Consider the following 72,089-nt stretch of genomic DNA (forward strand, 5'->3'; position numbering starts at 1 on the left):
GAGAAGTCTGGCCAGGGGTTTATCAATTTTATTATTCTTTTAAAGAACCAGCTTCTAGTTTCATTGATTTGTTTTACTGTTCTTTTAATTTCTATTTCATTGATTTCTGCTCTAATCTTTATTATTTCACTTCACCTGCTTTGCTGTTCTTTCTCCAGCTCTTTAGCTTGTATTTGAGACTTTTTAATTTTTTTCAGAAAGATTTGTATTGCTATGTACTTTCCTCTTAGGACCACTTTTGCTGCATCCCAAAGGTTTTGAACAGTTGTATTTTCATTTTCATTTGTTTCCATGATTTTTTGAAATTCTTCTTTAATTTTCTGGTTGATCCATTCATTCTTTGGTAGAATATTTCTTAACCTCCAAGTATTTAAGTTCCTTCCAAATTTCCTTTTGTGATTGAGTTCAAGTTTCATCATGTCTGAAAATATGCAGGGAATAGTCTCAGTCTTTTGGTATTGGTTAAGACCTGGTTTGTGACTCAGAAAAATCTATTCTGGAGAATGTTCCATGTGCACTTGAGAAGAATGTGTATTTTGTTGCTTTGGGACAGAATGCTGTATGTTACTTTGGATTAAAGGATGAAATTAAAGGATGAAAAATTAAAGGATAAAAAAAACCCTTTTGAAGGAGAAAGTAAGATGAAGAGAAAGAGACTTTAGATAAGAAGATTCATTTTCATGAAGAAACTTTTTCAGTGGAAATCCTAAGTCCACAGCCTCAACAAGAATTATTAAATATGTACAGGAGAGAGATTAGAAAACATATATTTTGCTGCATGAAAGTCTTTCTTTCAAATTGAAAACAATAACACTATATCTTTGTTTCATTATTTGTGATATACTTTTTAAAAAATTAAAATAAAAAAAAATCTCTTCACCCAACATGGTGTTTGAACTCCCAACCCTGAGATCAAGAGTGCCATGCTCTACCAACTGAGCTATCCAGGCACCCCTGTAACACTATATCTTTAGTAGAATTAGTGGAATCTTAATGAATTACCAGAGTTCTTGAAATGTTCAATAATGCTAATTCTATAAAAATCATAAAAATGCAGTTGTTTTTGTTTAAGAAAAAGTTTGTGTTGGTTATTTATAATGAACAGGTATGACTTTTTAGGTGGGTACAGCAGGATATGGTGAATTAGGAGAGGTCTTAAGCTCGAAGTTGGGAGATGTGAAGTTAATCACCCTATGTCATTAATTATTTCAATAAGTTTATCCAGCCTTTCGTATATCTGGAAACATCATTTCTACATCCGTAAAATGAGAAATAGAGGCTAAATAATTTTTAGGTTTTGTTCCATTTCAAAAAGATGTAATTCTACGTTTTTGATTTTCAAAGTATCCATTAGCAAATTTTATATGAATACTGGAAATGTATTATTTTTCTTTAAAATGGCCTATTGACAAGACATTTTCATATTTAAACATCTGTTTTTGAACATTAATTATTGCTGATATTTACTCTATAAAACATGCAAAAGTAGATGTAAAGTATTATATATTTTTTAAAAAGTATTCATTTGTAGAAATTCATACATATTACCCACACTGTATTAAATGTATCCAGCTCACATTATGTTAGCCCTCAAGTGGTGCACAATACAATCTTGGCAGGTAAATAGAGTATTCACACGTATCTGGAGTTTTATAGTTTTCAAAGCAATTTCTGAAAGTTTTATTTCAGTTAAGGTTAGAAACTGAACTTTATTTCAATCAGAACTTCAAAGAAAAGACATGAATATGTTAATGTATTTTAAACCCTGTTGTAAATATGTATATATTACACATGTTGTTTTATCTGATTTTTATAATAGCATATGTATTTTAAAAGTTTACATTAATATTAAAAAACTATTTTCAATGCATAAAAATAAGATGCTGTTTAAAATCATCTATGATGGATTTTTAAATATTTTGAAAATTTGTATGAAGTATATTCTGGAATTTGGCATACTTAGTCTGTGGCATAAAATTTACTCATCAATACTGATCTTTAAAAAGTCAAGCCACTGTTTTTCCAAGTTGACAGAATTTTTTCTCTGCATATGGGCATGCTTTCTTTATTAAAAGAGCATTATATCTGTTTTCTACCTACATATAGGTGATATTGTATAAATAATAGTGTTTGCTCATTCTTCTGCATTTCCCAAATTTAACATTTCATGTTTATATATTTTTGTTTTATCTCAAAGGTTCTTGATTACCTTCCCACCTCTTTCCCTGTGAGGTACTTGACGTAGTTATTCCTTCCACAAACTAGAAAGTTTTCTTTTTGGTTCAAAATATAAAGGTGATTTCTAAGTAGATAAGCAGACAATAAGTATATTAGAGATTAATAGCTTTCTTTTATATGTCAAAGATAGTTTGAGTTACTTCTTTGGTGGTTGAGCTTTAGTGCATATTTGTGTGTTCCTGTGTGTGTTTTGTTTGTATATTTAATCTAATCATTATGTTTTCCGAAAACACAGTTCATATATACTCTATCAAATTCTCTGGGAAGTTGGGGGAGAACATTTTTTTAAAAAACAAGAATGACAAAATAAAATACTTTTTTAAAATTTAGAAGTGATTTTGATACCATCTTGGATAAAGTAATCTCCTCTAAGTCGCTCCAGTTCCACTGTTTTAATTTAATTATACTACGTATCAGCACCTGAAGTTACAATTTGGTGTGTATGTCTGTATATAGGTACCTATTTAATATTTTATTTCTGCCTTTTCCACATTTCCACTAGAATATAAAAGCTCCATAAAGGCAAGAATTTAGTCATTCTTATTCAGCATTGCAACCACAGGACTCAGAACAATGTGTGGCAAACAAATGAATGGATGGACTCGAATTATATGTGCCGACATCTGCCCACCCAAAGCATTCTTTCAAACCTGAAGATTTAAGAAGGCCAGGAAAGATGTAATTTTATAAAGAAAGGAAGTAAAAATTTAATGTGGTTATTGGTTAAGGGATTGAGAATGTTGGCAAATGATACTTAGGGTGAGTTAGAAATACTCCTGGTCTTATTTTTTTTATTTTAGATATGAAATAATGTAAAAAAAAAGTAAGAATGTGGAAAAAATAGTCCAACATTCAGTGCTTTCTTTGCTGGTAGCCACTTCCAATGGAAGGAGGGAAGCCTGTTTTTCTATTTGAATGAACCCTTATGGAAAGTAACAGAGCTGAGTTTTCAGAACCAAATTCTATGAGCATAGCAAAATTCAGAAATTGAGATAAGGAATCTCTGACTCTCAATTGCACTAAAATTCTGAGCACCGTTTCTCCTGAGTGAGACAAGTGCCCTGTGGGGAATCTTAACTTCAGGCAAGGGACTGTTGTTTGCAACATAAGGTAATTCTATCCTCGGTGTGTCCATTTGCAAAATTTTATAGGATACAAGTAAAGCTCTTACCACGCAAAGGGTATCCATTTTGTCACTACCACTGATGGAATGGGTAATAGTTTCTATATTTTGTGCTTATGGGCAAATGGATGTGCAACCAGTCTTTCAAAATCCAACTGGCGGAGTTTCTATATTTTTATCCTTGGAACTGTCTCAGCTTTCTTGTTCATTGTTGTCTTTGTTTCCTACTGTTACGTTAACAAACTATGAACAAACTTACTGGCTTGAAACAACTGAGATTCATTGTCATATAGTTTTGGAGGTCAGAGATCCAAAATGGGTCTCACTGGGGTCAAATCAGATGTCAACAGTGCCTTCCTTCTGGAGGCTCTAAGGGAGGATCTGATTCCTTGCTTTTTCCAGCTCTTATAGAAAACCCTCATTCCTTGCCTGTGTCCTCCTACTATCCTTAAATCAAGTATTTCTCACGTCACATCATTCTGACACTGACACTTCTCCCTTGCTTATTTAAGGACTCTTGTGATATCGTTGGGTCCACTCTGAGGATCCAGGAAAAGCTCACCTGACTAACAACCGTGATTCCATCCACCACCTTAAGTGTCCTCTGCCAAGTAACGTCACCTATTCGTAGATTCTGGGGGTCAGGAAGCAGGCATCTTTGGGAGACCATTTTTCTGCCTACCAGATTGTATATTTTCCTTATGAAGATTTGGGCTTTTCCAAAAACGAATACAACACTAGAAAAGGAAAAACTACACTTTCTCTCTGGTTGGAATGACCTCAGTCTAAGATAGAAAAGAATCTAAAACCTTGTTTATTTCTGGTCAGTTCCTTCCTCAGAGGGTAAGGCTCAAGGCTGAGGGAGCAGGGTGAGGTCAGAAATGTCAGGGCCAAAACTTATTTTTTCCAATTAGACTTTCCCATTCTTTAGAAGAAATGCACATCCTTTTATACATAACTACCTATTTGCAGACACACAGGTCTCAGATAGCACTTCTTGTATAATGTTTTTTGTACATTCCCTGCGCTTAATGGAACATGGGAACCTTGGGAAAGTCTTGAAACCAATGCTTTGCATTTGCAATGAACAAAACACTGGGACACTCTCAAAGTTTTTAGAAAATAAAGTTAATAAAAAATCATTTAAACCTCTATTATTGGGGCACCTGGGTGACTCATCATGCCTTTGGCTCAGGGCATGATCCCGGGGTCTGTGGATCGAGTTCCACATCGGGCTCCCTGGGAGGAGGCTGCTTCTCCCTCTTCCTATGTCTCTGCCTCTCTCTGTGTCTCTCATGAATAAATAAATAACATATTAAAAAAATACTATTATCTGTCCAGGTGAAATTTAATAATAAGATTCATGTATTTGACCTCTGTGATAGATTCTAAGTAAGAATTAATCTCTATGATTAACTTGCAGTGGCATTTCACTTTCTAATTGTGTGCAGGTAAAATTAACAATCACTTTTTTTTTTACTGTTTTTAACTTTAACATTGTTTTATGAGGCAATTATACAGTGTCTAAGTAGAAAAACTCCAGACACAGATAATTTATCCTGTTGAATAACAAAGACATTTCTGTCAATAAATCAGGAAATCAGATTATTTTTCATGTGGGTCAGGCCCAAGTGAGACACTCATAACTCCAATAAAAGCCATGATTAATGATGTTCAAATGTCAGAAGTTTGAAGATTTGACATAAATTTATTAAATATCCAGAAATCCATAAGATAATCCACACCTTAAACATGCAGTCTTAATTTCTTTTCACTACTCATCCAACTGCACTTGAGTAGCTTCTTATATAAATGACTTTTATGTTCAAAACTATGTGGATTCATGGTATTCCTTACCAAACCTTGAATTTTTATTACTGATTCAAATCTAAAAATGATTATTTTTACTGGTGTAGTCCTTGAAGCTATTGCCAGAGAACTAGCCTTAGCAAACAAAGACAAAATATCATCAAAACATCTTGGTTAAAAAGGAGATAAAACTCTTAAAAATAGCCATGTCTCAGAAGAGGTGATATGAATGATACACTTTCCCAGGCCTTACCCATCCCCTACTTGTCATGCCACAAAAATACCTTCTTACTGTACTCTCTGAACCATGTATTTCTGAGATGTTGTCTGTTGGATTCAATAAAAATTCACTTCTTCAAATGTGAGGAGCTCAGAGGGCGTCTGTAATTCATAGAGGACACTAAACCTGTATGATCCTTGCCTACAGGAAATTAAATGTGTGTGTGTGTGAGAGAGAGAGAGAGAGAGGGAGAATCAATTATATTGACTATAAATATAGTCATATATATATTTAACATTTGTAATTTATTATACATAATAGCAAATTTTACACATTATACATAATAACAAATTACAAATGCTAAATATATATGACAATTACATTAGTGTCTTTGTCCATGTGAATTATTACGGATGATAAGAAGAAAGAAAAGGCACCATTTGCGTAAATCTCCAAAATTACTTAATAGGAATTAATCTTTTTTTTAAATAAGATTTATTTACAATGGCATAGTGATCAGTTAGCCAGAATTTTCTAAAGGAATTGAGACTTATTTAATAATAGCTTGGTTAATTGCATTTTTGTTAAAATGGCAATTTTCTTTTTATTTGTGGACCTTAACGGAATGGTATAGGAACCCTAGCTTCAGATGGTGGCTTATGTAAAATCAGTATAGAAGTGGCCTGGCTCACCCAAAGATTTTTAGACTTACTGGGAAAACTAAGTATGAACAGTGAAGCTAGGAGAGGGATACAGCACTGGTGGACTGGGGTAGTGACTAATTGAAAAGTGGCTGTCAACAATCAGCAGTAGTAGATGACTTCAGTAGGATTGGATCTATGGAGAATGGAGTTTCCCTGAAGAATCCTAATTGTCTGTTTTCACTAGTCCAGTAGTGTTTACTTTTACACTGTCTCATTTTGGAACTATATTTAAGAATTGAGAAAAATCCAAGGCACCTGGGTGGCTTGGTTAAGCGTCTGCTTTCCGCTCGGGTCATGATCCCAGGTTCCTGGGATCAAGCCCCATGTGGGCGGGCTCCTTGGTCATCAGGGAGCCTGCTTCTATCTCTGTCAGTGTCCCCCTACCCATAGTTGTAGTTTCAGGATCTTCTGGTCCCTCTGGGAATAGAATTCCCAGGTTAAGTTTATATGTTTTGTTTTTGTTTTTAACCTCAGTTCAGGATAATCACAAGTGGGTGATTGTTACCATAAGGCATTTTTGGTTATAAGGAATGAAAGGAACTGTACTGTTTCTTAGAACATGACAGTTTTCTAATATCTCAATTGAATTTGTTTATTAAAAAAACCTACCTATGATTGTGTTAATTTTGTTTTATTAAATTTTTATCCGATTTGAATATTATACGGGTTATTCTTTTTTGTATTTAGCTAAAATCCACAAAGACTTTTTAAACTTAATTTGCATTCATCTACGTAATTACATGGGAGTATCAACGTTATTCCTAAAGGTCACTTGAAACAGTTATTTCTATGCCTTTGGGAGGATATGCGAAGAATTTGTAATTTTATTAACCAGGTTGTCCTCTTATTTACCTAAAGCTTACACATTGCCATTTAGAATGATGCCCTCTGTTGCAACTAGTAGGCATGCTATTTCTTTCTTTTCTTTTCTTTTCTTTTTTTTTTCTACTTTTTTTTTTAAATTAAAAGAGCCAACCTTGCTGTCAAGTGCACTGACTGGACAGGACAAAAGCTAGATGAAAGAACAACTGGGAGTATGATTTGATCTGGTATGGAACAGACTTGCTAACCTTAATGGACGTGAGAGGAGGAGTTCCTTAGATAGCTTTCTTAATAGGGCTTTTTTTTTTTTTTTTGTAAGTAGTTGCCATGAATTGCTAAAAAGGAACTTACTCTGGCTGTTTTCCAGATGAGGCAGATAAAAGTTAACCCTGGTTGAGTATATAGAGAAGAAGCCAGTAGGTATATCAGAAACAAATGGACCTTAACATATCTTAAAATAGTCCTGGAGACAAGAAAATATTCTAGAAGTCCTCATCCTAAGAGAATGCCAGGGGTAGGGTATATTTGCTAAAGGAAGGATCAGAAAGCCAGTGTTGCCTGCTGCTACCACCAAAGGGAGCGGTTGGCGATTAGTGTCCATCCTCCCCCTGCCCATTTTCTCTTTCTACTTAAAGATAAACTCATCAAATAAACCACCCCATGAAGCCAATTCCCGAAGCTTCCACTGAAAATAATAGTGTCAGGTTATGGGGGCCTGTTACTTACAGGACCCCTTGACACTTAGGTTTGCAAATAGGTTTTAATTCTTGTGCTAATCCTAATGAATTGTTGGAATGGCCTTGGAGCACTGTCTTGATGATGTTTGGGAGGCCATGTTCAGGTTTGTTGAATAAGGATGTTATGATTATTTGGAGATCTCTTTTATGGGTATATAGGTACAGCATGAGTAACTTAACTAGAGTTCAGCTAATAAATACATCTATATCCTTAATGTATAGGGGCGTATTTTATGCTGATATGGAGGGAGAAACGTTGGTGCTGTTAGAAGTCAAAAGATAAAGGCTCAATTCAGAAATGGAGATCTTGATTTGTTAACTGGTCTTTAGATTATTATTATTATTATTATTATTTTTGGTCTTTAGATTAAATGACATAGGTTATACCTGAGAAAATAGGATAAATAGCAAACCTTTGTTCTTGGGGACAGGGCAAGAAAAAAATGACATGAGATATGTCATCTTTTGTCTAGAAATTTAGACCCAGATTGGGTCTAAATCTAATTTAGTATCTTATTGTCCTAAAGGTTAATACAGTTCGTGATATTTATTATACATTGTATTTTAGCATTTACAGTAGGCATCAGATACATAGGCTTGTGTGTAGTGTTTTTTAAATTTTAATTCTCTAGGGTTGGTTTTCCATTCTGCTTAAAGCATCTTTGAATTTTCAAACAAAGACATTCTTTTCTCCTGCTCTGAAGAAGCAAGCCTTGCAGCAAGGATGAACAGCTTCTCCTTTCAGGTCTGTTTTTTTCTTATATGAATACTACATGTAGTTCATGTAACTCCAGCACTTTGATTTTATTTTCCTAACCCCTTACTGACAGGGAAAGGTAGACATGTTACATATCCCTCCTCATTTTTCTGGCTTTAAGTGGCTCAGCTGCTGCTAACCAGTATTTGAGGTTTTATGTAGGGGAAGTCACTGCCTGTCAGAATGTGAATATTACTTATGCAAAAAGGATTAGGTTAACGAGTGTGAGATCTGGGGAAATTTTAAAATATCAATGCTTTCTACTTAAGCTTGGGTGCAGGAAAATTGAATAATATTATTTTTTGAGATTCTCCAGATCTCTTCCAGGTAAGTTAAAATGTTAAGACAACAGCATTTCCTCTGGCACATGGCATTCATGTATGTTTATTGTTGCATATTATCAGGTTGTCTAAGACTTTCTATGTGTTATCTATTAGCTAAGATTCCCAGTTTTGTGAATTATCATGTTTATCTCACCATAGATCTTCATAATTATGCAGAATTCTTAGATGTCTGTTTTCATTTACCAGGCCAGAGAAAGAAATCTTTGCTTTAGTATCCATTTCATAGGTAATTTAATTTCAGAGAAGGGGAGTGAGGAGTTCCAATGAGATAACCAGGAATAAAATTCTGACTTTTTTTCTATTTTGATTTGTGTGATGGCTAAATCCTTGCCTTACCAGTGTGGGATTTCAGAATACATTTTAAAAAAAATTTTTGGATTGCTCAACAAAGGTAGCCTTTGCATTTCTACTTGCCCATACAAGACTTCAGTCCTTTTCAATGGTCTTACATATTCCTGAGAACCTCTGAAGGAACTCACTCCCATGCTCAAGAAGAACCTTCAAATGAAGGCATAACACCAGTGCCCTCTCAGGCCCTACCCCTCATGAGATCACCAAGACAAGCTGGGTGATGGTGAATGACTATCTCCTGCTGCTGCTCCTCACTGTCACCAACACTCTGCCCCATTCTGTCCATGCTACTTCATCTAAAGTATAGACATATCCTTTCGTTAATTTACCCAAATACAAGCAGGATATAACTGCACATTTTTGGTAAGACTATCTAAAAGTTTAGGGAGGGGGCACCTGGGTGGTTCAGTCATGATCTCAGGGTCCTGGGGTCGAGTCCTGCATTGAGCTCTCTACTCAGCAGGGAGTCTGCTGCAGGATTCTCTCCCTCTCCCTCTCCTGCCATCTCCAGAATAAATATATCTTGGAAAAATAATATAACACTTTAGGGAAAACTAAAAAAAAAAAAAAAAAAAAAGGAGTAGAATGCAGTGCTAACATGCACCAACAGAGTTGGTTCCCACAGAAAACACAGGTCTTCCTTTTACAGGGTCTGTTTCAAGGGTGCTTCTTTGTGTAGCTACTGGCTTGTCCCCATTATGCAAGTACCCCAAACCCACTATTTACTAGTCCTCCAAGAATATCTATACCTTCCAATCCAGGCCCTACTTTTTAGGAGTGACTCCAATCTCCAGGATCAGGCCTTGTTCTCTTATTCTCACTTCTGGTCACAGTATCTAACTCTTCTGTGGCTCACTAATACAGCAAACCCTTTATTTCATCTATAAGAATGTCTTCTTGTATTGGGTCTCTCCCAGGACAGTCATATCATTTCCCAGAATGTAGTTTGGCTAGTCTTAAATAGCACCCCATATAATATAGATGTTAATTTTATAGGGCATATTGGACTTACCCAAGCCCAGACCATTTTCTTATTAATGTCTTTTATCAAATGTCTTTCTAAAGATCTAGGCTGAAGTCTTAGGGGCCTTAGGTTTTTTCAGAGTAACTTCTCAACAGACATACATACACAAATAGTAGTCAAATATTAAATTTATTAATATTTATTAAATTTATTAATATTAAATATTAAATTCATAAAAGAGATTTTATTTATTTATTTATTCATGAGAGACACACAGAGAGAGGCAGAGACAGAGGCAGAGGGAGAAGCAGGCAGGCTCCCTACAGGAACTCTGATGCCGGACTCAATCCCAGGACCCAGGATCATGACCTGTGCCGAAGGCAGGTACTCAACCACTGAGCCACTCAGGTGCCCCCAAATATTAAATTAATACAATACAATTTGTATTAAATTTAATACAAATATTAAATTAAATTGTCTCCTCCTGAAGAAGCATTCAGGTTAATGACTTTGTCCAGAAACAATAGGAGATGACTCTCTCTATATTTAGATTAAAGAACCTTTCTAAGTTATTTTTCCAGAACTAAAGATGAGACTCATGCCATAGATCATGTTAAAAGTGCAGCCCAAACTAGTTGCAATTTAAAAATGATAGCTTCTCCATAGGTTATGCCCTTTAAAGTTGGCATACAGCCAGCCAACCAACCAAACAAAATTAAAATATCCTTTTATACTTGTTTTTGTTGTTATTAACTTAGTTGTTAATTGCTAGATAAGCCTTCCCGATCTCTTGAGTCATAAATGATCTCTTTTCCTTAGGTGGTCCATTAGTGCTTTGACCCATTCTGTTTCATGGGCTTTTTAATCATATTTGGGTACTGTGTCTTTTTTACTATATTGTTAACTCTGAAGACAGAGACTAAGTAATTTTTATTTTTGTTTCTGTGACTCTCTCTACACCACTGTATCCTACTTTTGGTAAGCACACCTCTGTTTTTGGTAAATAGATGTTTTTTTATGTACCTCTTTCTTAAGAATACGAGTCTTACATTATGGACTCTTATTTAATTTTTATGACTGCTTTAAAGCAAATAGTAGTAGACTCTTAAAGCTACAGAGATGTTCCCTTTAATGCTCATGCTTATTGATACAGAGGTTGTCATGTTAAGAGGTTAAGTCAGATAAGCGGGTGACTTCACTCCCTACACTACAGTTTTCTCATTTATGAAATGAGTATGCTAATGGTACCTTCTCAGTAGTGCATTGTAAGGACTACTTGAAATTATTTCATTAAAAAGCTTTCAGAATAGCTTAAAATATTTTTTAAATTTTAATTTATAGCTTAAAGATTTTAGCTCAGTCATAGTGAGGGGAAATCCTGCCCCAGAGACATGGAAATAGTACAAATGATTAGATATAAGCCTGGAATTTACCCTTTATCATTAATGATGTACTTTGTGCATTGTTCTCAAGTTGAAGATATTGAATTTGTTTCTTTTTTTGTTTGACGTATTTTATGAGGAATACATATTTGACATATTCCGAAAAAGGAAAAAGAGCTATTATTATTAGATATTGGCCCAGTGAACCCAATCCATAGATAGCATTTGCCTGGGAAATCTGAAACTTACAATCCATTAATATTATGAAAACATGTTGATAGTTGAATTTTTCTTCTGCTATTAAAAAATAATCATTCTGTTGATGTTGCATGAAAGATATTACCGTGTATTTTATCATCAAGTTTTTTCTATCATGTTCGATTGTCATAATATCATAGAAATATATTAACATAATTATTTTTTCAGAATAGTTCTTTTTTGACATATTCTGGAGTTTCAGTCTGGTAAGTAACAAGGTTGTCTAAAAGAAAAATCTTGAAGGAAGTTCTGACAACTTTAAAGTTAGAAAATGTGTCAGAATTATAATACAAAGTAAATGCCAGTGGTAAAAATTACATTAATACTTAGACAAATGATGAGGGCTGTGAAATTTGAATCGAATGGAAAGGAAGCATTAAGATAGCAATATATTTGACTAAAGTAAAATTTGTCATACACTTTCTTTTTTTTTTAATTTTTATTTATTTATGATAGTCACACACAGAGAGAGAGGCAGAGACACAGGCAGAGGGAGAAGCAGGCTCCATGCACCAGGAGCCCGACGTGGGTCTCCAGGATCGCGCCCTGGGCCAAAGGCAGGCGCCAAACCGCTGCGCCACCCAGGGATCCCTGTCATACACTTTCAATCTCAAAATAAATTTTCTAATTTTTTAAAAAAGATACGAACAAATTGTTTAGACACTTAGTTCCTTTCATTCCCTTGGAGGCCCACCAAGACTGTGACATAGTCTTATCACTAATTCTCTTTTCCAGAGATATAACTTAGTAATTGGGAGAGTTATGTGTCAAAAGTTTGCATTCCTGTTCTCAAGTTGTGAAGTGACATGTTTTTAGATATAGCTAATCCTTGCCTGGCACTATATTTTCCATACCCTCTTCTCTTATATACCACATAGATCATCTCCTTTGGTAATGATTAGATACAGGGAAATATGTGGCTTTCACAGTCTCAAGTAATCTTTTGCTGTGGGGTGTTTATATGGAGGGGGTAAAGCACCAGATGTTATTTATACATAGCAAACAAATGACTTTATTCTGAAAGTGAGAATAGATTTGTCTTAACTTTTGCCTGAAGGCAACCTATTGCAGCTTACGTCCTCTTGGTCACTTGGATCTCTACCCTATACTCTGGCCTGTGGTGGCTCCTTATGGCCTTTTTGCATCACCATGTCATTTTAGATCGAATACCACTCCATTCTCTCACCTTCTAAGTAACTCCTATTACAGTCTTGGATGCTGATAACTTAATTCTCAGGATGATGGAGTGAATTACAACCTAAGGAAAAGAAATGAAAACTAAAATTTGTTGCTAAATTATAAGTTTGTAGGGGAGAAGAAAAAATGCTTTAATTTTTACAAGAGTCCTTTCACAGAAACATTTATTCCTCGTTTGATAGAAGACTCATAAAATTCTTGTGACTTTCCTAAGAAGAGCACTTTACTTCTTTTTATTATTAGCTTTGTCTTAAAAACTATGCCTAAGGATCAATCTGATTGAAAGAAAGAAGGCACTTATAGTCCCTTCCCAAGAGCCATCTATTCAAAGTCATCATCTTTAGTTACACAAAGACCAAGCAAAACTTAGAAATTATAGTTTTCTAAAAATGCTTTTTGATATTGTACTAGATCAATATTTTAAGGAGGCTTTTCACTCTCACTACCTTTTAAGGATTGAGGAATTGAAATGTTCACTACAAAGAAGAATGCTCATTTCACAGAGAACGAAGGCATTTAAGGGCACTGTTACGAGCCCACTGAATGAGACAAACTCCACATAACTCTTAGAATCAATAATCTGATAACAAGACTTGGGAAAAATAGGTTAATGGACTTTTCTAGCCAGTTTCTGTCTTAAGGATGATTTTTTTCTGCTGTATTATACATTTGTTTATGTTAACTGGTTTACTGCATGTATAGTCAACCAGGACCAAACCAAACCAAACCAAACCCAACCCTTTCCTTATCTTTAAGTATTAAATTCTTCTTAAAAGAATTTTACTTAAATTCTTTTAAGAAGAAACTAAGCTTCAAAATCTTGACTCAGGTAGATTAAAACATACTGCCCAGGGATCCCTGGGTGGCTCAGTGGTTTACGCCTGCCTTTGACCCAGGGTGTGATCCTGGAGACCCGGGATCGAGTCCCATGTCAGGCTCCTGGCATGGAGCCTGTTTCTCTCTCTGCCTGTGTCTCTGCCCCCGCCTCTCTCTCTTTCTATGTCTATCATGAATAAATAAATAAAATCTTAAAAAAAAACACTGCCCAAATTTTAGTGGACAAAGTGGGTAGATGTTGTAAAAAGTAGTCCTTACACAATGGTGCTCAAATAGAATTTTTCATAGGGGATTAAAGTTGGAGCTAAACTTTCAGAAAGTATTTTGGGTGAAATCTGTCACTTTGATTACTTCCCAGTGTGGGGTTGATTAGAAGTTTCTGAGTTTTTTAAAGAGATGTTTCTGTGTCTCTTTAAAAAATATCCTTTCTTAAAATCTGACTCAGTCCATCTGAAAAAACAAATGAAAAGGAATATTCTAAGTTTGTGTATAAATTAGACATAAAGAGAGCACTTGCCCCAAGTAAAACCTTTGTAATGAGATAAAAATCAAGGTTCTTAAAATAAATGCTATTTTTTCTTTTGTTTTTTTCTATATTAAAGCATAATTGACATATTAGTTTCAAGTATACAACATAATAATTTGATGTTTATATATTTGCAAAATGATCACCACAATTGTTCCAGTTACTATCTAGTGACACACAAAATTACAAATATTTTTTTCTTGTGCTGAAAACATTTAAGATGTACTCTTTTACGAACTTTCAAATATACATTATTATTAACTGTAGTCACCATGCTGTACATCATAGCACCATGAATTATTTTATAAATAGAAATTTATAACTCTTGACCTCCTCTACCATCCAAACTACCCCCCCCAACCCAGCTCCCATCTGGCAATCACCAGTCTGTCCTCTGTATCTATGAATTTTCTTTTGTTGTTTTTTTGTTCATTTGTTTGATATTGATTTTTTAAATTTATTTTTTAAAGATTATTCATTTTAGAGAAAGCACACAAAAGTTGGGGAGGGCAGAGGCAGATGGAGAGGGAGAAGGAGAAGGAGAGAGAAAACCTCAAGCTGACTTCCCATTCAGCAGGAAGCCTGACACGGGGCTTGATCTCGCAACTCTTAGATCGTGAGGAGAAATCAAAAGTCAGATGCCTTACTACCTGAGCCACTCAGCTACCCCTGTTTTGATTTGTAGATTCCACATATAAGTGAAATTGCGTGGCAAGATTTCATCATTTTTATGACTTAGTAGTATTTCATCTTATATTTATATATGTGCATATACCATGTGTTATTATCCATTATCTGTTGATGGACACTTAGGTTGTGTCCATATCTTTGGAATTGTAAGTAATACTGCAATGAACATGAGAATATATATATCGTTTTTATTAGTGGCTTTGTTTTCATTGGATAAATACCTAGAAGTGAAATGGGTAGATCAGATGGTGGCTCTTTATTTAGTTTTTTTGAGGAACCTCCATACTTTATTTACTTTATTTAATTTTTTGAGGAACCTCCATACTGTTGTTAGTGGCTGCACCAATTTATATTCCCAACAACAGTAAATGAGGGTACCCTTTTCTCCACATCCATGACAGCACTTGTGACTTCTTGTCTTTCTTTTTTTTTTAAACAATAGCCATTTGAACAGGTATGAAGTGATTTCTCACAGTTATTTTGATTTGCATTTCCTCATACTTAGTGATGTTGAGCATCTTCTCATGTGCTTGTTGGTCATCTAATTTTTTTTGGAAAGATATCTATTCAGATCCTCTGCCTATTTTTTAATTGGATAGTTTGCTTTTTGCCTTTGAGTTGTAGGAGTTCTTTATATATGTTGGATATTAACCCTTCATTGGATATAAATTCGCAAATATATTCTTCCATTCAGTAAGTATGTTGCCTTTTCATTTTCTTGATGGTTTCCTTTGATGTGTAGAAGTTTTGTTTTTTAACTTGATGTAATCCCATTATGTATTTATTTATTTATTTTAAAATATTTTACTTATTTATTCGTTAGAGACACAGAGAGGGAGGGAGGCAGAGATAGGCATAGGGAGAGGCAGGCTCCCCACAGGGAGCCCAATGTGGGACTCCATCCTGAGATGCTGGGATCACACCCGGAGCCAAAGGCAGATGCTCAAATGCTGAGCCACCCAGGCGTCCCTCCAGTATTTATTTTTTATTTTGTTACTCTTCTTTTTGGAGGCAGGTCCAAAAAAAAATCATCACTAAGAACTATGTAAAGGAGCTTACCACCTATGTTTTCTTCTAATTTTATGGTTTCAAATTTTATATTCAAGTCTCTGATCTATTTTGAGAGTCTAGTTTTTTTTGCATGTGGTTTTCTGTTTTCCCAGCATCATTTACTAAAGAGATTGTTCTTTTCTCATTGTATTTTCTTGACTTTTTTGTTATACATTACTAGTCATAAAATTGTGGGTTTTATTTTGGGGCTCTCTATTCTGTTCCATTGAACAGTTTGTTTCTATGCCAATACCATTCTGTTGTGATTACTGTAGCTTTGTAATATAGTTTGAAATCAGGCAGTATGATGCTTGCAACTTTGTTCTTTATTATGATTGCTTTGGCTATTTGGGTTCTTTAGTGGTTCCACAAAAATGTTAGTGTTATTTTCTTTATTTCTGTGAGAAACATCAATGGAAATTTGCTAGGGATTACACTGAATCTGTAGATTGTTTTGGGCAATATGGGTATTTTAACAATATTATTTATTATTCCAGTATATGGGCATGGGATATCCAGTATATGAGCATGGAATATCCTTCCATTTATTTGTGTCTTCTTCAGTTTTTTTTTCACAAATTTTCAGTGTACAGGTCTTTCAGCTCCTTGGTTAGATTTAATTTTGTATACTTAATTTTTTTAGATGCAGTTATAAAAACGGTTGTTTTGTTCTCTTTCTGATAGTTCATTGTTACAGTATACAAATGCAGCTTATTTTTGTATACTAATTTAGTATCCTGCAACTTTATTGAATTCCTTTATTCAAATAGTTTTTTTTTTTGGTGGAGTCTAGGGGATTTCTATAAATAATTTCATCTCATCCACAAATAGTGACAATTTCACTTCTTTTTCTTCCCAATTTGGATGCTTTTTTTTTCATTTCCCTGCCTAATGGTTGTGATTAGGACTTCCAGTCCTGTGTTGAATACATGTGGTGAATCATGTTGATTGATTTACAGATGCTGAGCCATCCTTGCATTCTTGGAATAAATCCCTTTTGATCATGGTATATGATAATTTTAATGTACTGTTCAATTTGGTTTGGTATTTTCTTGAGGATTTTTTTGCACCTATGTTCATCAAGGTTATTGGCCTGTAGTTTTCTTTTTTTGTGGTGTCCATGTCAAGGTAATGCTAAATTCAAAAAATGAGTTTAGAAGTCTTATTTCTTCCAGTTTTTTGGAGTAGTTTGAAAAGGATAGGTATTAAACCTTCCTTGAATATAAGGTAGAGTTCACTGGTGAAGCTATCTGATCCTAGACTATGGTTTGTTGGGAGATATTTTGATTATTAATTCAGTTTCCTTACTAGTAATTTTTCAATGGACATTTTCTATTTCTTCATGACTCAGTATTGGGATATTGTGTATTTCTGTGAACTAACCAGTTTTTTCCTAGATTGTCCACTTTGTTGGCATATAATTGTTCGTTGTAGATGCTTATGATTGTTTTTGGTATCATTTGTAACACCTTTTTCATTTCTGATGTTATTATTTGAGCCTTCTTTTTCTTAGTGAGTTTAGCTGAAAGTCTGTCAATTTTGTTCATTCTTTCATCTCAGTTCTTAATTTTATTCATTATATTCTTTTTTTAGCTTTTATTTTCACCCTGATCTTTATTATTTCCTTTTTCCTATTAACTTCTTTATACTAGATTTGTTTGTTTCTCTTTTTTCTAGTGCCTTTAGGTATAAAGTTAGATTGTTTATTTGAAACTTTTCTTTCACTTTTCAAGGTAAACCTTGTATCACTATGAACAACCCATTTAGAACTGCTTGTGCAGCATCCCATGGATTTTGGTACATTTTATTTTCTTTTTTTCATTTGTCTCAACATTTTTTTTATTTCTCCTTGATTTCTTCATCAACCCATTAGTTCTGGTTCATGTTTTGAAATCACCACATAATTGTGATTTTTCTAGTTTCCTTCTTGTAATTGATTTCTAGTTTCATTCATTTGTGGTCAGAAAAGATGTTTGATGATTTCAGTCTTCTTAAATTTTCTGAGATTTGTTTTGTGATTTAATATATAATCTATTTGAGAGACTGTTCCATGTTCATTTCAGAAGAATTTGTATTCCACCACTTTTGGATCAGACGTTCTCTATATATCTATCAAGTCCATCTCGTGTAATGAATCTGTTAGGGTTGTGTTCCCTTGTTGACTTTTTTTTGTCTGGATGAGCTATCCATTGGCATAAGTGCATTATTATATTTCCCTGTTAGTATTGTATTGTCAATTTCTGCCTTATAGTCTGTTAGTACTTGCTTTATATACTTAGGCACCTCTGTTGAATGCATAAATAATTCACAAATTTTATGTCTTTGTATCGGATTTTTTCCTATGCTTGTCTTTCATTATAGTCTTTGTTTTAATCTGTTTTGTGTTATATAAGCATAGCTCCACCAATTTGCTTTTGTTTTCCATTATTATGAGTAAATATCTTCTTCCATCCTTTCATTTTCATTCTGTGTGTATCCTTACATCTGAAGTGAGTCTTTTCTTGTAGGCAGTTTATAGATGAGTTTCATTTTTTAAAATATCTTCTGGCACTCTGTGTGGTTTGATTGAGGAATTTTGTCCATTTACATGATACTTATAATTGATAGGTACTTATTGCCATTTTGTTAATTGTTTTTCTGGATGTTTTGTGCTTCCTCTCTGTTCTTTTATTCTTTGCTTACTCTCTTGTTTTGTGGTTTGATGATTTTCTTATTGTTTTGCTTGGATTTCCTTCTAATCATATTTGTGTATCTACTATAGTTTTTGCTTTGTAGTAACCATGAAGCTTACTTATAACTTTGCTTTTACTAGTGAGATTTTTATGTCCACATGCTTTCTTGTTACTAAATAGTGCCCTTTCTTTTTAGGTTAAAGAAACCTCTTTAGCTTTTCTTTTAGACTGGTTTAGTGGTGATGAACTCCCTTAGATTTTGCTTGTCTGGGAAATTTTTTTTCTCTCCTTCAATTTTGATTGATAATGTTGCTGGTTAGAGTATTCTTTGTTGGAAGTTTTTTCCTTTCAGGATTTTGGATATATCATGCCCCTCTCATCTGACTTACCAAGTTTCTGCTGGTAGTCTTATGGGGATTCCCTTGTATATAATAAATTGTTTTTTTTCTGGCTGTCTTATAAAAAATTCTCTTTAACTTTTGACATTTTAATTATTATTTGTCTTGATGTGGCTCTTTTTGGGTTCATCTTATTTGGAACTCCCTTGGCTTCCTGGATCTGGATATCTGTTTCCTTTCCCAGATTAGGGAGTTCTCAGCCATTACTTTTTCAAATATGTTTTCTGTTTCTTTTCCATCTTATCTTCTTCCCCTGGGATCCCTATGATACAAATATTGTTCTATTTGATCTCTTCTAGGTCCCTGAAGCTATCTTCACTTTTTAAATTTTTTTTTTCCTTTTTGCTGCTCTGTTTGATGGGTTCTAATGCACTGTCTTCCTTGGCCCTGATTTCTTTTTTTCTCTTTTTTTCTTTTTTTTTTTCCTGCTTTATCTAGTCTGCTGTTGAACACTTCTAGTTTATTTTTCAGTTTAGTTATTGTATTCTTCAGCTCTGTGACTTCTGTTTGGTGCTTTCTTATATTTTCTATCTTTTTGTTAAATTCTTGCTATGTTTATCCACTCTTCTCCCATTAGGTGACCATCTTTATGACTATTATTTTGAACACTTTATCTAGTGAAGTATTTATTTCTATTTCATTAAGACTTTGTTTTATTTTGTTTTTTTTTTTAGGCTATATCTTCTTTATTTTTTGGATCATATTTCTCTGTTTCCTTATTTTGCTTGACTCTGTGATTTTATATTCTTGGTGAAACAGCCACCTTGAAGGAGTGGCTCTGTGTAGGAGATGAACTTTATTATTCAACCTTGCTCTGGCACTTGATTGTCTCTTGAACCTTCGTGATTGTTTAAGGAGCCTGATTAATTCTAGATAGCTTACAGTTTCTGATGGCATACCAAGATCTGTCAGTGTCTCTAAGAAGGAGATCTCAGTCAGCATCTGGTTTCAGGCTGATTTGGAGCCAGACACGCAGGCTACAGTTTTAAAAATACACACATTTAGGGGTACTTTGCTGGCTTAGTTAGTTAAGCCTTGACTTTAAGTCATGATCCCAGAGTCTTGGGATCAAGCCCCACGTCAGGCTCCCTGTTCAGAGGGAAGTCTGCTTCTCCTTCTCCCTCTGCCCCTCCCCTGATCCTTTTCTCTTATTTAGCTTCTCTCTCTCTTTCTAATAAATAAATAACATATTTAAGAAATTTTTAAAAAATAAAATACACACATTTATAGTTCTGTGTGATCACAGTTGTAGACCCTACTTGCTCATAGACCAAGTGGTCTGGAGGTGTCCCTTGAGTGACATAAAAATCAGGGCTCCAGATCAGTGTAAGGGCTCCTTTCTGGGAGGTACTGGTGAGTTTAGTGAGGCTAAGGCAGGGTGTAAGGTTAGCATTCCCCAGTCTACATTCTCTGAGAGCACCTCTGCAGTCTCTGGATGTGTGGTAAACCTGAATTCTGCCCCACAGGCTGAGATTCTAAAGCTAGTAATTAGGCTTTTTAAAAATAATATTTTTAATTAGGCTTTTTTAACAGAAAAACTGGGGGCGTGTTTCAGTCTTCTGTTTTTCACCCTCAACTGATAGCCTGCCAAGACCTTTTTCTCCAATAATTTCACTTCCCTTGGACCTAGAAATATAAAACCCCTTGGCCACTAGACTCAGGAGATCAGAGTGTTCTGTATGGGAACTGCATATGACTACTGGTTTTGGAGATGCTATGGGAGCACACAGGGTCTAGGAGTTCCCACCAACTTTTCAGCAAGTATGAGAGCACAGAGCTGGGGTCTGTCCACTGGTTTTATCAAGGCACTGGGAGAGTACAGGCCAGGGCACACTTGATGGTTTTAAGAGACAGTGTGTGTGGGGGGGTACCTGGGTGGCTCAGCAGTTGAGCATCTGCCTTTGGCTCAGGTAGGGATCGTACTCCTCATGGGGAACCTGCTTCTCCCTCTGCCTGTGTCTCTGCCTCTCTCTGTGTGTCTCTCATAAATAAATAAATAAATAAATAAATAAATAAATATAAATCTTTTTCTAAAAATTAAGAGACCATGGGACAGTGCAGGGGCAGGTCACACCCACTGACTTCAGTGGGATAGTGGGAGAGTTTTATGACTGCTTGGGCTTCCAGCACTAGCAAGGTAGAAGGAGAATACAAAAATGGTTCCCGCTAGCACTGGTGCCAGCAAGATAGAGGGAGAGCACATGCCTGTTCCTCTGTCTCTGAAGAGAGCTCCCAAAGTCCTGTGTTTGTCTCTCTGGCAGGTGCTGTAAGATTAGCAGATCTCCTTCCCATATAGTTTAGGCCATCTTCAAACTGCTTGTTTTGCCCTAGGTCTCATGGTAAGTAAGTTTGTCTACTAGCCCTTTAAGAACAGAAGCTGTGCTTCCTTCAGCCTTTGGGTCTCCTGAACATAAGGTCTCTTGGCTTTTAAAGGCAGAACTTTGGGGGCTTGTCTCTCTGCAGCACGTTTCAAAGGTTGGGGTACTTATATGGGGCATAAAAATTTGCTTTTCGGGGAGATGCTCTGTATTTTTTTTAAGGCTTTATTTATTTATTCATGAGAGACACACAGAGAGAGGCAGAGACACTGGCAGAAGGAGAAGCAGGTCCTCACAGAGAGCCCGATGTAGGACTTGATCCCAGGACCTGGGAAACACACCCTGAGCCGAAGGTAAACAAACACTCAACTGCTGAGCTACCCAGGTGCCCTGAAATGCTCTGTATTTGTTAGATCTTTCCCAATTGTAGGTCACCATGCCTGGGTTGGGGTTTTTGGCAGGACCACATCTCTGCCTCTCTTCCAGGTCTAGATGGTGACTCTTTTATCCTTTGTTGTACAGGAACTGTTCAGCTAGTTTTTAGGTCTTTTCAGAGGGAATTATTCCTTTGTTCCTTATGTAGTGTCCATGGGAGATAGTGAGTTCAGATTTTCTGACATTGCCATTTTGAACTGCTTTCTGTTTCTTTTTGTTCTTGGTCTTTCTTCTTCTTCTTCTTCTTCTTCTTCTTCTTCTTCTTCTTTTTCTTCTTCTTCTTTCTTCTTCTTCTATTGAACAGTAGCACAAATTATCTTAAATATTTCATTATTATATATCTATTCATCACAGAACATCACCCCTTACCATGATATGCTGAAACTGTCATCTGCAGAGAAATAAGAAATGGAAATTTGATCACTGAAATTAAAGACTGTAGATGGAAAATGTAAGGGTAACAATTTCTCTACTGAGAATAAGAAGAAATGCTCTTAGACTACTCTTTGAGAGATTCAGTTGAACAAAAAGGAGAATTTTCTAAAATGAAAGTAGGGCTCTTAAGGCATTCACACTGTTGTTAAGGGAGGCCAGTAACTCCTCTAGAAATTTCCAAAGACATGATAGACTCTCATAGTCTTAGAATAGTATTCTATTGATGGTAGCAAGGAAAAGTAGGTAACAACTTGAGGAAAACTTTAACACACATATAAGGAGTCTATACACAAAGAAAGAGACTATAAAAACTAGAGTGAACCAGCCTTAGAAACATTTGTCATCCTTTAGTGTATTTTATTAGTTTAATTTAAAAATGGAAAAGAAATGTTTTAGGAAAAAAAAGATGCATTTATTTCCTTCAACTTCATGTTTAGAGGCAGTTTTAATTGGATTATTAGTACAAAAAAGAATTAAAAACCAAAGGAGCAAGGGAAACAAGAAAGAAGCTAAAGTGAAGGCTTGGAAAAATAGAAAACATTTTAATTTACAACGAGATAAAATAGTTTTCTGGCACAAAGATGTATAGGTATTACCTTGTTTCTCATAGTCATTACTTTTTTCTAGGCAGATATATCACTTCTAATGTATTTAATTATTATAGGCAGAATTAATGTTAATATTTTTAGCCTTCAACATTTTAAAAAAAGATTTGCAAAAAAAAAGCGTTCAGCTTTGAATTACTTCATTTTCTAGAGATTGCTGAATGATAATAACCATGTTTTACTGCAAATGTAGAAAGGCCATTTTATATTTTCATGATCTTGACACCATGGTACTTGAAGAAGTACTATAGGGACATATTTGTTTATGATAAGTCATTAATACCTTATAATGAAATCATAGAATTTGGTTAAAGTTACATACTTATCTTTAATCATTATCTTTGTGTTATAAATATATTTTTTATACATCTCATCTGGCTCCAAATATCTTTTAATGTCTTCTTCTTCCTGTGTGTCCTCATTATAACCACTATCTGCCACCACACCTTTTGGAAAATAGCCTTAGCTGAGTGGCTACCAGTATTTATTCAGGTGCATAAATGCCAAAATGAATCTTCCTCCAAAGAGCTAATATTTCCCACATAATGGTGCTTTTATTTGGTTCTCCTTAAGAAATGGACATGATTTAACTCCTAACTTTCCGCCGAATCTTCACTTACCTGGAACTGTATTACTTTATATATAAAATTATTTATGTGTTCTATTATGTGTGGACGTATAAGTGGTTGTGCCTATAGGTGCAATAAAGGTAATCTTGGTGAACGTTTAATATATTTACCTTTATATTATGCTAACACTTTATCTAAATAGGTATGTCATTTGTAGTCCTATATGTATATTCATGTAGATATTTGTAAATATATTAGTAACCAGTACAAATATTTTAAGAATAGAGAACATTTTTTCTCTATTTCTTTTAATTGTGGCACCATATAAAATGTAATCTAACCCTATAAGTTTATATCAACTGTATCTTCCCTCTATGTACTTGCAAACCGATGCAGTCTCTCTCTCTCTCTCTCTCTCTCTCTCTCTCTCTCTCTCTCTCTCCCTCTTTTAAAAGATTTTAGTGTCATTACTTTAGGGCTTAACTGTAAAAAAAGATTCTAGCTCTGGGTTTAAAAGAATCTAGATTTCTAGAGTGGACCTCTAAGCATTCTGATTTGCCAGGATTAAGAGAAGATTGAAGCATCTGTACTTTTAACAGAGAATTTTAGAGATTCTGATGGCAGATATTTCTTGGACCACATTTTTGAGTATTCTGTTCCAGATGATGATCAACTAGGTCAGTATCAAATGCAATTTATGGATCAAATTAATTTACCTCTGTTGATGGCTTTAGTAATAAATATTAACAGATCCTTCACTAAATTGTTGAGTGGTCTTACTCCAAGAAGAATACCAGAATTAAAAAAAAAACCCTACTGTGTTCTATATTCTCTATGTAATTAACCTCATTGCTGTGGGTTGTGTTTCCAAATGGAACAATATAGTCATAACCCACTCGTAGCTCCTCTCCAGTATTTCTAATTTAAATGTAGCTGAGGAGACTCTGCATGGAAGGGAGATGACATGAGCTGCACCAATAACCAACTAAGAGGCTCCATTCCTTTTCTTTGGATAAGAAGGTCTCAAAGACAATGATCAAAGCAAGTTCTGCATGGAACTCCTTCAGAAGGCACATAAAAAATGGAGAGGTAATAGCAAAAGTACTCATTATCTTGCCTAACCCTGACAAGGTGCTATCCAGGTACAGAATACTTACTTCATACCTTGGTTGTGTGGGGAAAATAACTGCTCAATTAAACTTGGAAAATTAGTTTTTCTCAAGACTGAGACTTTGGCAGACCTCATAATAATAAGTAATACTTGTGCCTTATTAAGCACAAGTATTAGTGCCTTGAGTATTCTGTGTTTTTTTTAATTGGTAATACATGCAATATGCTAACATAAATTCAGAACTAAAAAAATAGAGATAAAAGTAATTTTCTGTTTTATCCCTGTACACAGGCCTCTAGTTCCCTCCTTAGAGGTAACCGCTATTAGGCATTATATGTGTATTTCCAGAGTCTGTTGAGTATGTGATGTGTGTGTCTGAAGGGGGGTGAGGGGTGGTAGGATATAAATAAATGCAGGTCAGGAAATTCCCTTGATTTGAAAATAGCAGGAGACATGCATTAAAGAGTGACTTAGTGGTTTGAGTTAATGTCACTGAGCAGCATATTTACCACCAGAAAGCCACTTAGATACCAGAGGATATATAAAATATTCTTCAAGTAAGCATGTAGTCTGTGAGGGGGAAAAATGGAGTTTTTAAAGCAGATACTGCTTTCAGCAGACAACAGAAATTTAAATGAGAATGCATTTTAACATAATGAAAATTATCAGAGTTTTAAGATTCCCTTCTGAGACTGTGAAAACACTGGTTCTGAATACTTGTTCTGGCAAAGTAAAATCAGTGAGTACCCTATTGTACTAATGTGTTTGGAAAGCAATCTGGAAGTAAAAGGAGAAATTGTTTCCCTTGACCCATTCATGAAATTTCTCTGTAATATCTAAAAAGGTTTTAGAAAGATAAATAATAATGGCCCAAAAGGGGTAACGTTCCTACTGATTATTGAATAAGAATGAATTTGAAAATAAAACTTTAATTGAATGCCTACTATTTATAAGATACTGTGCCAGGTTTATAAAACACTGGAGGAATTTTCATTGTAGTTAGGAAACCATATATGTGAAAACATCTTTGGCTGTATCTGTTTAGAAAGTGAGGCTATTCTAAGTGGAATCTGGGAATCACATTCTTTTCAGACTAAAGCTACTCTTTGTGTTTCTTGCAAAGTACAGTAGCACTTTTATATTAATGAGAGGATCACTAGCAGCGGGTAGATGGGTAGTGTTCCCTGCATGGATAAGCCAGATGCTCCTTTAGTACATATCAAATTTCAAGAATTTCAGTTCTTTTTTGGACTATACTTCTCCTAGCCCTTTCCAACAGCCTACATAATTAATTTTTGGTAAAGTTATCCATAATCCGGTAGTCTTTGGACATTAGAGTATAGCACAAGTATATCACCTTATTTTATTTATTTATTTTAAAGATTTTATTTATTTTTCATGAGAGACACAGAGAGAGGCAGAGACACAGGCAGAGGGAGAAGCAGGCTCCATACAGGGACCCCGATGTGGAACTCGATCCCAGGTCCCGGGATCACACCCTGAGCCCAAAGGCAAATGCTCAACCACTGAGCCACCCAGATGCCCCATATATCACCTTCTTTTACGTAAAATTCCTTTGTTGCACATATGTGCGTGTGTTTCTGCTCATATTTTAATGTGATGAAATTTTAGTTAAAAAAAGACTATAATGATTTTGAATCCAATAAAAGGATATTCATCTTCCTTGTCCAAGTTCACCACCAGCTAAAAGATAGGAAATATGATGACTGGAGATAAAAAATAAGTTTCATTCTTAATAAAAGCTACATCAGAATACATAGCTTAAATCCATGAATACAGTGGGCCTGTCCTCCCACCTTGAACTAGGTAAATTTTTCCATCTAGTCATTGGCTCAGTTGGGCAGTTGCAGTCTTCCACTACAGGGGCACACCCTTGATTGCAGTGAACGAGAACACTCTGGAATGCATACATCCTTCTGAGACCTACCTAGAAAGTGAACCCTGAAGGGATTGAGTTGCATTTTCCCCGTTCCTTCTCTCAAGTGCACCCATCCGATTATTTATTTTTCTTCTTCCCTGGGCAGTTGATTTCAAATCTGAGGCAACTACAGTACAGGTAGTGCTTGGGACATTGTATTCTACTAGAAATTAAGGAAGTTTAAGGACTAACGGGACCATGTTCAGAGGAATGATAGCCAGAGGTTTGAGAGTGTTCCTACGGGATACATTTATGACATGAGCATCCCCAGATGATGATGTCTACAATTGATTATAATTTCTGGTATAAACAATTCATGAACCCCAATAATAATAAATATTTTTCAAAGATGTGTTAGATATAACTGTATACAGAATGGTGGAATTGGAAAATCAACATTTACAACAGATTCGGGGAAAGGTCATCAATTAATGGTAAAACCATGATGTCAGTGATTGTTGAGGAATAGGTTATTCAAATGTTGGCAAAAGAATCCAGCAAAGATTGCAGAAGGAAAATGTACATTTACAGTGGCCAAAACTGCCAGTCATGATCTTAGCCAAGTGAGTACATTTATAGTTGATTATCACGTCTAGTAGGGCAATGTGATAATTTTTTACTTTCTGATATGATGCAACATGAAGAAAATCATCTACAATGCATTCTTGCTTGTAATGTTACCCTGAACATCCCCAATCCTAGCAAAAGGAAAAAAAAAAGAGGAAGGAAGTTAAGGGAAGGAAGGAAGGACAGAAGATGGGAATAGATGAATATAGGAAAGGAAGAAAGAAGGAAGGAAGATAGGGAGGGAGGGAGGGAAGGATTTCTATTTCTGCCCAGAACACTTGGCCACTCTTGAATCATTTACACTACTAGCTCAAAGGCAGCTACAGGTTATTGTTTATTTTGTTTTAATTTATTCTGTTGGCTATTCTGTGTAGGATTTCTTACTTTTAGGAGCTAGTACATTTCAAGTAGCAATTCAAAAATTAGTATTAATGCTAGTAATGATATTGGTATTAATAGGATTTATAAGTAAATATTCTCTTGTAATTTTTCTGGTGAGGACTAATTAGTCAACATATTCCTGAAAAAGTCATTTGCTTTTTTAAATAGAAATTTACATGGTATGTATCATATGTATTCAATACACAAACTTCATGTAAGAAATTACATTTTTATGAAAAGCTGGTTAATTCACTGAAGGCCACTCAAGAGCTATGCTAATTAAAATGGTGCTGTTTTATGGAGCAAATGATGTATCCATAGCTACTCAGACTAACAGTTACAGGAAACTAGTTTGTAAACAGGGCCATCATCAGAATTTTAAAGGCTTCTTTGATAATTAATTTTTAGGATTTCCAGGTTCAAAACCTAGAAGGACAGCCACAAATAGTTTCCTGTTTACCTATATTCATTCAAAAGAGGAAAGTATAAATTTATATTAGTAAAATATAATATTAATTTGTTTTTCTCCATCAGTTCTTGGAAACTATCTTTTTCCTTGATGAACATTACGATGCCATTATAAAAACTGCTCTCTCAAGATTTAAAGCAAATTAGGTTTATGATTATGTGATTGTGTTTCCAAATGCCAAATGTAATTTGCTCTGACAGGAGGAATTTTCTCCCATAGACAAATGTTCAAGTTCTTCCATTGTTTAATGGCAAAATAAATAGAAAATTTGTCGTTTTGTACCTGAGTATACTTTATTTAGCTTCCCTCCATCTGCTCTGCAAAAGCTCTTGTAAAACTGTATCCCATGGCAACCCCCAATGGCATTTTAGCTCTGTCTCCCAAGTGAGCTCATCTCTCCCAGGGAAACCACCTTAGGACTGCAAGGACAGCATTGCAGTAATTTGGAAGGGGCCTGGTTTTTGAGAATCACCCCCCCCCCAATATCCAATATGGACTATAGGTATAGCATATATATTCCTTTATGCTTACAAGAAGATACTTGATTTTCACATGATGTTTGAATCCTGTTTAAAACCCAAAGAAGAAAGGGAGTCATGTTATTTTACAGAATCACTACTCTCCTGTCTGTAGACAGAGAAATGACAGGTGATCATTTTTTTTATCAATGTGAGGGAAGTCTTCCATCCTAGAGAGTTACATGAAATAAAAGCTTATACATTTTGAATTTTAATGGGAAGAAAAACCCTCAAGTCCATTTATTTCATATTTATAATATATAACTACACCAATTAACTTGTTAATTTTTGCTGACAGAATTCTGGAATACTGGAAAGAATAGTGAGCCCAAATCAGCTAACCTGGGATCTCTTACCAGGGGGGCCACTTAGGTCAAAGTGTTTTTGGAAGTCATTTAATCTTGCTAAGCCTCCATTTTCCAGTTTAGAGAATGGGTGCAACTTCATAAGGCGTTGTGAAGATAAGAGATTCTTCTAAGAATTTTTCATTAATGACAAAGCACTATGCAAGGTTTATTGTACCACTCACTCTACCTCAAAATTTTATTATTGTGAATATTATTTATACACAGTTAAAACAGTGATATTGTAGCTTTAAACACATTTATTTAAAACAATGAAATGAAGTGAAATTCTAAATGAAATCGTTGGTATTTGAAATCTTGAATGAGAAAAGAATGGTAAATTGCTTCCTGCCTTTTTTGTCTTTCTTATGAAGCCGAAACACTTCATAACATTCAATTATCTGAATTTAAAAATTGCTTTTATACCTTTGAATATACATCCATATTTAAGAACTGTTTTCAAAATATAATTAATTTGAAATACTTTAACATTCTGTTGTGATAAACCACTATGAAGGAACTGAAATTCTCTTATGTGCTTAAAAATACGTTATTTTAAAAATATCTTACTCTTTTTCCTTCCAGTTGTCATTGGTGCTTAAATTTAAAATTATAATGTTTATAAAAGTAAAGTATGACTTTTGCTTTCTAATGAATCTTATTCAAAACATTATTCTAATTTATTACAGATGCTTTTACAAAACTCTGGATTGTACATTACAAATATGCTTGATCAAAAAAAAAGACAAATATGCTTGATCAAAATTTGGTAACAATAGCAGTAACTTTCTAAAGTATATGTGATGATTTTAGAAAAATGTTAAACTATAAATTTATTTAGAACAAGAATTTCTTTAAAAAAAACCTTTAACGTTCGATTATATTTACTAATACTGAAGAAACCATGGGAAAGAATCTACATTGAGCCAACATTTATGTATAATAAAAATGATATAATGAAAAAATCATTATGTACATAATAAAATCATATTATCAATAATTCAAAGAAGAGTTAAAATAAGTTAACTGGAAATGCTGTTATCAGTGTACTTTTCAGTGACTACCTCTTTGAGACTTTGCCATCACTTTGGATAATTTATTCTCAGATAATTTATTTCAGCTACAAAATTAGCAGGAGAGTCCCAAATGGATTTATTTTTGCTTAACTACAACCATACAAAATAGGAAAGTACAAATTTATATTACAAAAGTACATTAATTTTTATTGATATATTTTGAACTAAATGTATTTTAAAACTATATTTTCTGAACTAAATGTTTTTTAAAGGTATTGGAATTATGTTTTTTAAATGTGTTGTCAAACTATTATAAAACTGCTTAATCAAGTTGTTTTTGTTTTCATTTTTGTTTTTTGTTTTGTTTTTTAAAGATTTTAGTGATTTATTCACAAGAGACACAGAGAGAGGCAGAGATATAGGCAGAGGGAGAAACAGGCTCCTGGGAGGGAGTCTGATGTGGGACTGGATCCTGGGACTCTGGGATCAAGCGCTGAGCTGAAAGGCTGTCGGTCAATCACTGAGCCACCCAAGTGTCCCAAGCTTTATCAAGTTTTAAAATGAGTTAGATTTATAATTATGGATTTGTATTTTTATTTATTTTTTATGTATTTATTTTAAACTTTATTTATTTGGCTCCATGCCCAGCTTGGAGCCCAATGTAGAATTGAATTCATGACTCTGAGATCAAGACCTGAGCTGAGATCAAAAGGCAGATGCTCCACCAACAGAACCCCTCAGGGGCCCCTGAATTTGTTTTTTTAAACAACAAATTACACTTACCATGACAGGAGCTCCTCTTTCCTCCTCCTAATCACTACTATTCTGATGTAGAACACAAAAAATGCACATTCTAGATGGGTTAATATTTTGCTAAAATATCACTTTAAGCTTCTCTGTGGTAACCTTTTCTTCTACTGGCCTTAGAGCCTTTTAGTTAAGAGAAGTATTTAAAATGTCAAGCCCTGCACTCTTAATCTTACCCTTATTTCAGTTTCCTTCATATTCTAAGCAATCTAGTTCAAAAGCTAATAAATGGAACCAAAGGTGGGCATTTATACAGAATGGGGTTTGAGCTGTGAGATAATAGAGCAGAGTGTTGGAGTTCAGGAAGTGTAAAAAGAGCCCACCTGGGGGAGTGCTGGCCTCCTATAAGGTATTGGACTCTGATCCTGGTGAACAGAGTGGCTACAAGAAGAAAGTAATCCCATGCTGGATGTTGGAGCCCAGTAGAGGGAGAGGTCTACAAAGGGAAGTGGATCACAGGACATGGTGCATGTTATTTCACGTTCGCAGAATATCTTTAGTGTACAGTGGGAATGTTGGGTCAGTGGGTAAATCCATGAACAATTTTATAGGGTATTGCAGAGACTTTACCATTCTGTGTTCTCACCAGCAGTGTGTGTGTGTGTGTGTGTGTGTGTGTGTGTCTGTGTGTGTATTGTTTCCTTACAGTTCTGCCTAAATGTGTTCTCAAGGTTTTTTTTTTTTTTTCCCACAACCTGATAGGTGAGAAATGATACCTGAGAATATTTTTAAGTTGCATATTTTTAAATTATGAGTACATGAGAATAATTTCATGTGTTTAAAGGTCATTTGTGTACAGGCATACCTTGGAGATAATTGCAGGTTTGGTTCCGGACCACCACCACCAAACAAATAATGACGTGAGTCAAATGAATTTTTTGGTTTCCTGGTGCATATAAAACTTGTTTACATTATACTATAAAGTGTCCAATAGCATTATGTCTAAAAACTGCAACACACATATCCTAATTAAAAAGTACTTTACTTAAATTAAAAAATGCTCACTATCATCCAAACTTTCAGTGAGTCATAATCTCTTTGCTGGTGGAAGGTCTTGCCTTGGTGTTGATTGCTGCCGTATGATCAGGGTGGTGATTGGTGAAGATTGAGGTGACTATGGCAATTTAAAAAAATCAGACAGCAATGAAGTTGGCCATATCCACTGACTCTCCCTTTCACAAATGATTTCTCTGTGGTGTGTGATGCCGTTTGATAGCATTTTACTCACAGTAGAACTTCTTTCAGAGCTGGAATCATCCTCAAATAGTCCACTACTGCTTTATCAACTAAGTTCCTATAATATTCTAAAACCACTGTTGTCATTTCAACGGACTTCACAGCATCTTCACCAGCAGTGGATTCCATCCCAGAAATCCTCTTTCTTTGCTCAGCCGTAATAATCAAATCCTCATTCTTTCTGGTTTTATCATGAGATTCCAGCAACTCAGTGTCATCTTCAGGCTCTACTTCTAATTCCAGTTTTCTTACTATTTCTGCTGCATTTGTAGTTACTTCCTCCACCGAACCCCTTATAGCCCTCCATGAGGGTCAAAATCAATGTATTTTGAACTTCTACTCATGTAGATATTTTGGCCTTTTCCCATGGATCACGAATGTTTTTAATGGCATCTAGAATGGTGAATCATTTCCAGAAGGTTTTCAATTTACTTTGCTCAGATCCATCTAAATTCTCTGTGGCAGCTATAGCCTTACAAAATGTATTTCTTAAATAAGAAGACTTGAAGGTTAAAATCATTCCTTGATCCACGGGCTAAAGAATGGATGCAGTGTTGACAGGCATGAAAACAACATTAATCTTGTTGTCCTTCCCATCAGAGGTCTTGGGTAACCAGGTACTTTGTCAATCAACAGTAATATTTTTAAAGGAATCTTTATTTATTTTTTGATCAGTAAGTTTCAACACTGAGATTAAAATATTCAGTAAACCATGTTGTAAACAGATGTGCTGTCATTTAGGCTTTGTGGTTTGTGGGTTCCATTTATAGAGCAGAGGCAGAGTAGAATTCCCATAATTCTTAAGGGCTCTAGGATTTCCAGAATGATGAATGAGCATTGGCTGCGGCTTAAAGTAACCAGCTGCATTACCACCTAGGAAGAGGGCCCATCTTTTGAGGTTTTGAAACCAAGCATTGACCTCTCCTCTCTAGCTATGAAAGTCCTAGGTGACATCTTCCAATATACAGTTGTTTGTCTACATTGAAAAGCTGTTGTGTAGTGTAGCCACCCTCATGAATTACCTGAGCGAATCTGTATAACTTGCTGCAGCTTCATCAGCACTTGCTGCTTCACTTTGCACTTTTATGTTAAGGAGGTGGCTTCTTCCCTTTTTGTAGCCTCCTTACCCCTTTCAGCCTTCATGGAATTGAAGAGAGTTGAGTGGATTAGGCTTTGGCTTAAGGGAATGTTGTGGCCGACTTGTTTTCCTATCCAGACCACTAAAACTTTCTCTGTATCAGCAATAAGACTGTTTTTGCTTTTTGGCCATTTTTGTCTTCAGTGGAGTAGAACTTTTTGTTTCCTTCAAGGACTTTTCCTTTGCATCCATAACTTGGCTACTTGTTTGGTGCAAGAGATCTAGCTTTTGGCCTGTCTTGGCTTTCAACATGTTTTCCTCACTAAGCTTAATCGTGTCTAGCATTTGCCTTAAATGAGAGGTGTGCAACATTTTTTTTTTTTTACTCGAACACTTGCAGGCCATACTAGGGTTCTTAACTGGCCTAATTTCAGTATTATCTCTCAGGAAATAGGGAAGCCTGAGAAGAGAGAGACTAGGGAATGGTCTGTCAGTGGAGAAGTCAGAACACAATATTTATCCAATAGGTTCTCTGTTTTACATGGCTGCACATGGTCCATGGTTCCAGAGCAGTTACAATAGCAACCTTCGAGAGCACTGATCACTGTCACCAAAACAAATACAATAATAATGAAAAAGTTTAAATATTGAAAAACTTACGAAAATGTGACAATGAAGTGAATAAATGCTGTTGGCAAAATCAGACCAATAGACTAGCTCAATACAAGGTTACTACAATTCCTCAGTTTGTAAAAAACTAAGTATCTGTGAAGCACAATAAAGTGAAGCACAATAAAATGAGGTATTTCCATATCTTTTCATGTGAATTCTCTGTTCGTACTTTTTGGCCATGTATCTTTTTAATTTAAGCATAATTAGTGCACACTGTTATATTAGTTTCAGGTGTACAATATATGATTCGACAATTCCACACATTTCTCAGTGCTCATCAAGATAAGTTTACTCTTAATCTCTTTTATCTATTGTTCATCGATGCCTTCACCAACTTCCTCTTTGACAACCACCAGTTATTGGTATTTAAGAGTCTGTTTTTTTTGTTGGTCTCTTTCTTTCTTTGTTTGTTTGTGGTGTTTCTTAAATTCCATGTATAAGTGAAATCATATGGTATTTGTCTTTCTCTCACTTATTTTACATAGCACTATACTCTCTAGGTCCATCCATGTTGTTGCACATGTTAGGATTTCATTTTTCTTTTTATGACTAATATTCCATTATATATGTATATATATATACCCCATCTTCTCTATCCATTCATCTGTTGATGGACACCTGGATAGCTTCTCTATCTTGGCCAGCATAAATAATGCTGCAAAAAACATAGGGTGCATATATTTTTTAATTAATGTGTTCATTTTCTTTGGGTAAATATCCAGTAGTGTGATTACTGGAATGTAGTACAATTCTATTTTTAACTTTTTGAGGAACCTCCATACGGATTTCTACAGTGGCTGCCTGAGCTTGCATTCCCACCAATAGTGCAAGAGTTCCTTTTTTTCTACATTCTCACTAACACTTGTTATTTCTTGTGCTTTTGATTTTAGCCATTCTGACAGCTGTGAAGTGATATCTCATTTTAGTTTTGATTTGCACTTTCCTGATGATGAGTGGTCTTGAACATCTTTTTATGTGTTTGTTGGCCATCTCTAAGTCTTCTTTGGAAAAATATCTGTTCATGTCCTCTGTCCATTTTTAAATTGGTGCTGTGTTGTTTAGGTTTTTATATGTTTTGGTTATCCCTTATCAAATATATCATTTGCAAATATCTTCTCCCATTTAGTAGATTGCCCTTTTGTTTTACCAGTGGTTTCCTTTGCCGTGTAAAAGCTCTTTAATAAAACATTTTCTTTAAAAAGTTTTTTTATTTTAGTGTAGTCTCAATTGTTTAATTTTGCTTTTGTTTCTATTGCCAGAGGAAACATACCAATTGTCAAAGTTGCTGTCTATGCTTTCTCCTAGAAATTTTATTGGTTTCCGGGTCTCATATTTAGATCTTTAATCCATTTTGAGTTTATTTTTGTGTATGGTGTAAGAAAGTGATCTAGTTTCACTTTTTCGTGAATGTAGTTGTCCAATTTTCCCAGCGCCATTCTGAAGAGGCTTTTATCCATTGTGTATTCTTGCTTCCTTTGTCATAGATTAATTGACCATAAAACTGTGGGTTTATTTCTGGATTGTTCTGTTTTATTAATATATGTATCTATTTTGTGCTTACCATACAGTTTTTTTTTTACCATACAGTTTTGATTACTATATTTTTGTAATATATCTTGAACCCTGGGATTGTAGTACCTCCCACTTTGGGCAGTTTCTATAGGGTTTTAAATTTGTTTCTCTTTAATTTAAAGGAGTATGGTCAGTATTCATGGCTATTTGTCTAAGAGCTTAGTTTGTGTATTAAATTTCCTTATGGTACATTCTGTCATTAAAAAAATGTATGTGAATACATTTGTATCTTAAACATTTTTAAACATTTGTATGTCAGTGAATATATTTGAATTTTCTTTTATTGCTCCTGGATTTACATCATTGTTAGACTATTTAGCCTTCATGTGGTAAGGACTAAGCCATAGTTTTCTGTTATTGTTGTTGTTGTTTTTTGCATGTATTTATTTTATTATTTTTTTAGATTTAAATGTCTTACCTACTTAAGGCACTACTGCTCTGTGGTGTTACATACAGATCTAATTTTATTTAAATGACTACACATTTGTAAATACATTTTTATTTAAGAATTTATTTTTTCTCTCAGAATTGTATTGATGAGTCTAATTCTTCAGTGTCTTCTTTGTATACTTATGGGCCAGTACAATATGTTTCAATTATAAAGCCTTTATGACATGTTTTAGTATTTGGTAAGGGCAAAATCTTCTCCCTTTTTTTTTTTTGGCAGAGTTTACGTGCTGTTCTTCTTTATTGATTTTTTTTCATTTGTGTTTTAAAATGAAAAACCACCACTTTCATTTGTCCAGCTTCTGAAGGAAGACAAAAGTTCTCAGCATTCTTGGGAAATACTTAAGAATGTATAATTAACTTGATAAAAATTATTGTTTTATGCTTGTATCACATCTTTCATAAGTAATTTAAAGTTTTCTTCATAGAGATTGAATTCTTTTCCTGATAAATTTATTCCTAATAATCTTATTTTGTTACTTTTTCAAGATATTTCCTTGTATTATATCTAGAAATATATATGAAAGCTATTAATTTTGAAAGTCAATTTTATGTTTTTCTGTCTTACTAAATTTTTTGTTTTTACATTGTTGGAGTTAGCATTGTTTTTGCCTTGGAGTTACATCATTTGCAAACAGATATTAATCTACCTCTTTCTTTTTATTGCTTATATTTCTAATTCTTTTTTTCTTATCTGATTGCTTTTACTACTAACTCCATTGGTAATGAGCACCACTGTCTCATGTCTTAACTTTAGTGAGAAAGGTTAATAATTTCCTCATTTAAGTGTTGCTTCAAATGAAGGAGTCAAGAAAAGAATTAAAATTAAAGTTAAATTTGACCCCACTGACTGAGAAGTGACCATATTCCAAATTCTTATAACATTAGCTTATACACTTAGGAAATATATAGGTGTACATCAGATCCAACATAAATGAGAATTTCTTTTAAGGTAATTATTTTCTGAGGTGTGAACTCTGTACCAGGTAGTTGGAATTTTCTTTCTATAAATATAACTTAATGATAAGTAGCAGCATAAGAGATTGAGATTAAAGTATAAAAACTGAAGGGCTCTTAAAGCCACAGGCTTTTCTGACCTGTAATGGTTCTTACTTCTTTAACCCATCCATACCTACGTAGCCCCATCTCTCAGAAACATGTGCGTCCAGTGAGTGATTCTTGATATCAGATGTGCCTGGGATGTACAAGACATTTCATGTGTGTGCTCTGTTTTCTATTTCTATGCTATGTTTTTTGTCTTCCTGCTTTATTGAGACAAATAAAATTGTAGGATATTTAAAATGTATAACATGATGATTTGATATACATATTCATTGTGAATTCCTCTCATGGAGTTAATTAACACATGTATTACATATTTACCTCTTTGGGTTTTTGTTATTGCTGTTTGTTTTGTTTGGTGAGAACATTTAAATTCTGATCTCAGCAATTTATAATTAAACAATGCAGTTTTTACAGCCATAGTCAGTGTTGTACATCAGATCCTCAGATATTATTCATCTTATAATGACACTTTCATCAATCTATATCCTCTTTTAACTTGAAGTTGGTCTTGGTTAAAGTCTAGTGTCTCATGAACTTGACTGTCATTCTGAGCCTGCAATTCAGGAAGGGAATTATAGTGACTTTTGCATGATAGGTAATTTTATCATGTCAAGTATGTACTTACCAATTGCTATTGATAATGGTCTTAAGAATGAATGTTCAGTGATACACCACATTAATAAAAGAAAAGATAGAAGCCGTGTGATCCTCTCAGTAGATGCAGAAAAAGCATTTGATAAAGTGTAACACCATTCTTGACAAAAACCTTCAACAAAGTAGGGATAGAGGGAACGTACCTTAGCATCATCAAGGTCATATGTGAACGACCCACAGATAATATCATTCTTAATGGGGTAAAGCTGAGAGCTTTCCCCTTAAGATCAGGAACAAGATAGGAATGTCTATTCTCACCATTGTTATTTAAAATAGTACTGGAAGTGCTAGCCTCAGCAATCAGACAACAAAAAGAAATAAAAGGCATCCATATCAGCAAGGAAGAAATACAGATGATATGATACTCTATGTAGAAAACCTGGAAGATTCCATCCAAAAATTGCTGGAACTGATAAACAAATTCAGCAAAGTTGCAGGATACAAAATTAACATACAGAAATCTGTTACATTTATATACATCAATAATGAAGTAGAAGAAAGAGAAATCAAGGAATTGATTCCACTTAAAATTGAACCAAAAACCATAAGATACTTAGGAATAAACCTAACCAAAGAGGTAAAAGATCTATACTCTGAAAACTATTGAATACTTATGAAAAAATTGAATAGGACACAAAGAAATGAAAAAAAAAACAGCTATCCCATGCTCATGGATTGGAAGAATAAATATGTTAAAATCTCTATCCTACCCAAAGCAGTCTACACATTTAATGAAATCCCTACCACAATATCACAAGCATTTTTCACAGTTACAACAATTCTAAAATTTGTATGGAACCACAAAAGACCCCAAATATTCAAAGCAATCTTGAAAAAGAAAAGCAAAGCTGGAGATACCACAATTCTGGACTTCAAGCTGTATTACAAAGCTGTAGTCATCAAGACAGTGTGGTACTGGCACAAAAACAGATGTATAGAACAGAGTAGAAAACCCCGAAATGGACCCAGAACTATATGGTTAACTAATCTTTAACAAAGCAAGGAAAGCATATCCAATGGAAAATAAGACAGTCTCTTCAACAAATGGTGTTGGGCAAACTGGACGGCCACATGCAAAGGAATGAAACAGGACCATTTTCTTACACCATACACAAAAGTACATTTAAAATGGGTGAAAAACCTAAATGTGAGATAAGAAAGCATCAAAATCCTAGAGAAGAATATAGGCAGCAACCTCTTTGACATCAGCTGTAGCAACTTCTTGCTAGACCTGTCTCCAGAGGCAAAGCAAACAAAAGCAAAAAATGAACTATTGGGACTTCATCAAGATAAAAAGCTTCTGTACATTGAAGGAAACCATCAACAAAACTAAAAGGTAGCCTACAGAATGGGAGAGGATATTTCCAAATGACATAGTTGATAAAGGGCTAGTATCAAAAATCTATAAAGAACTTATCAAGCTCAGTACTCAAAAAGCAAATAATCCAGTTAAGAAATGAGCAGAAGTCATGAATAGATATTTCAGATGTGTGATGTACAGATGGCCAACAGATAAATGAAAAGATGCTCAACATCACTCATCATTAAGGAAATACAAATCAACACCACGATGAGATACCACTTCACATCTGTCAAAATGGCTAAAATTAACAAGACAGGAAGGAAACAACAGATGTTGGCAAGGATATGGAGAATGGGGAACCCTTTCATACTGTAGGTGGGAATGCAAATGAGTGCAGCCAGTCTGGAAAACAGAAAGTTTTCAATATTCAAAATGTTTAAAATAGCACTATCCTATGATCTAGCAGTTGCCCTCCTAGATATTTGCCCAAAGGATACAAAAATACTGATTTGCAGGGGCACATGCACCCCTATGTTTATAGCAGCATTATCAACGGTAGACAAATTATGGAAAGAGCCAAAACATCCATTGACTGATGAATGGATAAAGAAGTGGTGGTACACACACATATACACACACACACACATACACACACGCTCTGGAATAATACTCAGCCATCAAAATGAGTGAAATCTTGCCATTTGTAATGACACTGATGAAGCTACAGTGTATTATGCTAAGGAAAATAAATAAGGGAAAGACAAATGCCATGATTTTACTTATATATTGAATTTAAGAAACAAAACAGATGGACATAAGGTAAGTGGGAAAAAAAGAGAGGGAGGCAAACCATAGGACACTCTTAAGTATAGAGAACAAACTGAGGGTTGCTGAAGAGGAGGTGGGCAGGGGATGGGTTAAATGAGTGATGGGGATTAAGGAAGGCCCTTGATTTGATGAGCACTGGGTATTATATGTAAGTGGTTAATCACTAAATTCTACTCATGAAACCAATATTATACTACATGTTAACTAACTGTAATTGAAATTAAAAGAATAAAGAATGGGGCACCTGGGTGGCACAGTCGGTTGAGCATCTGACTCAGTTTCAGCTCAGATCGTTTGAGATTGAGCCCCATGTAAGGCTTTGTCCTCAACTGGGAGTGTGCTTGAGACTTTCTCTCCCTCTCTCTGAATTTTACTTTCTTGTACTACGTTTGGCATTTCATTTTATTTGCATTAACTAGAATACTTTTACATATCTTTTTATATTTTGCTTTTTTGAATCCATTTTGTTTATTGTGGATTTTATATTCAGAATAGAATTGAATTTTGCTATAAAAATTAAAGGTGAATTGAGAAAGTTTACATTTATTAAAGTCAGTAATATGCATTTGTTTTCAGCTCTTACAAAAATCGAGTTATCATGTCTATTACATTTTATATAACTGTTTCATTTATTAGGTTTTCTGTATACTATCTTTTTTTATTTAGCAAGATTTGCATCTTTGTTTTGGCAATTATATCTGTCTTAATACTTGTTGCAATTCTCTAACTACCTCATTTACTTATCTTTCTGTTATTTGGTTTGTTAGCTCTAGGTTTAAGTAATACCTTTTTTTTTTTACATACTTTCTATGTGCCAACCAGTATAGTCTTCTCTCTTGCTTCCCTTCTCATTTCATAGTTGAATCATTTTTACTTTGTCTAAGTTCATAAACTTTACTTATTACTTCCACAAACATCCTAACCTATCTTTTCCTCTTTGGTTCACAGAGAATGATGCAATGTCCATCACTACCTGATTTGCCAAAATTTCCCTAATCATCTCTTGATTAGCTAGAGCTCTGTCCAAGGAAGGGTTCATGAATATAGCATCCCCTGAGTACTTGAAAGCTTAACATTGTTTTCCTAAGCCTTGATGCTTAAGCATAACACAGCTGTATATAAAATCATCTCACACCTTTCATTACTTCATTGAAAATGTTTCTCCAGTATTTCTGTATTTTGCATATTTCATTCAAGAAGTGCATGGTCAACCAAATCTTCATTAGTTTCTCCATGAAACATTTCTCCTTTGCTAGATGTCCAGAGAATTTTTTTTCTATATATCAAAATTTAATAATTCTATTGGGATACTTATTAGAATATGTCTTGTATTTGACTTTGTTTTTTGAGTACAGATCGGAACTTTCAGTACATAAATATAACATTTATTTTTGGAATACTTTCTTGAATTATACTTTTATATATTACTTCTATCTCATTATGTGATTTTTCTTCTTTAGTGACCATAATTATATGTATTACAGATTGTTTGCTTCTATTTATCTCTTTGCTTAAATTGCCTTTTTTTTGTACTTAGAATTATACACTCTAATTGATGTTATCTGTGTTCTGACACCACTGGGACTCTACTCACCTGGGTTCTGTATTTCTAATCTACCTCTGCTTAGGAATGGATGTGAATCGTCAATATTGATTCCAAATAGTCACTTACTTGTTATTGAATGTTTTATAACTGTCGCTTAATTATGCCATAAAATACGGGTGATTTTGTTTCATATCCTTATTGATCTCTATTTTTTGGAGGAGGCATAAAGAGATTCAAATTGAGGCAACTGAAATTTTATTGTGAAAATCAGAAATTCACAATTCAGTTATTTAGACAGTTTCAATATTAATATGTTCCAGTATTGAATTTTCTGCTTTAAAGTTTGATATATTTGATAGTCTTTGCAGAGAAATACTTTCTTTTTTTAAAGATTATTTATTTTTTTATTCATGAGAGACACAGAGAGAGAGAGACCGAGAGAGAGAGAGGCAGAGACACAGGCAGAGGGAGAAGCAGGCTCCATGCAGGGAGCCAGATGTGGGACTCGATCCCGGGTCTCCAGGACCACACCCTGGGCTGAAGGCGGCACTAAACCGCTGAGCCACCCGGGCTGCTGGAGAAATACTTTCTAACAATTTAAATTTTGAAAAGTTACATTTACATTTGAAAAAGGATATTCTGGGAAAACCTTTAAAACTGTTTGGTAAATTACTACTGCAAATACTTTGCAATGCATCACAAATGTCATGCTAGACTAAAGAATGTCTTAAGATTCGTAGTTACTGTTATCATGATTGCTCATGAATACATATTATTAGTAGATTAGGTCAATATTAATGTACTAGTTTTCACTTATAGATATCATAACCCACTATACTGCATACATCATCTTGAAACTTTGTCCTTGGGCCCTAAATTTCAGTATCACTTAGGAACTTGTTAGGAATGTACAATTTATAGTCCAATTCAGAATTACTGCATCAGAATCTGTATTTTAAAAAGGTCTCTAGATGGTATATGCCCATTAGAATAGGATAAACATTGATCTAACATTGATCTAAAATATTGAGAAAGTTTTTTAATATAAAATGTTCTTTTAAAGTAGAAATTACTCTATTATTTAAAGGAGACATAGACTTGACATATTGATATGGCTTTTAATTTTGGATGGGCTAACATCTAAGATTGGATGGACTAACAATGGAATTCATAATCAAATTAAGTCATCTTTTTTAATTCTGGTCTTGGCTCTATGGCAGAGATTAGTATCAATGTCAAGAGATTCAGCCATTATCACTTTGATTTTTTCTCGTGCTTCTAAGAGATACACATACATACAGACACTGATGCACAGACTTTGGTTTCTTGCATGTATTTTTTCTAAAACAGTACTATCCAATAGAACTTTTTTGAAATGCTTTTTATCTGCAGTGTTCAATACTGCAGATAGCTACATGTGCCTCTTGAGTTTTTGGAATTATTAAAAACTTTATAATTTATAACTATTTAATTTTAATTGCTTCAATTTAAATTTACATGTGGTTATTAAGAAATTAGTATGCGGCTACTGTGTCAGAGAAACTATGGTTTTAGAAAAATTTTTATTACTTAAAATTAAATTTACATGTTACTAGTGTTTTCTGGAATAGGAAACTCTAAAACAGAAACTAGCAAACTATGGCCTGCTTTTGTATGGTTCATAAACTAAGATTTTTAAAAATATTGTTAAAAGATTGTAAACACAACACACAAGAATATGCAGTAAAACCTAGAGTTTGCAAAGCCTAAAATATGTAGTATCTGGCCATTCACAAAAAACGTGCTCTGACGTGTTACATTTACTTAGTGCAACATGCAGAACTAGGAAATAAACTTAAAAGCAGGTGTTTTGGAATGTATACCATTGTCCAGCCTTGTCATCAAGAGATTTATAAAAAAAATTGCTTGATAGCTGTGAGATTTGAGGTTATGAAGCATCAGTTTAACTTACATATTGAATATTCATAATGTTTTTATGTTTATGGTTGACAAATTTCCAATAACATCCAAAATTTAAGTGAGGCCAAGAAAATTGTAGAGATCTTCAGCGTCATAAGACAATATCAGTGCTGGTCAAAGAAATTTTGCTTTCAGACCAGACAGAAAAATAAGAAGTTTAAAATTGCTTAGAATTTTCTTTTGAGCATCACTTCCTCAAATCAAAATTTTACTGGTCTATTACTTTTTTGTATATTTTGTATTTTGTGTCTATATATTTCATATATTTTTCATATGTTATGTTTTATATATTTGTGCATATATTTATGACATCCACTTAGTCATCAGTTTTTCCTTCTAAGTTCTGAATTTTAGAAATCTGCAAAAGCTACAATTTGTTGCAACTCCTGGAAAAAATTTCTCAAAAATGTATACATGAAAATACTGAAAATTTCAAATTACCAAATTCTCAGTCATTATAATTTATTATACAAAGCTTATTATATTATGAACTGTATCTAAGATAATTTGAGTAACATTTAGGATTTCCTTCAAAGAGTGATTCATTACTTCTGCAATAAATCTAATTATTCAACTTTATATATTATTTATTAAATATGTGTCATATTACTTGATGCCAATGTTTGTAGTCTGAATAAATATCCTTTCATAATATTATCAAGTTTTACTATGATCTTTGCCAAATGCAGAAAATTTTCAATTATCACTCTCAAACTTTCTTGGATGATCTTCTGAACACATTTGCTTTGCCAGAATCAAAATTATGTATATTATATGTTCAAAAACATGCCATGTCTTATTTTAATTTAGTGTCTCTTCTTCAACAAAAGTAGTTATTGATTTTTCCAAGTTAGATTTACATTTTAAATACCTGACACTGTGATTGCTGTTCAGTCTACTTTATTCATGTTTACTCACTCCCTGTAATTGATTATAGCTCATTCTCAAGTACTGATTGATATTTTTTATACCTGCATAAATCCAGACTAATGACAAGATTTTCTGCATAAAGTAAACAGAATATACTGTTTTTTTTTTCATTTGAAAGGATTGGAATATGACAAACATCCCATCTATGCTGACTTTTGTAAAGTCAAGCTTTCTTTTATGAGATGAATGATTCTTAGCAAGAACAGCTTATTGATGATTATTAAATATCTGTCCACATTTTGGGACTTTAGGGGAATATGTTTGGTGTAATGAATTTTTCAGGATTTTGTTTTTCTGCTAATTTTTCTTGAAATTTACTAGTTAGGGGTGTTTGGGTGGCTTAGTTGGTTAAGTGTCTTCCTTTGGCTCGGGTGGAGATCCTGGTGTCCTGGGATTGAGCCCCATGTCAGGCTTCTTGCTCAGTGGAAAGTCTGCTCATCCCTCTCCGTCTTCACCTCCCCCTGTTCCTGGGCAAGCTCTCTCTCTTTCAAGTAAATAAATGAAATCTTAAAAAAAGAAAAGTCACCAGTCATTGTAGACATAGAAGTGGGAGATAATTTCACATCCTGTTCCATTTGTGATGATTCATACTACAATCTGCTAAAACTAATAGGTCTGAGATTTGTTTCCCTACCATTTTGTTTTCATTCTGTTCCATTCTCCAAAATGTTCTTCAGGGTTCTAAATAATTTTTTTTCCCCTTTGGTGCAAGGTTTACATTTTTTGTTTTTTTGTCTCAGTAATTTTCATTATAATAAAATAAGCTTATAATAATTGTGTTCTAGTAGCTTTATTGTAAATTTTACCGTGTTTCCACCACTTAGGGAAAATAATAAAGCATAATATAACATCATATTATATAATAAATAACTTACTTTGGAAAACAAGCAAATTTTATTTATTTATTTTTTTAAGGTTTTATTTATTTATTCATGAGAGACACAGAGAGAAAGGCAGAGACACAGGCAGAGGGAGAAGCAGGCTCCACGCAGGGAGCCCGATGCGGGACTCGACCCTGGGTCCCCAGTATCATGTCCTGGGCCAAAGACAGGCACCAAACCGCTGAGCCACCCAGGTGTCCCAACAGCACATTTTTTTTTTCCAACAGCAAGTTTTAACACATTTAATTTTTCTAATGATCAGATTTCCACACTAAATATTTTTTATTCTTTCACAATGAGTTGATCGCTATATAGTAATCTCTTATTTAAGTCTATGTCAGTATTTATTTTTGGATTACTACTGATTTATTGGTAGCAGTTACATAATCATTTGTGTCATAATGAAAGCACCTTCTAGACCTCGACAGGGGACTCTGCAATACGTTTACAGCACTGTTGCAGTAAACGAAATATAGTTGATGTGAACTTCAATGAAAATATAGTCATTACATTAATGTGGTGAGAGATTTTTTTAATTTTATGAATACATATATATTACATACATATTAAAGTAGATAGGTTAGATAAATAGATATAATGATTGGTGGATATTATCAATTCAAAGCACAGCTACTTTGAATTGATATTTAGAAGCACATGTTATCATAGATGTTATTAAATCCACACTATTTTGTGATTATTTAATCAAATTTGTTTCTCCTTTGTAAGCTCTAGTAGAATGATGTACATTGACCTATTTTATTACAATGGAACAGTTTATCCTATCTACCAGAAGTTTGGCATAATAATTGTGTAAACAAACTATTTTGGATTTAATATTTATAATAAAAATATAAAATAAAACTGTTTGAAGAGACTGGGACACCCTTGGATGTACTATGTTCAATCTGAATAACCAAACCCATCCAGCAACTTTAGTGAAACAATTTCACCTTTAACTTACAGTCTCCCTCTTTCTGAAAGAATCTGGAAAATCATCATGGCGGAGTGGTTTGAAAGATAAATCGCATATCTAATCATTATGTACCATCTGTTGATTAAATCATGACATTCTCCCACTTCTGCTTGAATAATTTATTTGTGGGATAAATTTATCCATACAGTTCTTTATTCACTTAATTCTTTCTCAGGATTCTCTCCAGTTACTTTTAATTTTGACACCCACCTCACCACATGGCCAAAGATGTAAGAATGCTAGAGGTCACCACAGTTTTGTCTCAGACTCCCTCCTTTTTCTGAATACATGTCACTTAATGTAAGCTTTGTTCCTTCCTTTCTCCCTTCTTCCCTTACTCCCTCTCTCCTACCTTTCTTCCTCCCTATTCTCCTTCCCTCCCTTCCTTCTTTGCTTTGTTGACTTGCATGCCTTATTACACAAAAGGAAATAGAGCTTGGATAAGTACATATGAAGAAAAAACCCATCTGGTTTATTAAGCTTTTGAAAGACTAGCTTGGAGAGCCTAAAATGATGGTAACCATGCCTAATAGTGATCTCATGCAATTAATGTCGGTATAACTTATACACAATTTGTTAGGGTTTTTATTTGTTTCCATTACAATATTAGATCCATTGGTATTTCACGATACTTTATATTTGGAACTCCGATGTTAATAATGAAATTCCATTTAAATTGTGTAACCTGTATAAGTCAGGTCCTTTGAAACATGGAAAATGTTCATGTTATCCAGTTAATTTAAGCAAAACGAGGCAGCTTAAAGCTGGATGACAGTAGTTGGACTATTCTGAGCCAAAGAGGGATACCTTTAATTTGTAAAAGAAGTTATCTGCAATTGTTGATGGGTATTTGATCGGTCATATTCTGTGTGTTTTGGGTATTTGAGAATGGAAAACTTATTTAAAAAACATTTAGTGAAAGTAGAAATAAAACAAGGACTTATTTGCTTTTAAAACTGCTTTGATAACTTACAAATTAATATCAATTCTCATATATACTGTATTCTTCTCTTGTAGAAACTTTTTTGTTATTGCGATTTCTCGGATTTTCAGTTTGCTGTACATTGTTTGAATTTCATCTTTCTACCTTATATGCTTACAGTGTGTTCCTAATGGTAGCAGTCGACTCTCACAAATCAACGTATTAATTCTACAGACAAGCTTATTTCAAATAACTATTACAGCCTCCACTTTAGCTCACTGTACATTTATTCTATAAATAGATACAATTCTAAAATGAAAATGTCATATTTTACCTACAACTACAATGTTACTTTACATATTCTTTGAAAAAGAATATCCTCTAATAGTCAGTTTATTAAAATACCACCTTGTGGGGACACCTGGGTGGCTTAGCAATTGAGTGCCTGCCTTCAGCTCAGGGCGTAATCCTGGGTCCCAGGATTGAGTCCCACATGGGGCTCCCCGCAGGGAGCCTGCCTCTCCCTCTGCCTGTGTCTCTGCCTCTCTCTCTCTCTCTGTGTGTGTCTCTCATGAATAAATAAATAAAATCTTTAAAAAATACCATCTTGTGATCTTTTTTCATGTACAAAAGAATAAGGAGAGATTGTAAGAGACTGGTGCCAACTCACTGTATGGACAACTGGCATTCTTATTCCTTTCAACCAGACATAGGCAATTCAATATTGTGGCCTTCTATTGAAGTGAATCCTAAAACAAATAAAGGATGGAATAGTTGGTGTTTTATACATAGGGATGTGAAAGGCAGTGAACCAGTTGGCTTGTATTTCTTCATGGTATGCTGCTTACAACGTGTAAGGCTCCAAAAGTGAACCTGTTGCTTAGCGTCACACAGTGTTCTTTTGTATATCTTCTAAGTGCTTCATTTTTTTACTCATCCTCATTATGTTTAAAACATTCTGTGGATTTCAGACTATCTTCATGAAACAACTATATCAAACTGGGATCAGGTATTCTAGTTTGAGTTTTAGTTTGTCCTCTGACTTTGGAGCCATTGCTGTGTATTTGCTGCTCAGAGACATCTGAATGTCATAAACAACTTTTTTTTTGGTCTTATACCAGAAAAATTGTTTTGAACTTTTTTATTAGAGTATAAACCTTCAGTTGATTCATTCTTAATATACTGAAGTAGCTTGATATTTTCAAGGTATTTAGAAATTGATGGAAATTCTTTCACACGACCTGAATGTTGGTACAAATGGCATTAGGAACACTCCTTATTGTATTATTTGGTTTAAAGATTATTTAGATAGGCCTACAGTTTGTATGCTATATATGTGGTCTTTCCATTAAACAAACTTAGTTTGTTATAGTTACTTTTTTTTAGGTTCAATATTTAAATTTATTTAAATTTTCTTTTTCAGGAAATGTGCCCGAGAAGAGTTCTGAGAGAATATATTCAATTGTCCTCCTGTGATTAAACAAGACACTGCTGTATTTTGTAAGTTCATCTATTTTTATCCTAGATAGAGAAGACTTTCTTTGCAGAGAACCACATTTTTCATTTGGAATTAGAGTCAAATTTTCATTAATGGAAGGGTTTTAATTGATTTTGTTTTTTTCAAACTTTCTTTTACTTAGACTTTATTCAATTTTAGTGAATAGCATTAATTTTTAAAATGAACTGTTTCTTTATATCTATTAGCCAATATTTTAATGACTTGTGATAAGAACTTTATCAGTTGAGCTAGATGAAAGGAGCAGTGCTGTCAATAATACTGATTTTTCTGGGCAGTATATTGGTAATTATAATGTCCTCCATTTCAGTAAACAAATATATTTAATTTTATCTATAATAACTGCCTCATGTGGCATCATGATGATAACTGAATACTGATTGTCTTTGGGGAAAATATGGATTTTATTTTGTTACTAATGTAACTTTTGCATTCAAGGATTATAATATTCATCTTGATGAAGTGCGTACTACATAACTTTGATGTACTAGAATCTAATATTCATACTTTCATATGATAAAAGGAAAATAAGCAAAGGCTTCTGTGTGAAGAGTCATGAATGACATTAAATTGAGTGTCTCCTGAACCTTCAAATTTACAACCCTTCTGGTTGTCTCAAAGTTAAAATATTTTGTGATTTCAGTTTCTAAGCAGTTTAAAGCAAATAGTTTCCCCTCTTTTTTATAAGCTACCTTCAGATACTGATATAAGATAATCTCCTTGCCTCTAATTAGTTTCCTATGAAAGACCCAGTAGAGTGAAAGAATGTAATACAGGTCATTTATTTTGACTTTTGCTTCCTTCTTTCCTTTCCTTTCCTTTCCTTTCCTTTCCTTTCCTTTCCTTTCCTTTCCTTTCCTTTCCTTTCTTTCCTTTCTTTCCTTTCTTTCCTTTCTTTCCTTTCTTTCCTTTCTTTCCTTTCTTTCCTTTCTTTCCTTTCCTTTCTTTCCTTTCCTTTCCTTTCCTTTCCTTTCCTTTCCTTTCCTTTCCTTTCCTTTCCTTTCCTTTCTTTCCTTTCTTTCCTTTCTTTCCTTTCTTTCCTTTCTTTCCTTTTCTTTCCTTTCTTTCTTTCCTTTCTTTCTTTCCTTTCTTTCTTTCCTTTCTTTCCTTCCTTTCCTTCCTTTCCTTCCTTTCCTTCCTTTCCTTTCCTTTCCTTTCCTTTCCTTTCCTTTCCTTTCCTTTCCTTTCCTTTCCTTTCCTTTCCTTTCCTTCCTTTCTTTCCTTTTCTTTCCTTTTCTTTCCTTTTCTTTCCTTTCTTTCCTTCCTTTCCTTCCTTTCTTTCTTTCCTTTCCTTTCCTTTCCTTTCCTTTCCTTTCCTTTCCTTTCCTCCCCTCCCCTCCCCTCCCCTCCCATCCCTCCCCTTCCCTCTTTTCTTTTTTCCTTTGGGCAGACTATTTCTACCAAACAAAAAGAAACATTATGCTGTATCTGTTCATAATAAATACAAGATAAATCAAATAAATGAAAATATATACCTAAAGGTTTGTAATCTGTGGCATAGTAGCCATTCTAAATGCTTTTCATCAGGGGTATTTTGTTAGCTAGTATTTTTAAACAACTTAACTAGTGTTGACTATGATAACATTAAGCCCACACTTAAAGGCAGATTTTAGAAGTCTCTATAGTAATTTGGAGAGCATGAATCACTTCAGAAAGATCTTGAAATTGACAGAGAATCACATACAATTAAGGAAAATTTGTAAAGACAAATATTAACATGTGTCATAAAGAAAAAATACGGATACAGATTAACACAAAAATGATCTTAAATTATGGCATAGCAATTCCAACTTTTTTCAAACTCTATTCTTTTTAAATTTATTTTTCAATTTTATTGAGAAATAATTGGCATACATCACTGTATAAGCTTGAGGTATACAGCATGATGGTTTGATTAACATATATAATGAAATTATTGCCACAGTAGGATAAGTTTGTACCTTTTGACCATTTTCCTTTAATTCCATCTCCTCTTACCCTCTGCCTCAGTAACCACATATTTGATTTCTTTTTCCATGAATTTGGTGTTTTCTTTTTATTTTTTTAAGATTCCACATTTAAGTGAGATCATACAGTATTTGTCTTTCTCTGACTTATATCACTTAGCATTAGCTTTTTTTTTCTGAAGTTTTTATTTATTTATTTTAGAGAGAGAGAGGCATAGTGAGAGAGAACACGGGCAGGGAGGAGAGGGAGAAGCAGGCTTCCTGCAAGCAAGGAGCCCAACGTGGGGCTCAATCCCATGACCCAAGCTGAAGGCAGACGCTTAAGTGACTGAGCCACCCAGGCACCCCATAGGCTTTCAGGTTCCATCCATGCTATCCAAATAGTAGAATTTTCTTGTTTTTCTTTTTATGGCTGAATAATATTCTCTTATGTGTGTGTCTAGTCTATACTAGATAGACAGATAGATAATATATATTATGACTTCCTTATCCATCATCCATTGATAGCCACTTAGATTGTTTCCATACCTCCTTGGTTATGGTAAACAGTGCTACTATGAACATGGGAGTGTAGATGTCTTTTCAAATTAGAATTTTTGTTTCCTTTGGATATATTCTCAGAATATATCCAAAGAAGTAGCATTGATGGATCAAATGGTAGTTCTATGTTGATTTTTGCTGAATAGGATGGTGATAGTAGGTATGCTTGTCTTGTTCCTGACGTTAGAGGAAAAAATTTCAGTCTTTCACTGTTGAGTCTGTTAGCTCCAGGTTTGTTATACGTGGCTTTTATGTTGAGATATGTTCTTTGTATGTCTAATTTATTAAGTGTTTTTGTAATGAATGGATGTCAAATTTTGTTAATTGTTTTTTTTTGTATCTGTTGAGATGATTATATAATTATTTTCTTTCATTCTATTAATGTGGTGCATTACATTGATTAATTTGCATTGGCTAACTATCCTTGCAAACCAGTGATAAATCCCACCTGGTTATGGTGAATGACCCTTTTAATGTGCTGCTGAATTTGGTTTGCCAGTATTTTGTTGAGAATAGTGAATTTTTTGCATCTCTATTCATCAGGGATATTGGTGTATAGCTTTGTTTTCTAGAATATCAGAATCTGGCTTTGGTATCAGGCAGTGCTGGCCTTAGAAAATGAGTTTGGGAATGTTCCCTCTTTTTGTTTGGGGGAGCTTGAACATAATTGGTATTAATAATTCTTTAAATGTTTGGTAAAATTCAACAGTGAAACCATCTGGTCTTGGGCTTTTCTTCATCGGGAGATTTTGGATTACTGACTCAATTTCTTCTCCCTTTTCTTATAGGGATGGAGAGGGAGAGAGAATCTTAGGCAGGCTCTGCATCTAACACAGAGCCCATTGTGGCTTGATCTCATAACCCTGAGATCATGACCTAAGACGAAATCATGAGTCAGATGCTTAGCCCACTAATCCACACAGGCACCTCTCAATTTCTTTAATTGATCTGTTCAGATTTTTTATTTCTTCTTGATTCAGTCTCAGTATGTTGTATGTTCCTATAAATTTTTCCATTTCTTCCAGGTTGTCCAGTTTATAGGTATATAGTTGTTCTTAGTAGGCCTTTATGATCCTTTGTATTTCTCTGGGCTCAATTATTTTTATAATTATTTTTCTTATTGGAAACCATGGAGTTTTTACCTAAAATACTGCATTTAATAAAAATTGTTGATTTTTTACTAAAGATTTATCTATCTGTGTATCTCTTAAAATACATTTTTGATCATTGAATAGCAATAGTATTCAATGACTATACAATTTATATTAATAGGAAGCATTTGTTGAATATTTAGAATGTATCAAATCCAGTGCATGAAAAATGGCCAAGAAATTTGGTGTTGAATTTGACCTGTACAGTTTTATCAGTGGTGAATATACCTTTTCTCTTTGGATTTTATAGAAGTCTCCTGTTCTACTACTACATCAGTTCCTACACATCTAAGAAATTCAATTTAGGAACCAGGGAGGTATTATTAGAACTTAGATTTGTAAAGTGTAAGAAAGAGTTTTAAAAGTCAGGAACAAATATATTTTTGCCTTTGGTCTTACCCCTCTTTATTATTCTGAATGCTTGTGGTGTATTCATCTAGTGAAAATCTGGAGTATATGGAGAAAGTTGAGGAGAAAAATAAAAATTATGGTCATAAATTCTGAGAAGCAGTATCTCTGATAAAAATTTTAGAGAAATAGTATTCATTTAAAAAAGAAAATAGTGAAATAACTGAATATTATTCTTCATATATATGAACTGATTGCATAGTAAAGGTGGACAGTTCATTATTTTGTAGTTATTTTAAAAAAACAAACTATAATAAACCTGGACTGATAACAGTATAGATTTTCATGATGTGAGAATTTTTAAGCACTTAAATACCTCCAGGTAGATGTTTCAAAATCCCATATTTTGAAAGATCTCTTAAAGTAAAGCCTATCCCATATAATAGGGACTATCTAGTAGAAAAAGTGCTAATTAATTTAACATAACATCTTCTAAATCTGTGATTAAATGATCATAAATTAGTTACTGTTTTACCTTCTGTAATAGGTCATTAGCTTCAATCAAATTGGCTTTGATTTTTTGAAACCATACAGAGGAGGAAGCTAACTGGTTTAATAAAACATCTCCTGCTCAACGATGGTCCCAGTTGAATAACTCTCTAGTCCCTAGTGGAGAATTAGAATAGTTTTCTCTAAGGGTTTAAAAGATGATCAAAGTAGACCCTTTGCCTTTAGTGGAAGATCTTTCCTACAGCTATGGTAATTTTATCTGGCTGGAATTCATCTAAACAAATGTTTTAATGAGCACATTAAAAAAAATCACAGCTATCTTTTTACTGTCCATGATTGCTTTTCCCTTAAGAGAGGATTATATTTCACAGGTAAAGCCTATCAGTAGAGGCTACTCCCACACCCCTCCAGTATTTTAAACACTGAGTGATTTTAGCTTACAATTAACTGTCTTCTGGCTTACAATACTACTTATTTCATAGACTTTGTTTACCCAGACATTCAGTAGAGATGAAATTACCATTATATTTTTTTGAGTTTAAAAAATAAATTCAGGAATACAACAAAATGAGTATTTGTGCTAAGAACTGTGGGAAATAAAAGTACAAAATGTGAAAACTGCTTCTAAATTGCTATAATCTCATTGTGGAGCAAAATCAGTTATATAAAAATTAGATGTAGAATTGAAATCACTAAAAAGTATGGACTATAATTCTCTCACCTTCCACAACGTCTTAAGGCTATCCTTCTTACGCCACATATTTATTCAAAAAGATGTAAAAAACAAGCAATCACTGAATGAATGAACCGTTGCATTTATTCAGGAATCAGTGTAATCAAAATTGGGATGTAAAATATTGGTAAACCTTAAAAGGATAATAAATAGCCGAGATCACAGAGTAGAGTAAGAACATTCTTAATGTAAGAATTTACTTAAGATATATTGATACTTGCCAGATTTAAAGATATTGGAGAGAAAATTTTATGAAATGAGTAGTAGGAAGCAAAGTTAAGTAGATAAAATTAGTTGAAACCATGAAAGATCTTAATTCCATGGTGGGAAGCCTAGGCTTTTATTCATTGGGAGAGACAGTGAAGAGAAACATTTCAGTGAAATTCTTTTCTATCAATTCTTAACATTTGATGTGAGGGGAAAGGGTGAAAAAAAATCAAAGATGATGCATGCCATAGTTTTAACTCTGAATAAGTGGGTGAATGTGCAATAATGGTAACACGAAAATTAAAGAGGTGGGGTGGAGGGGGCAGTTTATATGAATAATGCATACAGTGTGATCTTCTAATTTTGGAAATATCCTGAACTTACTTTTCAGAAGTTTCTTATCTCTAACATATTTTTACCTCAATCCATTCTTATTTTTTTTATCATTGGCATTTTTTATAGTAAAACAAATGGGTCATGTGTATTTATTTTTATTGTATACTGTTGCTGCTACTCTAGTTTATCCAAAGGTGAATTTTTAAGTGAAAAAACCTGAGAGTTCTTGAAGTGTTGAAAAAAAAATATTTGTTCCTTTTGTAGTAGTTTTTACCCACATAAAGTCCAGAGTACACATTCAGGAGAAATTATTTGCTTTATTAAAGACATCAGTTTATTTTGTATTCATGGACATTTTGTAGTTACAAAATGGGTTTGATTCTTTGTTTCATTTACAAATACTGGTTTTACTTTCCTAAAAGATAGACACTTGGTCAGAAAGACTTAAGTATGAAGTTGTAGCCCAGACATTTCATTTGTTGGTTGGCTTGTTCCATGATAGGCACCTATTTATGCTATGGTCAGTTAGTAACTTAGATATTGTTGAGAAGATAAAATGATGCTTACCCTGATGCTTAACAAAATTTATTGAGCTAATTAAGCAATATTTGTAACACTATGCATACGGTATATGAAAGTAGTAGAGATAGCATAATTACCTACTGAAGAAAGTTGACATAAAATAATAAAAAAAGTAACTTAATGGTTCCCTAGGTGCCAGTGAAGAGTAATGTAGAGTAAAAATGTCTATTAGTAACTCTTAACGAGGATTATGAGGATCAGAGAGATTTGTTCTTGAGGACTTGTTTGGGGCTCTAGCAATCATTTGTGATAGACTGGAGTTAAAACAACAATTTCAGCAATGCAGACTAATATTTCACATTCTGGGTTTAGATCCACTTTTACCATTTTGTTTTTCACATATATCATGATCTACTTTTTATTGCCATTACATATTATCTAATCTAAAAGTAATTTGTGGTGATTGGCAAGACAAATGTGGACTCTGAGCTCAAAACCAGTAGTATATGATGCATGGGTTACACTGGGCACAAAATTGAACAGGAGATTGTGCACATTAAAACTAACCAAACAGCCCAATGAATGAGTGTGTTGGGAAAGCTGTAGCATCTCAGTGTACATTTGAGTTTGTTAGATTCCTAACAGGAAGGATAGTTCAAGGGAACTCAAGCGTTGTGAGGATGCTGATCCATTTGAACAACATAATGGCCTATATTCTCAATAGAGACCTTGTAAAATATGAGAAAGACCTTCCAACACATGATCAGCCTTTGGTAGACTCCCTGAACAAAACTTAATGCAATTACATGAGGAAGCAAAGTGATTATGGCAGCTTTCTGATTACGTGGAAACACAGGGAAAAAGCCTGAAAAATTCTGAAGGAGTAAATGTTGGCAGCATATTCCTTAGTTATCTTGAATATGAACTGTCTCCCATAGGCTTTAGCCTATATCGCTGGCCATTTTGTTTATCATCAGAAGTTGAGGAACTTCTACTCAGGATGAAAATTTTTGTCAGGAAGAAACTTAAATGCTTAAAAGAGTGCTAAGAGGTTATCTAGAAGTTTTGTGTGTCTTCCTCTTAAAGATAGGAAAGAAAATCCTAAGACACACTACATACCATTAACCTAGTAAAGCCTTAAAGTTATCCTTAATGAATTGAATCTGATTAAAACTCCATTGTGACAAATTTGTTAGGTAAACACAGTTTTCAAGTAGAGTGACGGAAAATGTGCACTTTTCCCCTGCTCTTTCTTTATCTGTGTTCTACCCTAGGGAGCTATGGCACTTTTGTTATTTGGAGTAAAGCTCTTAACACCTCTAAATGGGAAAAAATTACTCTGTAACAGAAGTATAAATACGTAAGTGCAAAAATTAGAAGTCTCTAAGAGGAAACTTCACAGTTTCTTTTCAGTTAGAGGTTTGTGTATAGAATAGAGATCAATACAGTGAGCATCAGTTCAAAAAATAACGATTTTTTATCCATTATTCCTTCTCATGAGTTGCAGCAGTGGCCCTTGCTGTTAGGAGAGAGACGCTTACTTCTTCTTTGTCCATAGTTACTATCGGTTGCTTCCTTGGGCATCCATGATACAAACCATGATAGAATTTAAGAACCTTAGGTTCTCCATTTTCTTGCTCTTGAAAAGTTAACAACACCCCCCCCCAACACGTACTCTTGATATTATAATCTCAGAAAAATATTGATGAAATTTCCTTTTGAATTATTTATTTAAAAAAGATTTTCTTCAAGTGTGGCAAACGCTGATTTGTTTTCTCAGCATAATTAACAACCGTGACTTCCTATTTCATTTGTATTAACATTCACATTAATTAATTCACCTTTTGCTTTGCTCTGTACTTGATATTGAAAAAGTTTTATGCATCATCGATTCTTACTATGCTCCAGATAATTGGTCCTTGTATAGCAACTTATATAATATAGGTCAGAGAAAAATAAAGACTTTTCCAAGAAATAGAATTTGTCTTAAAACTGATTTTGTTTCAGTGAGGTCATTATCAACATGGAAGATATTTTGACAACAAATCTATAAAATTATAGAAATTGAAAAGTATGTAAGTTAAATTCATAATAAGACAATCACATAATTTTGTTTAGTTCAGTCTATTTAACTCTGTTTAATAGACTGACAGGTAATATTGTTGCACATAACCTCGGATCTCCCTAAAAACTCCAGCTTTCTATTATTAAATAAATTAAAATGAGCTTCTTGCAATTCATGCGGTGGTAGAAAAATGCATGATATCAATCTGCTGAGATGCTCTGATTTCCAGACTATTATTTCACGTTTGTCATTCTGTGAGCCTTCTATGGGTTGAGCAAAGTATACAAGTCCGACCTTTTATTTATGCCCTTGAGAATACTGGTTCAGACTTTCTACTGTATTTTGAGGAAACTGTGAATCAACACTTTGTTGATGACAAATGCAGGTGCTTGACTGTGTTTTGAGTATTCCACACACAAATCCGGCATTGGTCATATTTTGAATGCTGAATCCGCACAAGGGAGTAATTTCTGCTTCACAGTGGTACAGAAAATTCTACATTTGGAACAAAAGAGGGGGAAAATAGGGCCATTTACATGGACTTTTCCTATGGTTAGAGCAGTTCCTCAGTGTTCTTAGTCTAAAGGCAAAATGGTCATGTAACTAAATGCATTATTCATGATGTTTGTGATCAGATGAGAGTCAGCAACATAGATACTCAGCTTCAACCATTGCACAAAAATAGTCAAAAGAATTTTCGCAACACATTCAAGTCTTAATCTAAGTATATCTCTCTTCTCTGATTGAGAAATCCCCATTCTTAAAATGACTAGGAATAGGTCCCTATATATTGGTGGTGATACCCTGTCACTTATGTTATGACACAGTAAATCACACAAATTTTAAATGCCAATCCTAGTGAATATTACACTGTGGGATTAGACTGAGGTGTATTATGAACTCAACTAGAAGCAGAAGTAAATTATCCCCTTGAATTGAGTCATGACATTTTAAGACTGCTCTTTAATAATTCCTTTTCCCAAAAGAAGCATTTCCTGGTAATATTTTCTTTTCTGTGTGTGTGTGTGTGTTTTTTTTTTCCTCTGCTCTCAATTTCAGGATTGTCTTCCTAATATACTTGGTCTGGAACAATTAGATATGTGATAAACTAAACAAAAATATGTTTTATTATGAATTGAACCTTCATATTTTTAATAAACAGGAAACATCAGCCAGCACTTATTTTTAAATTAGAATAAGTGTTAGCTAATGTAATGGCCTTATAATGATCATGTCTAAAGATAATATGAAACTCTGTTTTAAAACAGGGATTCTTTTTTAAAAAAAACAGGGATTCTTAATATAATTTCTGTGCTGTATCAATAACCAGCCAGAATCTGAAAAATTAAAATATACGTTTGTATATATATATATATATATATATATATATATATATATATTTGTTATAAGAGCTTTTTATAAGGATCTATATAATTGCAGGAGCTGGTGAGATGTCTCTAAGGCTGTCATGTTTGCATGTGATGCTGGAGTGTAAAATTCTGAAAAACAGGATAGGCATTTGGCAAGATAAGACGGATGTTAGGTGTTAGGTGGAAAAGAGCAAGCTGTAACTCCAAAGCATTTGCTGAAACCAAAGAAAATGGTTTGAAACTCGTGTCACTTCTTACTTTTTGCTGCTTTACACTTGGATGATGTCTATGTCATACATGTTTCAGAATAATATTTTTAATATTTTAAATGCATAAAATAAAATGCGGAAATTACCCAGAGAATCAGTTATATTAAAATAGTCATCAAAACATGGAGAATCAAAATCATGATATAGTAATAGGTAGGCTTCAAAACATGCTAAATAACAAGATCCAGGCAAATATTTAATGTTTAAGAACAATAGTAATTTTGAAGCTGTGGTGAGAGTAAATCATACTTCATGATATTTGTAACAAAATGTGATTCGAAAATAGTTTCTATGATGAAAAGTTTATCGATGAAATCGATGAAAATATTGCTATTGTGGTTTGTTGGCTTAAATCATACTTCAAAAAAACGATCAATTTTCATCTAGAGGTTAGTGAAAATAAAGATACAACTTTTCTTTTCCGAATCCACATGCACAGATCATCTGAATTTTATTTACGGACCCCATTGATAGGATCTGTAAATCCTAGGATGGAACCCCTCCTTTGGGATGTCTCTGGTATAATAAGCCTCACATTTTTTTTACACATCTGTAGTTATAAAGTCTTAATTATAATGAACAGCATTTCAGTAGGACTCTGTGAAAAGTAAAATTAACATTACCACAGGAATTGGCATGCTAAATTGTTAGTAAGCTCTCTAGGGTTTTCCATCTAGCTTTGAGGACTTCAGTGATTTCTTTATAGTTTAGACAGAGTAAAATAGCACCATTTGGGCTTCTGAGTATGGCAATCCCTAAATATTTTCAAATAAATTACTTTCCATCTGTATTTTACTTATAGGGGATTTTTTTTTTTGCATGCGGTAAGATTGAACGGCTTAAATGGATATTGCTATGTGGATATAAAGGGAAGTATTCAATATTAGTATAGAATATCAAATTTCTGTCACAGAGTATTTTTAAATTGTATTTTCTTTAACTTTAGCCCTTTGTTACTCCGTGTTCAACCTTATTTGTTCCTGCTTGCAGTCCTTAAGAAAAGAAGGACTCCGGAGGCATGATTTTAGTTTTGTTTCTTTTTTCTTTCTTTGATAAAATTGAGATTATATTGTGTAATTTTTTTTCACATTGTGTAAATTTAAGGTGTAAAAGCTGTTATGTTGATGCACTTATATATTGTAATATGTTTTCTCTTGAAGCGATTTTTAATCATGGTTTTAAAAAATTTTTTTACTGATATAGTTGACATGCAATATTACATTAGTTTTAAATGTACAACATAATGATGACATTTATATATATTATGAAAAGATCACCACAATAAACCTAGTTATCATCTATCACTGTATGAAGCCATTACAATATTATTTACTCCCTGTGCTGTATTTTACACCACAACTACTTTTTTATTTTATAACTGGACGTTTGTACCTCTTGATCCCCAATCTGTCTCACCCATCTGCCCACACTCTTCCTCTGGCAACCACCTGTTTGTTACCTGTATTTATGTGTCTTTTTCTCTTTTGTTACGTATGTTCATTTGTTTTGATTTTTTAGATTTCACATGTAAGTGAAATCATATGGTATTTGTCTTTTTCTGTTGGACTTCTTTCACTTAGCATAATACCCTCTTGTCTATCCAAGTGGTTACAGAGGACAAGACTTCATTATTTTTTTATGGCTGAGTAATACTCTACTGTGTGTGTGAGTATGTGTGTGCGTATCTATGGAATGGATTATTGGATTATACAGTATTTGGAATTGTTGGATTATGTGGCATTTATTTTTATCATTTGAAGGAATCTCCATATCGTTTTCAATAGCATCTGCATTATTTTGCCTTCCCTCTGATAGTGCATTAGGGTTCCCTTTTTCCACACCCTTACCCACACTTGTTATTGCTTGTTTTTTTGATACTAACCATAATGGCAGGTATGAGGTGATGTCTCATTGTGGTTTTGATTTGCATTTTCCCTGATGATTAATGATGTTGTGCATGGTTTTATGTGCCTGTTGGCCAACTGTGTGTATTCTTCGGAAAAAAATGTCTATGAAGTCCTCTGCCCATTTTTAATTGGATTATTTCAGTTTTTTGGTGTTCAGTGATATGAGTTCATTATAGATATTGGACATAAACCTCTTGTCAGATATATCATTTGCAAATATCTTCTATTCAGTAGGTTGCCTTTTAGGTTTTTGATGATTTCCTTCACTGTGGAAAAGATTTTTAACTTGAGGTAGTCCCATACTTTTTTTTTTTTTTGCTTTTGTTTTTCTTGCCTGAAGAGACAGATCAAAAGACTATTGCTAATATCAATGTTCAAGAATTTACTGCCTATTTTTTCCATTAGCAGTTTTATGGTTTCAGGTCTTACCTTTTGGTCTTTAATCTGTTTATTTTTGTATATGGTATAAGAGTGGCTCAGTTTTATTTATTTATTTATTGACATGTAGCTTTCCAGTTTTTCTAAGACCATTTATTTATCTTTTATTTTATTTATTATTATTATTATTATTATTTTATTAAGATTTTATTTATTTATTCATGAGACCCAAAATGAGAGGCAAAGACCTAGGCAGAGGGAGAAGCGGGCTCCCTGAGAGGAGCCCTATGTGGGACTAGACCCAGGACCCCGGAATCATGATCTGAGCCAAAGGCAGATGCTCAACCACTGAGCCACCCAGGCGCCCTGTCTAAAAGCACTTATTGAAGAGACTGACTTTTCCTCTTTCTGTATTTTTGCCTCCTCTGTTGTAGATTAATTGACCATATAATCATAGTTATTTTGGGGCTCTCCATTCTGTTTTGCTGATGTATGTGTGTGTTTTGGTTCCAGTACCCTGCTGTTTCGATTACTACAACTTTATGGCATAGTTCAAAATCAGGGAATGTGTTACCTCCAGCTTTGTTCTTCTTCTTTTTAAAGATTGCTTTGACAATTTGTGGTCTTTTGACAATTTCTTTACAATACAAATTTACATACACATTTTAGGATTATTGTTCTAGTTTTGTGAAAAATACCATTGATATTTTGATAGAGATTGCATTAAATCTGTAGACTGCTTTGGATAGTATGGATATTTTAAGAATATTAATTCTTCTAATCTTTGAGCACAGAATACATTCCCATTTATTCATGTTGCCTTTCATTTCTTTCATTGTTGTCATAGTTTTCAAGGTACAGATGTTTCACCTCTTTGGTTGAATTTATTTCCCGGTATTTTATTCTTTTGATGCAATTGCAAAATGAGATTGTTTTCTTAATTTCTCTATCTGATGGTTTGTTATTCATAATAGAAACAATATATTACTGTATAGTAATTTTATATTCTGCAATATTACTGAATTCATTTGTTTATTGGTTTTAATATTTGAGAAACCAAAAATAATGAAAATTAGGATATTTTTTTTCTTTGGTGGAGGTTTAGGGTTTTCTGTATTTACTGTCATGCCATCTGCAAAATGTGACAATGTTACTTCTTCATTACTATTTTGATACCTTTTATGTCTTTTTCTGGTCTGTTTGTTGTGGCTAGGATTTCCAATGCTGTGTTGACAAAGGTGGTGAGAGTATTCTTGACCTTTAAGGGAAAGCTTTCAGTTTTTCACCATTGACTATGATGTTAGCTTTGCTTTAGTCTTATGTTATTTATTATGTTGATGCATATTCCCTCTACACCTCCCCTTCTTGTTGACAGTTTTTATCATAAATGGCTATTGAATTTTGTCAAATGCCTTTTCTGCATCAATTGAAATAAAAGGATAAACTTCATCTTTTTTTTAAGATTTTATTTATTTATTCGTGAGAGACACACACACAGAGAGAGAGAGAGGCAGAGACACAGGCAGAGGGAGAAGCAGGCTCCATGCAGGGAGCCCGACGTGGGACTCGGGTCTCCAGGATCACACCCTGGGCCGAAGGCGGCGCCAAACCGCTGAGCCACCTGGCCGCCCTCAACTTCATCTTAATATGGTTATCATGTAGACTGATTTGTGGATATTGAAAAATCCTTTCACCCCTGGAATAAATTCAGTCGATCATGGGATATAACCCTTTTAATGTATTTTTAAATTCAGTTTGCTAGTATTTTGTTGAGGATGTTTGCGTCTATGTTCATCAGGGATATTGACCTGTAATTTTTTTATGTGTATGTGTTGTCTTTGTTTGGTTTTGGTATCAGGGTAATGCTGCCCTCTAGAATGAGTTTGGAAATATTTTCTTCGATTTTTTGGAATATTTTGAGAAAAATAGATATTAAATCTGCTTTAAAAATTGGTGGAATTCACCTGTGAAGCTTTTAGGTTCTGGATTATTTGTTGGCAGTATTTTGATTACTAGTTTAAGCTTACTAATATTAATTGATCTAATCAGATATTCCGGTTTTTTTCTCTGATGCAGTCTTAAAAGAGTGCAAGTTTATAGGAATTTATCCATTTCTTCTAGATTGTCCAATTTGTTAGTGTGTAGTCTTTCTAATAATCTCTTATAATTCTTTGTGTTTTTGTGATGTTAGTTGTAACTTCTCTTAATGATTTTAGTTATTTGGCCTTTACCCACTTTATTTTAATGAAACTGTCTAAAGGTTTATCAATTTCTTTTATCTTTTCAAGGAGTCAGCTCTTAATTTCATTGATGCTTTCCATTTTTTAAAAGTCCCTATTTCATTTATTTCTTCTCTGATCTTTATTTCTTCTACTAACTTTGGGCTTCATTTTTTCTTCTTCTTTTTGCTTTCTTTTGGCATAATTTAGATGTTTAAAAAAATTTTATTTCCTGAGGTGAGCCTACATGGCTATAAACTTGCCTCTTAAAGCTGCTTTTGCTATGTACAGTAGGTTTTGAAGTGGCGTTGTGTTTCAGTTCTCATTTTTCTCCAGGTATTTTTTGATTTCCTCTTTCATTTCTTTGTTGACTCATTGGCTATTCAGTAACATGTTGTTTAATCTCTACTTATCTGTGATTTTCCTGTTTTCTTCTTGTAATTGATTTCTAGTTTCATACTGTTTGTGGTTAGAAACGATGCTTGATCCATATTGCATTCTATTTTTGGTTGATGGTTGTTTAAGGTCAAATTCATTCAAAAAACTCTACATTTTTACTCCCACCTCCAAGTGTTGTGTATTTGACATCGTATTTTCACCTTTTTATTTTGTGTGTCCCTTAAGTTATTATTGTAGATATAGTTGAGTTACTACTTTTAACTTTCTTATTAGCTTTTTAAGTGGTTTATCCATTACTTTTACTATATGTTTGTTTTTATCATTGAGATTTCTTTTTATAATTTTCTTCTAGTTATGGCCTTTTCTGTTAATAGAAGTCCCTTTAACATGTCTTATAAGGCTGGTTTAGTGGTGATGATATGTTTAACTTTTGTTTTTCTGGGACTCTTTAGCTATCCTTTAATTTTGAATGATAATCTTGTCAGGTTACAATATTCTTAGTTGGGGATTCCTTGTAAATAACTAGTTGCTTTTCTCTGTTTTTAAGATTCTTTCTTTATATTTAATTTTTGACATTTTAATTATAGTGTGTCTTGGTGTGGAGCTCTCTGGACTCATCTTGTTTGTAGGTTTCTGTGCTTCCTGGCTCTGGATGTTTCCATTTTCAAGTTAGGGAAGTTTTTAGCTATTGCTTCTTTAAGTAAGTTTTCTTCTCTTTCCTCTTTCTCTTCTTCTGGAATCTGTTTAATTTGAATGTTAGTATACTTGATGTTGTCCTAGAAATTCATTCAGTTGTCCTCATTTTTTTTAAACTGTTTTTGTTGTTGTTGTTATTGTTGTTATTTTTGTTCAACCTGGGTGATTCTACTACCCTGTGTTCTAAATAGCTGATCCATTCTTGTCCATCATCTAATCTTCTGTTGTACCCCTCTAATGTATTTTTTATTTCGGTCATTATATTGTTCAGCTCTGATTGGTTCTTTTATATTTTCTATTTTTTTGTTGAAGTTCTCACTATCTTCATCCATTTTTCTCCTGAGTTGCATGAGCATATTTGTGACCATTACTTTAAACTCTATCACGTAGAATGCTTATCTCTCTTTTGTTTAGATTTTTTTTTTTGAGGTCTTGTCTTATTCTTTCATTTGGAAGATTCTCTTCTGTTTGCTTATTTTGCCTCAGTGTTTGTTTTTGTATATTAGGTAGATAAATTACATCTTTTGGACTTGAAAGAGTCATCTTATGTAACGGGTGCCTTGTGATGCCCCAAAGTCCATTCCTATCTGATCACTGGAACCAAGTACATCAGAGATATCTCCTGTGTGGGCTGACATGGGTCCTTCTGTTATGACTGGGCCACATCTGCTGTGGGCATGCCAGAGGGCGGGGCTGGCCCCTGGCCTGGCTGTCTGCAAAGCCCTGTTGTGACTCTTGTGGATGTGCTGGTGGGGGAGGCTAGCTGTTCTGGGGGGGCATTGGTCCAGGCCAAGTCCATCCACTGGTCATATTGGGTGGGAACTACTTTGGGGAAGCATCGATCCTGGCTGAAGCCTCTTCCTGGGTGTGGCAGTGTGGGAGCCACTTTGGAGGGGCACCTGCTGGGGTGGCCAGGTAGGTAGGGTAAGTATATGGGTGGAGAATGCCAGGGTGAAGTGAGTGGTGTTAGCAAGGTAGATAGTGTCAGAAATAGTGCCTACCAACACAAAGCGAGCTAGAAAGAAAGAGTAGTATATATATATAATATAAAATAATATAAATATATATATTATAGAAAATATTATATATTTTCTATATTATATATTATAAATAGTATATATTATATATAAGTATATATAAATATATCATATATACACCACCTGCTAGTGTTTTTGTTCCAGAGAAAGTTCCTATAGATTCCTGTTTCTTTGGCACATGCCATAAATCATTCAATAAATCTCCTTCATGTATATAGCACAGACATTTTTCAAACTGCTGCCTCTGCGCTGGATCTTCGAGTGAGTGAATTTGTATGCCAGCCCCTTGAGAATGGCATTTCTGTTTTCTATAACCCTCTGACTCTCTTGGAATTGAGACTGCCTTGTCTTCAAATCTAGATATTGTGGGGGCTTATTTTCCTAGATCCTCAGGCCTGGAGTGCCTGATGTGGGGCCTGAACCTCTTGCTCCTTAGGGAGGACCTCCCCATTTGTGATAGGCCTTTTACTTTTGGGTTATCATGCTTGGTTGTGAATCCTGACTAGACCTTGCCTCTGTATCCGTCTGGATGTGACTTTGTCTTTATATATTTAGTTGTGGAAGAGCTGTTCTGCTAGTTTTCAGGTTGTTCTCAGAGAGAGTTGTTCTATATGTGTGTGTAGTTTTGGTGTTTTCATGGGATGAAGTGAGCTCAGGATCCTTTTACTTCATCATCTGATCCTTATACTCCAGGTTTAGCTTTTTTAGATTCCATATATAACTGATATCATATAGTGCTTATTTTTCTCTGTCTGACTTATCTCATTTAGCGTAATATGGTCAAGGTCTTTTCATGTTGCAAATGGCAGGATATCCTCCTTTTTTGTGGTTGAAAACTATTCCATTGTGTGATATCTACCTCTTTTGGCAAACTATATACTGTATATACCTGGTAAGGAGGTAATATCCAAAATATATAAACAATAAGCACAATTTAATAACAACAAAACAGATAATCTGACTAAAAATAGGCAAAGAGGGGGCACCTGGCTGGTTCAGCTGGTTAGGCGTGAACTCTTGATTTCAGGTCTGGTCATGATCTCAGAGTTGTAAAATGGAGTCCCATGTCAGAAGCCTGCTTGGAATTCTCTTTCTCCTTGTCCCTCCTCCTCCTCCTCCTCTCTCTCTCTCATTAAAAAAAAAAAAAAGAAAAAAGCAGAAGAGGATTTTTGCATCTATATTCATGAGAGATATTGGCCTGTAGTTCTCTCTCTCTCTCTCTCTCTCTCTTTTTGTAGTGTCTTTATCTGATTTTGGTATCAGGGTGATACTGGCTTTGTATAATGAATTTGGAAGTTTTCCTTTCTCTTCTGTTTTTAGAATAATTTGAGAAGACTAGGTATTAACTTTTTAAATGTTTGGTAGAATTCACCCGATGAGCTGTTTAGTTTTGAACTGTATTTGCAGCATTTTTGGATTACTGATTCTATTTCATTGCTGGTAATCAATCTGTTCAAATTTTCTATTTCTTCCTACTTTATTTTGATAGGTTTTATGTTTCTAGGAATTTATTCATTTCTTTTAAGTTGTCCAATTGTTGGCATATAAATTTTCATAATATTCTGTTACAGTTGTTTGTATTTCTGTTGTGTTGGTGGTTATTTTTTCTCTTTCATTAATGATTTTGTTTAGTATATTAGCATACAGAATCCAACAATACCTAAAAAAAAATACAGCACCATCAAGTGTGATTTATTTCTGAGACACAAAGGTGGTTAAATATTTGTGAAATAATCAACATGATACATCACATCGGTAAGAGAATGGGATAAAAATGGTATGATCATTTCAATAGATGTGGAAAAAGCATTTGACAAAGTACTACATCATTCATTATAGAAACCCTAGGTCAAGAAGGAACATACCTCAACATAATAAGGGCTTTATATAAATAATCCACAGCCAATATCATACTTAATGGTAAAAAAGTGAGAACTTTTCCCATAAGATTAAGAACAAGACAAGAATATTTATTCTTACAATTATTATTTAACATAGTCTGGAAGTCCTAGCCACAGAATTTAGACAACATAAAGAAATAAAGGCATTCAAATTGGTAAGGAAGAAGTAAAATGCTCACTATTGCAGATGACATGATACTATATATAGAAAACCCTAAAGACTCCACCAAAAACCTCCTAGGACTAATAATGAATCAGTAAAGTCACAGGATACAAAAAGTAATGTACAGAAATCTGCTGTTTTCCTATACACTTAATAATGAAGCAGCAGAAAGTGAAATGAAAACAGTTGCAATTACACTTGCATCCAAAGCAATAAAATATCTGGGGATGAGCTTAACAAAGAGATGAGAGACTCTTAAAAATATAAAACACTGGTGAAGGAAATTCACGATCATGCAAATCAATGGAAAGGCATTTCATACTTACAGGTTGGAAGAATAAATATTGTTAAAATGTCTCTACTACCCAAAGCAATCTACAGATTTAATGTAATCCCTGTCAAAATACCAATAGAAATTTTCACAAAACTGAAACAATCCTAAAATTTCTGTGGAACCACAAAGACCCTAAATAGCTAAAGCAATCTTCAAGAAGAAAAACAAAGCTTGGAAGGATCACAATTCCAGGTTTCAAGTTATGTTACAAAATGGTAGTAATTAAAACAGTGTGGTACTGGCACAAAAATAGACACACAGATCAGTGGATTAGAATAGAAAATCCAGAAGTAAACCTACAAATTTATGGTCAATTAATCTTTGACAAGGGAAGAATGAATACACAATGGGAAAAAGGCTTTCTCTTTAACAAATGGTGTTGGGAGAGCTAGACACCCACATGCCAAAGAATGAAACTAGACCATGTTCGTACACCATATTCAAAAGCAAATTCAAAATGAATTAAAGACCCAAATGTGACACCTGAAACCATAAAAATCCTAGATGTGAGCATAGGCAGTAATGTCTCCAACATCCGTTGTAGCAACATTTTTCTAGGCACGTCTCTTGAGGCAAGGGAAACAAAAGCAATAGTAAACTACTGGGACTACATCAAAATAAAAAGCTTTTGCACAATAAAGGAAACATCCAGCAAAACAAAAAGGCAGCCTACAGAATGGGAGAAGATATTTGCAAATGACATATATGATAAGGGGTTAGTATTCAAAATATATAAAGAACTTATACAACTCAAAACCCAAAAACTAGTCCAATTAAAAAGTGGGCATAAGACATGAACAGACTTTTCGCAAAACAAAACCAAACAAACAAACAAACAAAAAAAACATACAGGTGGCCAACAGAAACATGAAACGTCACTGAGCATCAGGGAAATGCAAATCAGAACCACTTCATACCTGTCAGAATGGCTGAAATAAAAAAAAAAAAAACAAAAAAAAACAGAAGAATCAGCAAGTGTTGGTGAGGATATAGAGAAAAGGACACCCTTGTGCACTGGTGGTGGGAATGTAAGCTTGTGCAGTACTGTGGAAAACAGCAGGGAGCTTCCTCAAAAAAATTAAAAATAGAACTACCCTAAGATCAGTAATCACATTACTGGGTATTTACCCCTACAGTACAAAAACACGAATTTAAAGGGATTCATGCACCCCTGTGTTGTTGCTGCATTTTTTACAATAAGCCAAACTATGGTGGCAGCGCCCATGTCCACTGATAAATGCCCAGATGAGTAAACTAAAGTATGGTGGTGAAGGATTTATCTCAAGATGGCAAAGCTGGTGAGCGGCGGGTGGTGAGCTGTAGACCTTGGCAGTAAGAAGTCTGTATACCATGAAGGCTCTCAAAACTTTCTTTTCTTCTTTCCAACTACTATAGGTATTATTTCTGGTTAGTGTTTCTTTGTGTAAACAACAGCTTCTAGAACATTATTAAGTATTAGCGATGATATGGGTGCCTTTTAGCTGTATTCATACCTTAATGGGATTGCTTTTGGTTGTTTACTATTAAAGTTTTTTGGAGAAGGGTATTCTTATTTTATGATAAAGGTAGCTTTGATAATGTGAAGATGTACTCTTACATTTCTGTTGAATTCAGAATATTTCCATAAATGTGTTTTGAATACTATTAAATTATTTCAACAGTAAGATGATCATAGGTGTTTTTTTTTCTTTTGAATCAAAAATATGATGTATTTTGAGAAGTTTCTAAGTAGCTTAACAGTCTAGTGGTAAATAGCACTTAGTCATGGCGCTAAATTGAGTTTACCTAAAGTTTGCTTTTAATATTTGCATTTATATTCTTTTTTTTGCATTTATATTCTTAAAGTAGCTTTATATTTTGTAATCTTTGTCAAGTTTTTATATCAAAATCACATTAGACAATTCTCAGTCTTTGTGGATACTTGTACCTGGTCTCTTATTTCCCCACCCTTTCTCTCCGAGCCAAGAATTGGTTGTAAGAAGGAAGGGCTTATTAACGTTATCTAAGGTTATCCTTATGGCACTAGGGTCCATGGCATCACCTAAATGACTATTAAGCTGTGATTGCTGGCATCAGCGGAGGCCGGTCTTACTCCATGTTCTCTGAACTCCTTCTTGGGCCAATTTGGGCACCTTGGACTGGATCGTATTATGCAATCCTTTATTCTTTCCTCCACTTAAGTCTCAGCTCACTTGGCTTATACCTGCACCATGCCAGATTGCTGTTCTCCCCTCACTAAGCTGGGTTCATGGCAGGCTGCAGGCTTTAAAATAGGTGAACATACATAGAGTAACTGAAAGAGACTGAAAAGTACAAATCATTTTCCTTCCTTTGCCTGAGCACAGTTCAGCTCCTTTAACATGGTGAGCTGTCTTTTCAGTTCATTCTAGGCATGTCCTGCACAGCAGACATAAGAAGGTCCTGAATGGTGATGCGGATCTTAACTATTCCTCTCAACCTGTCAAGTGCGCTCCTCCTTCATTCGGAGTGAGATCGTTTTTTTTTTTTTCATCCCCTTCCTTTATTTTATTTATTTATTTATTTATTTATTTATTTATTTAATAAATTAATTTTTTATTGGTGTTCAATTTACCAACATACAGAATAACACCCAGTGCTCATCCCGTCAAGTGCCCCCCTCAGTGCCCGTCACCCATTCACCCCCACCCCCCGCCCTCCTCCCCTTCCACCACCCCTAGTTCGTTTCCCAGAGTTAGGAGTCCTTATGTTCTGTCTCCCTTTTTGATATTTCCCACACATTTCTTCTCCCTTCCCTTATATTCCCTTTCACTATTATTTATATTCCCCAAATGAATGAGAACATACACTGTTTGTCCTTCTCCGATTGACTTACTTCACTCAGCATAATACCCTCCAGTTCCATCCACGTTGAAGCAAATAGTGGGTATTTGTCGTTTCTAATGGCTGAGGAATATTCCATTGTATACATAGACCACATCTTCTTTATCCATCATCTTGCGATGGGCACCGAGGCTCCTTCCACGGTTTGGCTATTGTGGACATGGCTGCTAGAAACATTGGGGTGCAGGTGTCCCGGCGTTTCACTGCATCTGCCTCTTTGGGGTAAATCCCTAACAGTGCAATTGCTGGGTCATAGGGCAGGTCTATTTTTAACTCTTTCAGGAACCTCCACACAGTTTTCCAGAGTGGCTGCACCAGTTCACATTTCCACAAACAGTGTAAGAGGGTTCCCTTTTTCGGAGGGAGATCTTAAAGAGTGACTTGGGACGCGTGTCAGTTGGATAACAAATAGTACTGCGGTTCTTTGTACTAGAAACATGAAGTTATTGCTGAATTGGCCATCAGGGTATTGGAAGAGCTGGAGGGGTAAAAGAGGGAAAGATTAAGTTTTGGGTCAAAAAGAAGAAAAGATGAAGCAACTCAAGAATTTGTAGCTATTGTTTTTCTCTTTTGCGCTGGAGATGCAAAAACTTCCCCAATATGCTCTAAGGGTTGTGTGCAGAGAAGGCTTCCCTTGCTGGATCCCAGATGCCCAGGAGCTTAGTCTGGTCTAAAGCAACTGCGCCTAGAATTCTCACTGCCTCTGTCCTGTCCTTCAGTTCTGAAGCTTCTGCGTCACTGTCCTCTTGCCGGATGCCACCAGGAACCTGAAGTGAAATCACATTTCCTTCTTCCCTGCCTTCTGATCTTCAGTCTGTGCCTCTTGTCCGAAGACTTTATTTTATTTTATTTTTAAAGATTTTATTTATTAATGAGAGAGAGAGAGAGAGAGGCAGAGACACACACACAGGCAGAGGGAGAAGCAGGCTCCATGCAGGGAGCCCGACATGGGACTCGATCCTGGGTCTCCAGGATCGCGCCCTGGGCCAAAGGCAGGCGCTAAATCGCTGAGCCACCCAGGGATCCCCACATCATAGACTTCTTAACAACAGTGCAGAAGAATGGGAACGGAGATTCAAAGCAAAGGGATGAAAGAAACCTTTGATTTCTCAGTGTCTCTTCTCAACTTCTGACGCATATATAACTTTTGCACAATAACCGTGGTTTCACGCTCTGCCTAGTATGATAAAACTATATTCCTACAGATGTAAAGAACGGCTCTTACCCTCTTTCCCAAAAGGAAGAAGCAGTGTTTCATTTGGCCTCATATCCATACCTGAGGATGGCAATTCTTGTGGTTTAATAATATTCCCACTGGATCTGCTGCAACCTAAAAGTTATATTCTAAAGTATACTACTTCTAGCACTCTTTATATAAAATATATAAGGGAAAGGAAGAGGGAAAATAAGTTAATATATTCAAACAAATAAGGAAATAAGGAAAGACCATACGAATCTGTAGCTAATGGTTCACTTCTAAGACTATAACTTCCTTGTCACCACCATTCTCTGTTATTAGCCAGAACCTCAGTTTATAAAGGTTCTTTATTGGAGAGATGACCCAAACTTTTATTTCCAGGAAAGCTTATTCTGCAGCCCTGTATCCCTAGGGTTACTATAGTTTTCCATGAACGCTTACTATTGGATATGGAAGAGTAAGAAGCTCCAGAAAGTCCCTGGGTTCCAAGCATAATCTTCTCTGTCTTAGTGTGTACAAGTAAACCAATTTCCTTCTCATAATTGAGATTAGTCAGTGGAACCAGTAAAGTTAACTTTCTTCTTCACCAATTAGTTCAATAAGAAGAAAATTCAGTAGTAGACTAGTGGCAGTTTCAATGTCCAGTTAAATTGAAACAGTATTTGTTGCCTTGGGGGAAGCATTACACCCTTGGAAACAAAGAACTATGAACCATTATAGACAAATGTTTTGGAAATGGAAGTAAAAATTCTGCAGGCCGAATAGGTCTAATAGAGAAATCCTTTCCACTGAAACCTTGATTTCTGGACCCAGTTATTAA

Source organism: Nyctereutes procyonoides, unplaced genomic scaffold (assembly GCF_905146905.1).
Source record: "Nyctereutes procyonoides isolate TBG_1078 unplaced genomic scaffold, NYPRO_anot_genome, whole genome shotgun sequence".
In the NCBI taxonomy this organism is placed as follows: domain Eukaryota; kingdom Metazoa; phylum Chordata; class Mammalia; order Carnivora; family Canidae; genus Nyctereutes; species Nyctereutes procyonoides.